Genomic DNA, 59947 nt, shown 5'->3' on the forward strand with positions numbered 1-59947 from the left:
AAAAAAAGACATCATCGGTATAGATAAAATTTATATAAGTTAGAATATTTTAAAAAATAAATATCTGGGTCGGACGGAGCTTAGAAACCCGACCTGGGCCAGGCCAAGCTCAACTTTAGAAAAAACTCAAATAATATTAATAATCTGCTGGAAAATATTAGAAAATACATATAATGGAACATTTAATGTTCATTTCCCGTTAATATTTTCGATCGCTTGTTAAGTTAATCAATTTGTAAAAAATAATTCAGTTAAAATCATTCAAAATAATATCAGAAGAATTTGACTTCCGAGCAAAAAACTGGGCCGATGGGAAAAAAATTTCAAATAAAATCTAAGTCCTGTTACTTCTCTGATTTAATTAAAGGGATCATTAAATTTATAATTTGATAAAATATTGAAACCACGCAGAATGTGATAATGTTTGTTCAACGTTGTCGTGCCTTTAATAATTTTAATCTTTGAAACTTACGGGCTCATTTATTAATTAAATAAATCCTAATTTTTTGAAAAAAATAATTTAAGAAATTAATAATTTTATATTGATATATAACACTATAAGAAGTATATTTTTTTTAAAAAAAAATTCTACTTTAAGAACATATAAAAATCAAACATTATAATAATAATATAAAATCTTATAAACGGTTAAAATATCATGGCCAACTATTTTTAGTTGGGTTTCCAAAAAGGAGCCATAGTTATAACATAATACTTTGGATTTTTGCCGTAAAAAGAGATTCTCTTGGTTCATTAGTAAACGTCTTGATTTTTGTAAAAAATCTGTAAAACTTTGTATGTTTAAGGTAGAACTAAAACGATTGGAGTGATGATGTAGTTTAATAATTTAGAATATTTTTATTCTGCTTGTTTCGGCTATTAATAAAGGATTCAAATTTTTATCTGATGAGAAAGAGGAAACACAACTGACTTATTATTAGAATAATTGAGGTATAACGTTGGTGTTGACCTTGACTATATAACCATGCCTTCCCTTAGAGTTGACCATATAGTTGCAATCACTACAAATGCCAGTAAGAAACTTACACGTAAAACGATGGCTAAGGGATTTGATAGTATGCGGGCAAGAAAATTATCTATAAGGGATTAGAAAATTTTATTATGGTTAATAACTAATGAATAAGGAGTGTTTACCGGAATACACTTCCTTGCCATGAATTAATTTATTGGTTAATCTAACTAATTTATACCGTTTTGTAAAAAAATTTTAATATTGCATATATTATAAATAAATTTTTTGATAAATATTTAAAATATTATTATATAAATTTTAATTATTTCATCTAAAAGAGAAAATAATGCTTTCAAACAATATATAATCTAATGTTTAGAACATATAATCATACTTCGCAAGAGGGCGTTATGGAACTTTTAAATATTTTTTATTTAAATTGTCAAGTAATTTTATAGATTTTTTAAAAATAAATTGGCTTTCCCTTTTTTCAGACTTAAAAAAAGAAATTTTGAGAAAACTCTAATTTTTTATAAAATGATATTGATTTTTAATAAGTTTCTAATGTCATTAATATTATAGGTTTTTTTAAAGTATGTATTATATTTAATATAATAAATTTTAAAGATTAAATAAGCTAAGATCTAGTTTTTAAAAAGTGACTTTAATTGTTGTATTCATGAGTTAGATCATTTTATAATATAGGGATGTATAATTAAAGTTTTGTTTGTTATATTATTAAAATAAGTTGTCAAAATTAATTTGATTCGGAGTAATGAAGTTGTAAATATTAATTCTCTTGTTTACCAATTTCTGTAATTTGAATAAGATGGATAATAAATATTTTATATAGAATAGTTTCTCTTTCGACTCCGATTATAACAAGGCATGCAACAGTCAAAAAGAATTATAGGTAGACTTTAGTACTGGGGCAACTTTTCTGTTAATATTCTTAATGAATCTTTTACGGTAGTTTATTTATCCGAGTAAAGTCTAAACTAGTACACTTATGTCGGTATGCATCTTCAGAGTTTTTGACTTTTTCCTATGTATATTTAGGCTGATTTTTACTTTGTAAATGTTTACCCTTAAAAATGAATATTATAGTGTACAAATTAAATTTTTGTTTTAGCCAATTTCATTTGAGACTGTCCTCATGTCATTCGAGAGTCACTGAGTAGGTTATTAATAAACCCCTAAAAATATTAGCGCACAAAATATCCTAAATAATCACTACTTTCGTTAACGTATCCAATGTGTGCTCCAATGTTTAAATAGGTGTTTTTTTTATCTTCTTTTCTTCTCCATTTACATTTTTAATGCATCCTTTGGAACTACTAGATTATAATTATATAACCCCCCTCCCTCCACATATATTATTTAGAGGGGGTCCATCAAGGCTTGAAAAATATGATAATCATATAATATAAATCAACCAAAACTTAGCCTAAAATCCGTTCATACTATTATTACATTAACGACCGCAGATTGAAGAGTTTTTCATTGAACTCTGAGTGATTCATCTATCTAGACGGAATTAAATTAGTTAACTCAGAGTACAAGAAATTCTACGGCGGAATTTATAGATTCTTATAGCAAAATCTGGGATGGGTCTTGGTTTATTATCTAATATTGCCTTATATTTGCTAGATAATTTTATTCGCACATTTTGATCCCAATATTTTGACCATGATGGCTCAATTCACTATTTTAATCAAGACATGGCGCGGCATCCATCACCATTTCGAAAGTTAGGATCTAAAGTATTCCGAAAAACGAAGTTTAATTCTTATTAGTTATTATCACTGTTAATGGTCTTACCCTTAATATCCAGTGGATAATTTATAACGAGGTAGTTGGGCCCATCAGTTTAATATTTCGTCTAATGTCTTCTTAAAGGTCAATTTTTACTAAATCTGGCACACCGGTCTTGCTTGTTTCGATTATGACAGATCTCATTAAACGTGAAACGTTTCAAGGTGCCTCGTTAATTAGCCAAATTTATACCCTTCTTATCCCGTTTTTTATCTCATTTTGTCTTTTTTAATCTCAAAACTAAAAAGGTCCTATAATTTTTAAAATTGTCTCCTTTATTATATTTCTTGCTGAAATAATTATGACCAAAATAAAATTGGCATTATATCTTGTAGTTTTGCATTTTGATCAGATTAATGAAGGTCACGATTCGGTTCTGGCTTCGATTTTCAAAGAAATTACACCTATTAAAAATTGTATCATTATTATAATGATAATATAGAAATAGTAAAATATGATATGATATGAACACAGCAGTAACAATAAAAATAAATTATATCATAGAAGAATTAGATTCTTCATTAGGTTCAGATTGATAATTGTGTTCATTTGATGATCTATTTTTATGTCATGGGCATATATTATAACATCATAGATTGTGTCATATTGCTCGATAATCCATCTCCTCTTCATTATTACTAAATCACCTTATTTTAAAATTAATGTTAACAAGGGATGAAAGTTCTTCAAATGGTCAAATAATCACTAGCTAATAGAAATAGACAAGAGAATCTAATATTAATATGCATAAACAAATATAGAGTTAAATAGAACCAAGCCGCTTACCTATAGAGTATACAATAAAAATATGGGATTGCAAATTCTAATTAAAATTAATTAAATATGTATTTGAATACAACTTGGATAAAAATTATTAATAAATATAAAATGATAATATATAAAATTTTTCTATCAGTCCGATCTAATGTAACAATTTCAAAGATCAACCTTAATTCCGGAACCTATTTAAACAAAGCTGAAAAACTTTAGGAATTAAACTATAAATAGTTTATAAGTCTTCAATCAAGCAAAGTTTTATTTTAAATATAATATTAAATCCAGCCATCTTATATTTAAACCAACTAGCAAATTAGGTCCATATCAGGCTATCGCTAACATAATAATGCGACCAAGTTAAATTACATCATTTAAGATATAAACGGTAAATCTCAGAGATCTGTAAAGCCCAGGAACTGAAAACCTGCCTGGGCCGGGCCGAGTCGGGAAAATTAAAAAATTATCAGGCCAGACCGACCATGCAAAAATTTAACGAGATGAACATTCTTACATGAAAATGTTCAGGCAGGGCTAGACAATTTAAACATAAAAATCAAGCAGGCCTTAGCAAATCTTTGATTTTTGGTTAAATTTTGATCACCTAGCATGGGCATTTAAATTTTGAAATTTTGAAATTTTTATTTTGAATTTATAGATAATATTTTGATCTTGATTAATACAATTTGAAAATAAATCTGTTTAAAACCGCTTATTTGCATATCGCTTAAGTACAAATATTTTTAAATGTGAAAAAATCCACCATTTTATTAAAATCTACAATGGCCTAATGGTAAAATATATTTTTAAATGCAATCGGTTAATTGCAAAATATCGGTTATGTGCGAAGAATTTAAAGTCCATTTATTAACACTGCTATTTTTATCGGATAATTGCGAAGCGATGATTTTTGAATTGAAAATCAATACTAAATAATTAAAAAATTATTTTTGAATTTACATCAATTCCTTAAATTTTGATATATAATCTAATGTTTTATGCATTTTAGTTGAGGCTAGGCACCTAATTATCACTCAATTATTATTTTATATTTGAATTGTTATTAGAAAAATTAATTTTTATAATCGATATGATCACAATGCCTCAATATTAAAACACCAGCAGCTAAGAAAATTATCTTTCCGAAAACAGAAGCAGCATTATTAATTTGGCTTGCACAGATACGGAGCTCAAATTGCAACGGCCTTGTCATGTTATAAAAAGATAGATTTTACAGCAAAACATTTGATGAGGTGGTTTTAAAATTAAAAATATCAACAATTTTTATAATTCTATGTGGCTGCTCAGCGTCTACATGAGCGGGAGGGGTAGGAACAGTTTGCATCCTATCTTTTTTGAGGGCGTAGGCTGCTTTAATCGGGGTAGGATAAATTTTTGGAGGGGTTATCTATTAGGACAAAATTTATTGCTGTAAAAATTAATACTATTATTATAGAATTATTATAATATAATTCATCGACCATTTCTATATATTGCAAACAATCATACACATTGTATTCCAAATAAAACTTTCTTTATCCTTTAATGTAATTTAAAAGGTTTAGATATTTCAGCAAGCTCATAATGCCATAATAATTAATTCATTGTAAATAATGGAGGTTTTAATTGAATTATTATCTAAAAAATAAATTCTTTATATTCACAAAATATCGATAGTTGGTATTGGTAGTAGAGATAGATTAATTTAAGTTATCCTTTATAAATTCTCTGAAAAGAGTATCAATATAAAAAGGTGAAAATAATAATAGAGTCACCGCCGCCGAAGATGGTGAATTTTTTAGGGGGGTAGGCAAAGGTTTTTGAAGGGGGTTTGCATCCAGCAAAAATCCTGTCATGTAGAAGCTGTGGCTGCTGCAGAGATTTTGGAAAAGAAAATTTTATTTCACACAATCTGCAAAGAGGGAGCTCAGATCTTGGAATGTTTATTTATTTTCTTATAAATAATAAGATTTTGTTAATTGTCTGAATGGTATAATAACTCAGAAAGTGATTACTAGTTGATGTTATAAAAGATATACCCGAACACTATTTACCTAATAAAAGCAAAGTTATGAATGGATATGACATCTATATCCAGTATATATATGTTAACCTAAAATACCAAGAATATTAAGAAGGCTAGAAGTCATTGTAAAAGGTATACTTAAACATTCATTACAAATTAATTTTATAAAAATTATTCCTCATTTGATTTATTCATTATTGATTGATTATAATTTATTTAGCAGGGCCTACTTATATAAATTAAGGTATTATCTTAGTTAGTATATCTTAAAGTAAGGTGTAAATATTATATTTCTGTTACAACTTTTAAGTTGCTTAGTTTTTTCTATTAAATTTTGTTTTAATTATTCATAAGAATGAATTTAAGAATTTTATTAAGTGCTGTAAAGATAAAAATATACACAACATTGTAAAGATGTAATGCAAACAATATTTTTATTTCTTATCAATTTATTAAATGTTTCTCTAAAATTATTGATTATGTAAAGAAAGAAATCTTCATATGAATTGATTTATGTATTTTGGATTATAATTTATATAAAAATATTTAAAAAAAAATATGGTAATAACGAAATTAGACACAAATTGTAAAAAATATTTGTAATCATTTGAATTTATTTTAATAAACGTAATATGTGTACATCAAAGATCTCAAATTTGATAGCTCTAAGTAAAATATATTTAAAAAATATATTCTTAATAATAACACTAAATTGGCTTAAGCAAAATATATTTTAATCTTTTAATTGCGAAAAATCATAATTTTTCAGTTTTTGACTATATTAAAAATGATGGCCAGATTCCGAATTAAAAATTTAATGATTCGGGGTAAAAATTTTTAAAAATTTAAGGGGCCCGGCTATGCATATCTCTATATTAGCCTCTATTTTTTTCTCAGGCAAACATGTCCAAGAAATTGGTTTGAAAGTTTACATGTATGTGATACTACAATAATTAAAAATGAATGATTAAAAAAATAAAAAATATTTACCCCATTCCTTTCATGAATATCAATTTTTTTGGCTATATATATATATATAATTCACAAAATATTATTCCTTTTTCCAAATTATTTTTAAACCTAGCATATTATTAGCCCTAAAATATAATATTGTCTCAAACGTTAAATATCTTCACCCTTAAAACGGGTATGAGTTCTTTTTATGTTTTCATAAATATTTGATATCGTCGTAAACAGAGTTGGGCAGGTCCTCCAGAAAAAGAATCTAGATACAGATACAGATTCTTAATAAACAAATGAATCTTAGATACAGATACTAGTATCTTTTCAAAATATCAAAAAGATACAAGATATAAGATACTTGTATCTTTTACTAAATTAGAGTATTTTAAATACAAGATACTTTTAAATTATCATTACCAATTAAATTAGAGTATTTTAAATACATACTTTTAAATTATCATTACCAATTAAATTAGAATAGTTTATAAAATACAGTTTTTATTATCTATTTGTGAAGAACATAGCATACACATATATGAATGAATATTTGCAATAATTAATAAAATATTTATTAATGAATTAATTTTAATAAACAGGGATTTTAATATTAGTTTTTGCCCATTAATAGCTTAAACAGGGAAGGGAGAGTAATATATTTAATGGGAGTTAAAAATTTGCAAATAAGAAAAAAAAATTAAATCAAATGTTTTATTAGAATTTGCAGGTTATTTTCTGTGTTGTTTTAAATATAGCTTATATTCGGAGTATATGGCTAAATGGCGTCTCTAAAAAAATTATACTAGTTTTATTTTATTCATTATCTTTAATAAGTATTAATCATTACTTGTTTGTGATATTTATGTATTTTTTAAATTAGTTTATTTTCTAATATGACTTATTAATTCTTGCGTTTGTAATATCATATATATAAATATCATTTAAATCTCTTTTCAAATTTTTTTTATATATTTCTTGCAAAATTATTAATTATATATAAAAAATATGAAAATAATGTATAACATTATATTATAATTATTAAATACATAACAATTTTCTTTAATGCATTTTAAATTGATTAAATTTTGTAAATAAATGCTGTAATGTAATTTTACTTATATCATTAAATAAAAGTAACTAATAAAGTTAAATTCTACTTTATTATAATTATTTTATTAAGAGCCTTTTAAAATTATCTAATGTTATACATCAAGTTTAGCTTAAATATTTCCTCTAATAAGAACTTGCTAAAATAATTATATATAAAATATATTAGGGATGTGCCGATATTTTTTATCGGATCGGGCCGACTTCACCCTTTAAAATATCTATATCGGCCAATATTATAAAATTTGATCCGATATAAAATGGCTTCTTTAACAAAAATAAAATGTTATAAAATTTTTAAAAAAAGTTATATCTAACACCATTTATTTTTATAAATAAAATCGAAATCCATTTTTATGTATATTTTTTTAATAATAATAAATAATTAATAAACATTCTGCCATATTGTTATTTTTTTCGCATTCTGTTTATTATAGTGTGCGAAATTTTCTTCAAAATCTGTTTTTAGTGAAGTTGGTGATATTGACAGTTACTATCGCCGCAAGCTGATCTCTGATAAATTGGAAATATTGGTATTTCTAAAAAGAAATCTTCGTTATATTAATGTTAAATATTATTTTAAATATTTATTTCAAATTTCATAATATAATTGTTTATTACTTATTATATATATAGATTAATGTTATTACTTATTACATAAAAGTGAAATGTTATTACTTACTTATTATATAAAAGTAATTTAACAATAAAAATATTTTATATTTTTATAGAATTGCAATTGAATTGAATATAAACTATAACTGATCATTATAATATATTTAAATGACCTAAGTTATGGTATAGTTAAATTATAGACGTTATACTAATAAAAAGTATATTATAAATGAAAACCATTGGTATCTTTACAGAATACAAAATTAGATATGATATCAGATCGGTAATCGACCAATATCAATTTAATATCGGGAATATCGGATCGGCCTCCAAAAAAGTGGTATCGATATATCCCTAAAAAATATATATCCAAAATGATTTTAATTTGATATTCAACCATCTTTTATAAAAAATTTTAATAACAATTATCTAAGAGCGACTTAGTATAGATATTATTATGTTAATAATTATAAAATAAAATGTATAATATACTTTAATATGTTTAATTAACAAAGTTTGTAGAGGAGTTTGTTGAACCTGTAATAACATTTTTACTTGTGCAATTTTGACATTCAGCGTGTACCTTGTTCTTTTTTATATGAATTACTTTATAAAATTTTCCATCTAGAATTTTAAGATTCGGATTTGATTCAGGAGAACCTATCTCCATAATTTCATCTTCACTACTATGATTGTTAAACATTCTACAAATTAAAAAATATTACATACAAAATATATCCTTATCTTATTTAGTTTTGGTGTTGTTATTTTTAATCTATCAATCTGTGTGACCTGTAAAACTTCCAACTAATTTTGTTTATTAATATATTTAAAATATAGCGGGAAAAAATAAAGAAAATAATACAAGATTTCACGAAGAAAATAAAGTTACATTGTGTGATATGTAAATGTTTTAAACATGAATATTAAAAAGAATCTGTATCTGTATCTTTTTAAAGAAAATGAAAAAGATTCAAGATTCTTTTCAAAATAAAGGATCTTAGATACAGATACTAGTATCTTCTTAAAAATGTCAATAAGATACTGAGTACAAGATACAAAAGGATCTTGTATCTTAGATACAAGTATTCGCGGTACTGCCCAACTCTGGTCGTAAATTATTCGCTATGCAAATTTTTTTTGAAATTAGCTTCGCTGTTTAAAAGGATCATCAGATGGTATAATTAATATTAATATATTAATAAAATTCTTTAGTAAATTTTGGTCATTGTTTAATATATTTATGCTGTCCGACGGCGTGCATTATAATTATCTTAAATTTTAATTACAGTTATAACTCAAATGCTACCTGATGATTTGATATGACATGTCTGCACTATCTGACGGATCCAGTACTATATGGTATGTGATACTTGCGAATTGGTATATTTTATTAATATCTTCCTATAATTGAATAAAAACATTTTCATATTATATACATCTCATAAATATATATTTACCGATTATTACTTTATTTATCATAACATATGGCTCCTTATTTAAATTCCACTTAATTGGATAAAACTTTTGAAAATACACTATTATTATATTTTTTTAAAGTTACAGGAAATAAGGTTTTTAAAAATTGATTTTTGTTGTTGTTTAGTAAATTCATGTATGTAGACCGACGTTCTGTATCATTCTCTTAAAGATAGAATTATAACACCACTAGAAAATTTTCTGAATATAAATCAATATAAAAAATGCTAAAATGTAAAATCCCATAAAAATATTCCTTAATTATGGAAGCTCATAATTTTTATAATTATACCTTTAATAAAACTCAAAATGATAAAATTAATATAACTTCGAAAGATACAATTTTTTTACAATCACCTTTTACTCAAACCATAACAGGTTTTTTTGCATGGATTGCAATACTAATCACTTGTCATCAAGTAAATTTTTTTATATAATTCAATCTAATATTATATTTAGATATATAAACATTTAAGATATTATTCTGTACCAAATGAACAAAGGTGGATAGTAAGAATCTTATTCATCGTTCCAATATATGCATTTGATTCATGGCTGAGCCTTGTGTTCTTTAATAATGATAATTACTATATCTATTTTAACACTATTCGTGATTGCTATGAAGGTAATTTATTAATTCTAGATAAAATTTATTGCATAATATTATTAAGATTATTACATATTTTTTCTGGAAAGCTCTTTTGTGTGATTGCATATTTATTTTTTAATTTAAAAAAACATTAAAAATAAATAATATTAAAAATTTCCCCAAGTTTCAGTGCATTACCTAATTTTAATACCTTTATCTATTTTATAATATTCAGCATTCAATCTATGCTATTTTAGTGTTGTTAAATGGCTCAATTTGGGCTGATTTAAAAAAAGATAAACTCAATATTGTAGACAGGTAAATATTGCCTCTGCCTTAAGATCTCACTAATAGATGCCCTAACCTTTCTGTCATCTATGAATAAAATCTTCATTTTATTACAAAATATTTGAAAATTGAATGTAACTGATCTGATTTAAACTAATTTTCAATTACGATATAAAAATAATAGAGAATCTAATATATCATTAGATGTGTTCTTTTTTAATAATTTGGCTGGCAGAATATTTACTTCTTACTGAAGAAGCTGAAATAGCAATAAACCATTTGTTTATAATTCTTGCCATTAAGTTCAACCTCCCTATTTAAAGAAAATTATTTATTGATTTTTTTAATTGAATATTGAAAGTAAGAATGGGAAATACAAATTAATTATATTTCAGGCTAAGCAGAGCTAATATATTATCTATGATGTTCTGACCTTCAGGCTGGCCTTGTAAGACTTTTGTATCAGGTCCTCCTTGCAAATTTATTATCAGATTATGGACTTATACTCGATAATTTGAAATAATGGTTTATGGGCAAATTCTTTTGAGACATGTTTCTTATTTTTTTTAAACATAATCTACTTGATATTGTTAAGACAAATATAATTGTTGCCCAAAATAAGAATTTTTAAATTGTGTCCTTTTCTCCTTCCTTTGACTATATAAAGTGCATCACTAGGGTTTAAAAATATATAGGTGATAAAGTAAGATCTAGAGATCTGCAAAGTTAGGCCCAGCCCATACCCATCCCGAGTCCGGCCCAACTATTTGGGCTTGGGCCTAATTCTATGTATAATAATCTAGTCGGGCCGGGCCTAATATTTTTAAAAAAATTTGGGATGGGTCAGGTTGGACCTTGGGAATTTTTTTAAATATATCTAAATTTATAAATTTTATATTGAATTTTTTATGTAAAATAAAAATATTTGATTTTATTTATTGAAACTAAACGACATATAACATATGTCTTTTATTTTGAGTAATTATAAAAATTAATTTCTATATTTAAATAAATTCGAGCCTGGTCGGGTCGGTAAATTTTTTTAAAAAAAATTTGGGTTTGGGCCAGGCTGGCAGAACTTTTTTAAAAAAAATTCAGGTTCAGGCCGGGCCGACAGAACTTTTTTTAAAAAAATTCGAGTTTAGGCCAGGCCGGCAAAACTTTTTTTAAAAAAATTTCTGGCCAGGCGGCCTGATGCAGATCACTAGTAAGAGCAGTGGGGAAGCGAGAATTTGCCCGACCTTTGGTCGGGTCCCTATTATAAAATATTCTTATATATTATTGATTTTTTGGTGGTCTTTATAAGATCTCCATGAAAGTTGGCTGAACAAGCCATAATTCTAAAATATGGCAATGTTTTTTTCTTAATTAATGTCACTATAATTAGTATAGTAACCAGTTTAAAGAATAAATTTTAGTATCAAGATTTTGGCTAACCTTAAGATTAAAAACTAACTGAGCATTTATTCAGTAAATTTTATCAATGTTTAGATCATATTTGGATGTTAATTTTAATCCGTTTGGCGAGCAGTTTAAAAAAAAGGAAAATTGCCAAAATAGATATCGTGCTAAAATAGAAAATATAAAAAACTATATATCTAGCGTGCGCCAATATTTAATGCCTGATTAAATTCCTAACTCAAATTTAAGAACCACGAAAAGAAAAGGTTCAAAATAAAAACTATGACGTCAGGCTCTAAGCGTGAAATGAGCCAAACTTTTGGAAATGCTATTTATGAAAAGGTTAGGCTTTATTAGTATATTTTATCGCTTTATCCTCTTTGGTAGTTGGCTAAAATAGCAAAATAATTGCAGGTAGAAAAATAAAAAAATTTCAAAATTAGCATCACGCCAAAATGGAGAATATAGAAGTTCTAGCTAATGTTAATATTTAAGGCCTTATTAATTCTTTAATCAATTTCGTCAGCCATTAAAAAGAAACCGAATTATGAACCAAAAACTAACTCTGATATTATCTTAAGCGTAAAGTTAACTAATCATCTGGAAGCATTATCTGAAATTTATATCAATAATTAGGGCCTATTTCTTCTTTGCTGCTTCAACCCGTTTGGTAGATAGTTAGAAAAACATTGCAAAATAAAATAAATCGCTAAAATTGGCATCATGCTAGAAGGAAAATATAGAAGTGATAAACAATAGCATGATTAATACTTACTAGTTCATCGAACAGTTTTTTCCAGCCAGTAGATAAAAATCAGTTATAAAAATTACGGCAAGTCAGCTAAATCTTAAATATCGAATTTAATTATCAAAAATTAATTTTCTCTAAATATATTAAGGTTTCTCTTTCCCCGATTCTATCTTGTAATTTTATGATTTTCATAGATGTTATTTTAAATATAGTAGTAATATAAATCTTATTAAACATGATAGAATGAAAATTCTAGAAGCACAAAAGCAATTTTAAAAAATTATATACTCTAAATATCAACAAGTTTTACTATTATTATCATAAAAAATCCTATCATATTTTTAAAATATATAGACTTAATGTGGTTGTAACTTTGGTACTTTTATATTTAATAGCCGTAAAGGTAGTCATATAGTGCTTAACGTCTGTTGAAATTTGAATAAATTAATGATTGTTTCTTGGTAATGAAATCGACAAAGTAGATTTTTTTAAAACAGGAATATGACAAACTAGAGGTTGTTTTTTAAATTTTAGCCTTCTATTTAGTAAATTTTAAAAAATTTGCGGGTGGTGGGGGGGGGGGGGGGTTTAAAAGAAATTGCATTAGGACCTTAGGAATTTTATTTATTTAAAATTGCAAAAAATAAAGATTACCTACTATTAGCTTAATTGTTCCTGCCTCAATAGAATTTATTTTTTCTCTTCAAAAACGTTAAAATTTATGGAAAAGTAGCGCTTAATATCATGCCTTTTCCTTTTTTTTAGCAGGCGCTTGGCTATTTTTTAGAAAATTTATATTAAGCTGAGATGAGCCTCTGGCTTCTTAAATCGGTAGCTTATTAAATTTTTTATACAAACTTTAAAGGGGGTAGCCCAGATAATAAGATACTCTTATAGATTCATTATTCAATTTTGATACGATTTTTTTGAAAAAAATGGTGTCTAAAATGCACATTTAAATTGCGGGGTTTTTTTAAAAATATTATTGATAAGATAAAATATGATATCTTAATCTACAAAAAAATATATTATCCATTTATCCCCCCGGATATTTTTCCTAATTAAATATCGATTTTTAAAAAAAAAATTAAATTTTTTTTATTATTTTAGTTAATATATTGTTTAAAATTCTTTAAAAAATATTATAACAAATTGTCCTTCATTTTTCTAGACCATGTCATTGTGAATTAAAAACACTATATGGTAACTACACTTGATATAAAAAAATCAATAATCTAATCAAAATGTGACTTTTTAACCCCCTTGCCCTGAGGAATTTATATTTTCAACTGATTTATAAATTAAATATATAATAATATATTCTTTGTAGCGTTTGTTATATACAACTTTCTGAGTTTGTGCTATGAATACCTGAACGGTGAAGGTGCCATAATGTCTGAACTCCGAGGAAAACCCATTCCGTAATTTATTATTTTATATAGAAATTAGTTTATTTTTTTTTAGCCAAAATTTATGTTTCAGCACTTGTTGTTTTTCTTCTAAAGCCTACACCATCGAATTTTTGCGTTTTGTCAAACAGGTAAAATATAACGCCACAAAAAAAGCTTAATTATTTTTTATGTTAGGCCACTCTTCAATTCTGTTTCGTTAAACCTGTTGTGGCAATAATTACATTAATCCTGCAATTTTATGGCCTCTACAAAGATGGAAATTTTAGGTATGATTTAATGTCACACTTACATACTATTTGTATTTGTGGAAATGAAATGACTACTTATAAGAATTTTTCTTTGCTATTATGGCTTTTATTTTAATATTCTTTTTTCTAAAATTTAATCAGGATTAATTCAGGATATCTTTACGTGACAATGATCTACAACGTTTCAGTGACGTTGTCCCTAACAGCTCTTTACCTGTTTTATGTAGCGACTAAAAATATGCTCCGTCCATTTGACCCCATACTCAAATTCTTATCGGTCAAATCCATCATTTTTCTTTCCTTTTGGCAAGGTTGCGAAATATATATGTTTACCATTCACCCTGACGAGTTCATGTTTTTTTAATTTAAATGATACTAATGAAATCTTAGAATTTAGTCTTACTTAAAAATAAGTAATTTTTTTTAATTTAAAAATTTTTTTTATACAGGTTAAGACATTTATTAGACTAAATATATTTTAGATGGAAGTGGTGTTAATAGCTATTCCACACAATGCTTTTCTGATTGGTCCAAATTTTGTTACCAAATTAAAAAAAAATGTATACCATTTTTATTAATTGACATTAATTATTTTAGCCAACTTGATTACAAAATTAGGTTTTATTCGTTAACGGAGTTGAGAAATGTATTGATGATTTCAAAAATAATTTTATCGATCAATATAAGGCTAATACTCTACTACTAAAGCCAGAATAAATTTCTTCTGAACTTTGTATGAAATTCAAATATAAGCATACATTGAATAGGTGCAAGTTTAACGGGGTAAAGGAGAAGCGATCGAAAGGGCTTAGAAAAGCTACAAATTTTAAAAATAGACTACCCCTTTAGTGTTTATTAGCTTGCAGTTATATAAAGATAATGAATATACATTTGAAGTAAATTTCATTTAATTAGCATAACAACTATGTTTTAGATAAATTTTATAATAAATATTCAAGTTAACAAATTTAATTATCATAGATTACGAGTAGCACGAGCGACCATGATCCAACTGTATTTCTATTGGATCTTTAAGTCATACTGACTCAATTTAAATAAATATTTTTTAAATGTATTTTATAGAGATAAATATTTAGATATTTTTTTTATAATTGATATTACTAAAAAAAAAGATAAAATGGTTTACAATCATCTGCCTAATTTAAGATATTTAGATGAAGATGTCAAAGTAAGAGTAACTTGAAGCTCTAAAATTTAATGGGAATAAAAAAAATATATCAATCTATAATTAAAACAATAATAATTTTATATTAAAAGACTTTCATAATTTAAATCCAGCTGAAAGTAGGTATGATTTGATAAAATTTAATTTAAAGAAATGAAGAATATTCTGATGCTATTATTGAAATAGTTGAAAGAAACAAGATTCTTCCCGCTAATAGAATATGATAAACAGTCTAAAATTATATCTTAAAATTTTATTTATAGATCCAACTTATATCCTAAATAAAAATCTGATGCCTGTGTTTATGGGACTTTGTAATTGATAATAACAATGAAAGCTAACTGGTATTTATATGGATCCCCAAAGTCGAAGCATATGGACCAGTATTAATTTGAAATATCATAATATGATCAATATTAGAAAAGCTTAAATAGTTAATAACATTAAGAATTCAGGATATGATATAATTTTTTATGATTTAAATACTAAATACAATAATATCCCGGGATAAATTAAATTGTTCAAAAACTTTAGAGAATGCATAGTTGGTGAAGCAGCATTTGATATTCATAAAGTAGAAGATGTACCATACATTGGTTTATTATCTATTATACTTCTAAGCAGCCTTTCATCAGGGTGAATATAACCCAATCTTGAATGCTTTATAACTATTTTTGATTTAATGATTCCACACAATTTTTGCATTCGCCAGATTTATTATTCTAGCACAGGGAAGGTTAAGATAATTTGTCTTATATAAATACTCATAGCTTGCTTCAGATTTGATCTGTCATCATATTTAGAATAAATAGAAGCCTGATATAATTTAGATTTTGTTAAAGGACTGCTTAACATGAAATAAACAAATTTCAATTTTGCTTTAATAAATGCTTAGCGGTTCATAAAATCTTTAATTAGACATTATTACTTGGATTGAATCTGTAATGTTTTTTAAAATATATTACATATCTTTAACAGTAATACATATGTCTCAACTATGAGGATCCATATGAATAATATTTGACTTTCATTTTTGTTATTAGTTATATATCTTAAAAACATTGAGATACGATTTTTATTTGAGCTATAAGTTGCATCTATAAACAAAATTTTTGAATATAACTTAAGATTGTTTACCATTTCTGATTTTGATAATAAATAGGTTGGATAAATAGTCATGTTTTCTTTAACTATTCAATAATAGCACCAGGATATTTCTCTAATTAAATTCTTACTTTCCGTTGGATTTATGGCAGAGTTTCAAATTATGAAGGTGATTTAATATAAAATTATTATTGTTAATTATATTGATTTTTATTTATTCCTGTTAAATTTTAAAACTTCAAGTTATCTTTCTTTGACAACATCATCCAAATGTCTTTGATTAGGTAGATGATTGTAAACCACTTTATGATATTGTTAACCTGAATATTTATTATAAAATTATTTGAAACTTGAAATTTACTTTAAATTTATATTCATTATCTTTTTATAACCGCTAGCTGGTATATACACTAAAAGGACACTTTTTTAAAACTTGTAATTTATACAATAGATGCCTATATTTGAATTTCAAACAAAGTTCCAAAGAAATTTGTCCTTCCTTAATAGAGCTTTATGGCCTTGTATAGATTGATGAAATTATTTTTTCGAAATTATCAATACATTTCTCTAACACCTTTATTGAATAAAGTTAACTTTAGTAATTGAGTTAGACATTTTTAAAGATCTTTAATAAATATGGTATAAATTTTTAAATTTGGTGGCAATAATTGGATCGATCAAAAGGGGGATCTAGGCACTTCCTTGTTTTGTTAGTTAAATAATTTATTACTTAAATATTTATTTAGAAAACATATTCTAATGATTATTTACACAATTTTGTTATATCTATGCTATGATTATATTATAACTTATAAAATAATTCAATAATTTATTCTCTGATTAGGTGTAAGCTTAGCCATTTTAGAAAAAATGAACGTTATAAATCCGCTTAAAACTGAAGATGCAATTACTACCAGTTCAGGAACTGTCGCTGCTGGATACCAAAATTTTTTGGTTTGTATAGAAATGTTTTTGGCTGCAATTGCGATGAGATACGCATTTCCATACGACATATACTCTCAAGTTTTACAAATACCTGTTTTTAAATAAATTATTGAAGATTTATTTATTAATGCCTCCTTTACTAAAGTCTCAGATAGAATTTTTTTAATAGGAAGGTGATTTATTGAGGATTTCATTTTTATATTAATTTTAAAAATTATAATGTTAAGGGTTAGGGCTAATGCTTTAGTTAATTTTAGATATATCATGAGTTAATCAAGTTTTTGTATTTTTTGGAATATGTAATAAGTTGCTTTTATTATGTTACTTCTAACTATGTCTGTGCCGATCCGCCAATTTTTTTCTTATCTGATATTAATATAAAAACGATCTGTGAATGTGATTCGTTAAATACTTTTCTTGTTGCAAATAAAATAACAAAGTTTTTTTTCAAACGGTCCCAATTTGTAATATTGGCATAGTTCTATTTTAAGCTAATTTTAACAATACTACCCCCTCCCCATTTTTTTCGTGCAGAATCATATAGGAGGTAAGGGTCATCGAGTTACCATGCAAAGCATATCCAATAGCTTAAAAGATACCATGAACCCAAAGGATATGATGACAGACGCTATACACAACTTCCATCCACACTATTCACATTACACCCAATATCTCTCTAACAGTGCAAACAACGCTAATTCCAGTAACGCATCAACGAATGTTAACTCTGGGTTCTCAGCCAAGAACAAAACCAGCGACCAGGGAAGCAACAAAAATAAAGGTTATGGATCCGCTTCTAAATACTTGGGCAGTTCTAAGTCGAAAAAGCATGTTAAGCAAGCCTCCACCACGTCTTCCATCGATTTAGATCTAGGAATAGGTTCTATTAGATAACATTTTTATGATTAACGATATAAATTAAGCGATTCTTTGCTATACTACATTGAAACATTTTATTTATAAGGATTTGTAGGTCGTGATGAAGAAGATACTGTCAAAATTATTCCAGAAATACTTAAAGAAAAGGAAGATAATTTAGAACAAACACCCAGAACAAACGTCAATAATAATGTCACTAATACTTCATCCAACTTACTTATTTTAGATTGAAGTCTACAATTATTTTTATTGCCACATAACTCGTTTAAATTATTTATTTTTCTTAAATTAAAAATTATCGCATAAAATAAATAAATATTTAGTCTGAATTCATACTTTATAAAAAAAATGACAAAATGAACGATCTCATTAAAAAAAAGATCATGCACATTTATTTATAAATCAAAAAAGTGTTCTATAACAATATTTGAAATTCGATTTTTAATCCAGCATTGATATCAATGCGTCGAAAAACTTGCTTTTATCCTTACTCTTAATCATTATGATTGTCGGGTCGAAATTCGTGAGATTGAAAGTTGAGTTAGTATTACCAGCTGCTTGTTCGAATGCTTTGCCTAAAAAACTTATTAATAAAGTTTTAAAATATATTTATAAGGCTAATGAGTTAGACTTATTTGTTCTTTAATCCTAGTGGAATCAGTTAATTTAAATCATGCCATTAAGAAAAGAAGAAAAATTATCTTGCAAATATTTTATATTTATTATTTCGGCTTTATTTGTTTTTTTTTAAATATTTATTTGTAAACAATTTTTTTATGATATGATGATTAATATTTTTTTTAAAAAAAAATTATATTTAATGTTAAATCTTATTTATTTATATTTATCACGTATATTTTTTTACTGTATTTTGAGTATTAACAAATTAATTATTTTTAATCATAATCAGAAATAATATATTGATTTTATAATGACAATTTAATTCATTTTTTTTATACAATATAATTTAACCCAAATAAAATGAAGTTTAATAATTATTTTAATTATTAAGTTCTGAAAAATAAGTATCAAAAATTAGTAAAATATTTATAATGAATGGCATATATGTATTTGTTAACACTATAAATTTTTTTAAATAAAATTGCTGCATCTTAGCTCGTCTTATTTTGAAAATTTAAGTAACAATGTGATTTTTAGAATAGAAAAAAATAAGAATAAATCAAAAGAGGATGGTGTTCATCATATTTTTATTTTAAGAGAGCATTCTAAACTGCTAATAAATTTAAACAATGGATTCATTAAAATAAAAATTAGGATCAAGTACGAGTGAAAAAAAATTGGATCTGGTAACAATTATCTTCCATTTTCCGATTGGCCAATGACCGATACTTTAAAAAAAATAAGAATGATCAGGCTCAAAACTGATATTAAAAAATATGAATTAAAAATTAAGCATTTATTTTTTCTGGAAATATATAATCATAAATAAATCACGTTATAGATTCTTTGAATTAAAACAGGAATTTACTTTTTAGAAGAAGTTTCAATTATAGAAATAGGGGGTAATCCTATGATAGTACACGATTCCGGAAAATTTTCGTGAGCTTTATGGGGAACGCAAATAGCTAAAGGCAAATTTTTCGTCTTCTTTTTGCTATTATTCTAAGTTTAAATGTAAAAAAAATGCCACATTTTTTTTTATATAAATGGGAAAAATGAATACTTTGGCATGGTATGCATATAATAAAAAATTTGCTAATCGCCTGAGTATGTTGGGATTCATGAATCTGGCTGTTTTTGAGGAGTGCTAAATATATATTAATATATAAATTAACAGTAATATAAACTTAAATTTTTTTAAAATTTATGAAGGTTTAAATTATCATTTTTGAGGATAGATCAAATGGTCCAGCCCTATCAGATTTGACAAATTATTAATAAAAATGATTAAATTTTATCTTAACACTAGCTCATATCTCTCAAACCTAACCTTTAATCCTACCTACTCTAAATATATTTCATCCAATTAAAAAATTTCACTGAGTTATGGATTCCTTGAATTAGTTATTATCAGGCCAATGGCATCAGCTAAATTGAAACTATTGGTACATATCTCTGAAACATAGATTAAAAATGTTTTTTAACCTTATTTAATAAATTTAACTTAACTTACAAATAATTATTTTGGATGTAAAAATCCGAATTAATATCTTCTGCTTAAAAAATTCACACCTCTGGCAATGAGGCATATAAAAATGGTCCTACGGTTAACATCTGATGGGTGTCTAATACTGAGAGCGCTTCGTCGAATATGAGTTTAGCTTGCGATTTGGCTAATTCTATGCCCTTACATAGGAGAGAAAAATTATCTTTGTTAATAGAGAGGCAATCGAGAGTGCTAAAAAAGTCTAGGTTTTCTTCCGAATAACTGAGATTATTTTCTTCATTAGTAATTGCAAGAGCATCGGTATTGTTAGCTTGGGTTTGCATGCTGTCACATGTGTGTTGGAAAGGTAAGTGAGGTCTATTAGAATTTACAGGATTCTGAATTTGCAAATTAATTTTTTTTTAGATATAAGATAATATATGAAATTCTTTTAAATTTATAGCCACCTGAACTTTTAAAAGTAATCAGAATTATATTATTTATTAAATTGAATCTTTTTAATTCTTAAATAATCTTTATTTGATTAGATCTCTTGATATCAAAATAAAAATTTAAGATGAACAGGAAAACTGTACTACAAGCCATGAAAAAAAAAATAATAAAGTTAGATTCATTAGAACTAGATGACGATTTTTTTAAACTCTTCTATTTATAGTAGATATTATCACTCAAGATTTTATAATTTTAATATGTGCATTGTATAACAATGCGTGGAAAAAAATGGTAAATGAAAATTATTGATGTTATTTTTAAAATAGACCTTTTTTTTATGTCGCCACTAATATCTCGCCCTCATTTGACCTAATTAGTTATGAATTGTTCGTTTTATCTCCCTATTGTATAACATGTGATTCCGAAAGTTGGTTAACCAAAATTGGTTACTAATTTATATTTTAATAAGGCATCTCGAGCAAATACATTTGATAAAATTAATTAACATATTAGCTAATTTAGTCGAGGTATAATGAAATAGGCAAAATCCAAAAAGCGGTACTCAAATAGGAATAAACCTATAAATGGAGAATTTAATGAGGAAAAATAAATTGACTAGCCCAGTCAAGCCCCCCCCCCTTCCCATAAAGAAAACGATAATTTTTTAAAAAAACCTTTCCCACATAAAAAAATGAAAGTTTTTTAAAAATGGCGAAAATATAATGTACAAAAAAGAGAAAGAAATATAAAAAAAAACAAAAAATAGATATTATTTTTTATTTCATAATTATTTTAAAATTTAACCCCCCCCCCCCCTCCCAAATGGAACTAAATATTAGACATGTTAATTTGTTTGAAATGAATTACACAAGAATATATATACCAAATTAGAGTTCTTTTTTTTAGCAATTTACCGAATTTTCTAAGATTGAATTTAGTGCCAACGTGTAGTCTGTAGCGCCGAAACTTTTGTTATAACCAAATGAAATAGAAAAAGATGGAAAGTTTATGTCTTCGATTCTGTGTCAAATAAATTTTTTTGCAAAAAAAAATTAATAACTTCCATTCCAAGCGTATTATCTAAAAATAAAGATTTCAGTATTTCAAAAATTCCTTCTAGCCCTAAAATAAATCACGAATCTTTAATATAAAATGTATAGATCAGACAGTAGTTAATAAATACACCATATAAATGTAAAAAAAAGGACAGAAGGTGTTTTCAAAAAAAAACCAAAAAGTGCAAAATACAAAAAATAAAGAAATCAATATTAAATCAAAAACTTAGTTTTCTTATCAATTATTACTAATATTAGAATTTATTTTAATTTTTATTACATAAAGTTAAATTTTAAAACTAGTTTTAAAAAAAAACCAAAAGAAAACAAAGTTTATTAAAAATCAATATTTTCTTTATCAAAGAGAGAAAGTTGTTCAAAATGCCAATTATGAACAGGGCTATGTTGATCTGCAAATTATTCACATATATGACCTAATATTACCACAAACCCGATCCGATATATTTATCGATTCTTATTTACAATCTATCCTTGAACCAATGTCATAGAAAAAAATTAATTTTTTATTCAAAAAACTAAATAACTAACTACGAATGAGTAAGTGCAATTTGTTTTTTTTATTCTCAAAAAGTTAATAACCTCATTTAAAATATGGGCAATATTTATCGTTAAAATGTTTTGTTGTTAAACACCTTAATTTAAGCGATTTTTAAAAATAGCAAAATCAAATTCTAGAAAATTTGTTATTACCTATGTATCGAAATTTCCCTCATAGATGTATAAACCTTTCTACCATCTATGGGAAAAATCTTCAAGCTTAGATAATTCTTTTGGCTAATATCTTAATTTAGCCTTTTTTAAAAAAATAATCGGCTAAACAAGGAGTTTAACAACACTAGCCGAATAAGACTTGTTAGATATTTTAAAAATTCTTTCTTTGCAGCAATATAATTATTCAATTTTTTATAAATAATTATGAATAAATTAAATTTGATTTCCTATTATTAATTTATTATTACACACAATCATAAAAAACCAAAATATGTATCAGTTTTTTAAATATCTGTTCGATCCTATATTTTTTTAAAAAACGCTAATTATCTGGATATTTAATATCGACACAGCCCTAATTATAAAATGGTACTATAATACAACCCACCACTTCGTTCGAGATAATTATAAATTTCTTGTTATAGAAGGTTTATCATCAGAAAAATAACAATAAGGAAATAATATTCTTAGTTTTTTACATTTTATCGTCACTAAGAAACGAAATTAACTACAAATACTTTATAAATGATATTGTTGGTTTGATATAAATGCTACTTTTATTATTTCATTCAAAAAATAATTAAATGATGAATTATCACAAATATCTAAAACTTTTTTAAAAACAAGAACTTTAAGAATCACAAAAGTTCTTAAAACATTCTAATTATATTAAAAAGTTAACTTAATCAAATTTTATTTTTACAAAGGTCAATGTAATGAAATAAATACCTATATTTTTCTGCGAATTCTTCAATCCACATTTTGGCGTTCTTCCTATATTGAAAATCCATGCACATAAACTTTTGCTTGCTTTGACTCAGAGGTATGCTAATTCAATTTTTTTTGATTAAGATACACACAAAAAACAATATATAAATATTTATATGCCTATCTCATCCTCATAGATTACAAGCATTTAGATTGATAGAATTATGATATTATACAATGATAAGACAAAATTTTGTGCTAAGGTAATCTTTAAAATATAGGTAATTAAATTCAAACAGCCTTCGTGAACGATTCAATCAGTTTTTTTAATGAAAATAAATCACAACATACTGTACCAATAAAGTTTATAATTATTAACCCCATATCAGCGAGAAATTCATTCAAGCGTTTCCGGCCAGCAGTGGTCCAAACTTTAAAATGGCAGGCTATATTTTTAGAATAGAATAGGCTGTCAAAAAGTGTCCAATGCCTATACATGTACAAATTCAACTCCGATATCACTTTGATAAACACTTTTTCGTTGTTTTGTGGGTCTGTCCTTAAAATTAATATTTTTAATAAACAAAAAATTAAGATTAATTTAGTAGGTTTTTTTATAAAAAAATTATCGTTCGCTTTTTGGGTCAATCATAAACTTAATTATCCATAAAATTTACATGGTGCCTTCATAAGTTGACCATTGATATAAACTTTTTTTGTCAGTTTATATTATTTGTCAAGGAGGTATAAATCCAATCCATATGGTCAAAGTAAGGAGGTGATCACCTTGAAAATTTTCTAGAACATAGACTAGACAATATATAAGATTACGAAATGACATCACAGTACTATATATTATATGGATCATTAATACAAAAATAAAGATAAACTTATGATTTAAGCGGTGAACATGATTTTTCAATTTGGAAAGTTCCAAAATGTATTTTTCAAGTTGAATGTTATTGTTTAAATAATGATTGGTAAGGGCAAGTATAGCACACCACAAAAGTGAGTTAGTTTCCTTGGAAAGCATCCACGATATGTTATACATGATCAACGATGTCTAGGAAAATATGGGTAATTTTTTAAAAAAAAATTGTTTAGTCAAATAGAAAGAAAAATAAATATAATTCCTCCAATTAAGATATCAACGGTTCTAATCTGATTCTTAGTTAAGAATTCTAATAGTTTATTTATAATGGTTTGTTCCAGTTTAGATATTAATATTGATTCTTTTGGGTTAGTATGGCTTTTATCAGAGTTGTGCAGACCATGAATACTGTATCTTGTACACAGTATCTTTTTGACATTTTTATAAGATAATATCAAAGTATATATCTTATTTTCTTCGGCAATCTTGAATTAATTTTCTTATTTTTTGGCCAAATTTTATGGAAAATTCAAAATTCATATTAAGATAAATAGATATAAAATAACAACATCAAAATGAAATATGTAAAGATTATATTTTATATATAAATGTAACTTGATAAAATATCATTACCAATTTTATGTAATATTTTATAATTTGTTTGTAGTATGATTAAAACTCATGGTAGTGAAGAAAAAAGTAGTGAAATTTAAATCATGGAAATAAGTTGCTCTGAATCTAATCCCTATTTTAATATTTTATATGGAAATATTTTAAAATAAAAGTTAAAAAAGACAATACACAGGCTCTGTATAAACAAAAAAAATGAAAAAGGGTTCAGTACAAATTTTTTTAAACATATTAAAGTAAATTATTTATATGTGGTTAAATGGGATATAGATCATCTTAAAAATTCAAGTTTACAATATTGTCTACCATTATTAAAAGCTACCCAAGATGGTATGGGCAAACGATTTTAAGAAAATATATTTCTACATATAATGAGACTTTTTTGGCATCAATTTCACATCTATATTTTAAGAACTAATGGATTGAGCTGGATGATAAAAAAAATACTTTCAAAATATATTATTAAAAGAAGCCTTCAATAGAATACCAGAGTATATAATCAAGCTCAAACTATAACACCAATAGATTTAACATCTAGTAAAGAAATGTAGGATTATTTTTCTTTTAATGAAACAAATGTTGCCAAGTTTGAACTGGAGACTTTAAATTATATTAAGAAAGTTGAGATACATCATAAATGCTTAATTATTATCCTTCTATTAGAAAAATATTTTTAAAATATATTACTGCAATACCTATATCAGATTCAATTGAAGTGTTATTTCGTTTTGGCACATTGTTAAGTATGCTGAAATGACAAAGGTTTAATGATAAATTATTTGAAAAATTTGATTATCTCATAAAATAATGAATCTATTTTAAATACTCTTTTGTAAATTAATATTTCAACTCCTATTAAAAAAAATACTATCTCTTCCCTATCTGTGCTAAGAATGGGATATCTTTCTTAAAATATTTGTATGTTATGTTCTTAATAAATAATAAAACTGTATTTTATAAATTCTTATTTAATTTGATAATTTTAAAGTATCTTGTTTTTAAGATACTTTAATTTAACAAAAGATATAAGTATCATTATATTTTCTGACTAGAATCTGTATCTAAGATTCATTTTTTTTATAAAGAATCTGCATCTAGATTTTTTTTTCCAAAGGACCTGCCCAATTGGCTTTTATAAATTTTAATTTTTTTAAAATTAATCATATTTTATTTTAATGAACCATCTAATAAAAATATTTTATAATAAACACCCTTCAAAGAAATGTTTAATAATTAAGTGCCATAACCTTAAACTATATATAAATCTGTATTATTAATTTTGTAAATATATTAAATTATAAATATAATTTTAAAAATCATTATGAACCAGTGCATAAGCATTTATAACACTTTTTTTTCTCCTCCTGAGATTTTATTATAATGCTTTCCTGGTTCAGAAATTCATTATAATCAATGATATCTTCAATAATAATATTATTTAATCCATTACTAACAGGATTGGCCCAGTATGAGTATTGAGTATATTCCGACAAAACCTTTTGGCGAATTTCCTCAATTCTTATCTTTTTCTTTTGTCGTTTAAGAGTTTTTACTAATTTATTAATATTTTCATGTTTTCTCTCATCATCAGAACTATTACTAACATCAGATTCATTCTAATTGAAAATAAAATGTTAAAAATCTATAAAATGTTAACTCTACTCACCTCATTAGAAGGAAAAATATCAGCATAATCAGGAAATGATTGTTCTTCTTCTTCATCAACAACAACTATCACTTGTTCTACATTATATATATTATATACATCGATTGGACGATGACTAAAATACTTATAATATGTTATATATACAAAAAATGTACTGATCAATTATATAAAAACGAGTTTCAGGAGGGGGGTTTAAATATTCAATAATATCAAAATTAGCCCCACAGTTTATTAAAATAATATTTTGAAAATGTGTATAATCTTGGTATACTGTCAGTAATGCATATTTATCCCGAATAGGTATTACAGAATAAGATAAATTATCAGATTGCAGCAACTCCTACATTCAAAACACTAGAATTTATATTTTATAAATAGCTTACTATTAAAATTTTGGATGAACAAATTGAATCAACATCAAATGATACAAGAATTAGAACTTTCTAAAAATAAAAAATAAACATGGTATTTTAAATAAGAATAACTTGATTACAGAGCTTTCTATAAAACTCCTCTATTATTTGATTCGTTATCATCCAAATACATTTATTTGAATATTGCGGGATAATCACATAAAAGATTTGCTAAAATAAAATTGACAACCTGCCTGTTTAAAAGATATATGAAATAATATTTATAAACATATGTTTATCTAATAAAATATGATCAAGTAGTCGTAATCCATTAATTAGGCATTTAAACTTATGATACTTCACATATACATAATCTAGTCATTTTTTCATAATTATTTATCTCGTAGTCATTTAATCTAAGCAAACCTATATTTTACCATAAAGCTGAGTAGATTATTATTTGACAAATATTCTGCTGTTTTATAAGTACATTATCACATGTTGTTTGCTAGGAAAGTTATTTTATCCAAGATAATTTTTATTATTACAAATGAATACATATCTAATAAATTTATTACTAATTGGATACTAAAACCATTAGTTGAACTTTATTTTTATGAATTCGATATTAAATCTCAACATCTACATATATTTGTCAAAACTATTTATAGTTTATTTTATAAAATAAGTAGTGGATCAATCTTATCCAAAATGATAATATTTGGAATAATCAAATCTTGAATAAGAAAATATCAATTTAGTAAGCACAATCTAAGTGACCCATTTCCCCATTAAAATAAATAAATTTTTATTATAATAATTTCGTTTAATAGCACTTTATTTGTATAGTGGATTTTCAGGTGAATTTCCTTTTTCTATTATTCCCATATGACGAGATATAGCTTTGAACCAGAGACTGCCTCTAAATGTTTGATATTATAATTTAAATTTAGATATACATATAATTTTAAAATATAGGCGTTAAAGCAAGGGGAAGTAATTTAAGAGTACATTTTAAGGTAAAAATAAATTGAATATATAGATAATAATTTTATTAAGAATACTCGCGAAACAGCTCATGCCATACGACATATGCACTTAAGAAGGGCTATAAGATATTTAAAAAACGTTATTGTTAAAAAAGAAATAGTGCCTTTCAAACGTTATAACGGTGGAGTTGGAAGAAAAGCTCAAGTAATTTTGCATGAAAGAAAATATATCATATATAATAAAGGCCAAAGTTTGGAAATGGACACAAGGAAGATGGCCTAAAAAGTCAGCTGAATTCTTATTACAGTTATTAAAAAATGCTGAAAGCAATGCTGAATATAAAGGTCTTGATACAGATCATTTAGTTATTGAACATATTCAAGTTAATCGAGCCCAAAAAATGAGAAGAAGAACATATAGAGCACATGGACGTGTAAATCGTAATAATTTTATAACTTATTTTTCATTTATTTAATAAATTTTTAAGCTTACCTTTCAAGTCCTTGTCATATTGAATTGATTTTAATTGAAAAAGAGCAAGCAGTTTTAAAATCAGGAGTTGAAGAAATTGAATCAGGGAAAAAGAAATTGTCTCAGAAAAAATTAAAGAAAGCTAAAATGATGCAAAGAGGATAATAAATTTTATGATTATATTTAATTGTTATATAATAATATAATAAAATTTGTATGCCTGTGTTTGGTAATTGTTTTTTTAGACAGTTTAAATATATCAACAAATATTAAATTAATATTTATAGGTTATCTTGAAATTTATAATATTCCATATTTAAAATAAACACCTTGATAATTAATCTTATAGGAATACACATTGTTGCTAGTGTCACTAGTATTGGTGGTTCACAAATATTTTTTTAGAATAAGATAATCACAATTTTTTGCATATCCATCTTGTAAAATTCTAATTGGGTTTGACTTTTCCTAAAAATAGTAAAATTTTAATAGATTGGGCAACTTGTGGCAAAATTCTTAATAAGCTGGGCTTTGCACATCTTTATTTTGTATACTAAATCAGAGGTCTTCATGGACCTTAATTTTTTGACCAAGCCTGGCCCATTCCTGCAGTAAAAAAATCTTAAGGCCCAGGCCTGGCCTATTCCCATAGTAAGTCAAAAAAAATTCCAAACCCATATCTGAAAATTTAATTTATTGTTCTTTAATAAAAATAAACAATATTTTTTGTTTATAATTCTAAAATTTATTATTAGAAGAAAAAAGGTGGCAATATTTCTTTTTGTTACCAACTCTTTTAAATAAGCTAAATTTAAATTTATGCCCAAGCCCATTTTAAAAATTCAAAAATCCTGGCCTATGTCCATTGGAAAATATGATATTGGACTGGCCCATGGTACTCAATTTAGTAATAATTGAAGCGGGGCATCCAAAAATCATGCTTTGAATATTTATGAAATGAACTAAAATAAAAAATTGTATTTTAAACTTCTTTAAAGATGATTATATGTTGATATCACCTTAACTATGGGCCAAAAAAATTTTTTGGGTTGAACAAGTGCTGAATTTCACTCATTTTTGATCAAGTTTGGGCAAATTTTAAGTAATAATTAAAGAATTATTTTTCATTGAAACAAAGTAATTATTGATTTACAGCTTTTAATTTTTAAATTAAAAATTCAGGTTTCTGCTGGTAAAAAAAATTGAGCCAAATGCATTATTTTGTGCTTTCCTGTTTATTTCAAATTCATTGCCATGCCATGTGAAATGGCATTTCAATACTCAATAAGGAGTTGAAATGTGAATCATGTATTTTAACGAATATAGATACCATACACGATGTTCACTTATTTTATTAGAGTTTACCTCTTTGTAGTTTAATAGCTAAGGAAGAAGTAGATATAGTGAAGATTATTAGTTCCATTCCTGGCAGAATAGTAAGAAGTTGTATTTATAATTTTAAGTATACAATGTATCTGGTAAGCCTTTATGATTACCTAACATTCTTAGTTTAGGGATTGTTGATTGATAGACATCATAATTTTATGTTATGTTAAACATGTAATATAAATATTTCCATAGCTTTACGTTTTGACCCATTTACTTATTGGAATTATTCAAGTCTTATATTAAAATAAATTTATTTCCTATGAGTATGAACTGTGAAATGATTGTTATATTCATATTTTTAGCCTATTCATATATAGCTAACATCAATCAAAAAAGAAAAATTAATCACAGTCCATGGAAAAAATTTAATTGATGGCACACCGTGTTAGTCCTAGGTATTGTGGCAGGAGCATTGCAATTATAAAAAATAGAAAGCCCTTTAAAATAGTTGCAATTTTAGTTTTTCCAAGAATTTGGGGCAAATTTTTATTTATTTTTTTGAGTTTATATTGAAGCATTTCTATAATAAGATTTCTTACCAGTCATGATACGCCGTCGTTAACAGAAATCTAATTTTTGCAAAATATTTTCAGAAAATGGAACCGATAAGAAAATCCAATAAGGTATGAACTATCCCCTTTGCATCCTATCCACAATTACATTAATACTACAATTTTGTTTAAAAAATATTATTTCATGATGAATTTTTTTTTAATAATAAGCTAAAATAACATTATTCAATTTTAAGGGGCACTCTAAAAAATTTGTGCCTGCATATCTGAAAAGTATTGCGCGAGACTGACAACATTGATAATTCAAGAGTTTAAAAACCTTAGAGATAATTTTAAATTGTGGTATCATCCTATAATTTCCTATTTTAGAATTAACATTTTTATTAAAAAATAACCTGTTGGAACAGAATTTGTACATTAAAAAAAAGCCAGACAATTCATTCATTAAGAATCGGGGCGTTGCAATGCAAATCTCTTATTTTGAAATTGACTAACTAATATTCATTAATATAACAATGTGTTTTTCATATCTTAAGAGTTTCTAAATTAAATCTATAAATATGGTAAATTAATAAAAGAAATAATAATTTATTATATGATCCAATTACGATTAGACGATGTATATTATATCATAACACCATTGATTTATAAAACGGTTATTATAGAAATAGCCATAGAGTAGAGATATAAGAGCCTTCATTGGCATTGAAGATAAAAAGATATAGATATATAGACATTAAGAATATGATGGCTGGAAAAACGTACAAAAGTATTTAATGGGGCGAACTTCTTGTAAAATCTTAACAGGCCACGTTTAATTTTTCATCAAGTTTTAACAGCCCTAATTTTTCATCCGGTTTTGACAGACTGGGCCGTATTTCAAAAGAAAATATAGGCCCAAAACACCCAGGCTTTGCAGACCACTAATTTTAATTCAAATCACATGCTTCTTTTATCCAATTATTTATACCTCTATTGCTGATATGTTTCGATATTCTTAATAATTATGTTAGAATAGCTTTAATAATAATATATTTCTATTTTTTACACCCAATGATTCCAAGTGTTGTCATCATTTTACCACCTTACATACATTGTATTAAAAATTGAAATACTTTTGCATCTACGAAGCAGTTTTGTTATAAATTAGTGCGCTACTTTTTTCAGTAGCGGTAGTTTTAGCTGGCTACCTTTTTTAGAAAATAACGATAGCGGTAGCTCGCTATTAATTTAGAAAATAGCCAAGTAGCGCTTCAATTTTACATAATAAATACATCTAAAAATTATTAAAATATATTTTTTTGATTAAATCTAAAATTATAATCCTTTAATTTAATTTTGAAATTTATATTTAAAAATATACATTATAAAACTAGTTATCATTATAAATCTAGTTATTAAAAATGTGTGAGATTAGTGAAGATAGTGAAATTTCTTTGGAAAATGAGAAAAATATAGATTATCCTTTCCCAAAATTCAAAAAATACTTTAATCTTGAAGAAAAAATTACTAGTGGATATCGGTTTCAATGCAAGAAAATTTTGCCAAACACTGGTTAAAAGGCATTGAGAAAAGGTCAAAACTTTATTTTTATTTTCTATTATACAAATATAAAATGGAATATAGGAAAATAATTCCCCGGAAAAAAAATCCCGGAAATAAATACCCGGAAAAAAATTCCCATAGAAAATAATTCCCCGGAAAAAATTCCCTCTGAAAAAAATTCCCCATTTTTTAAATCCTATAAAATATTAAATTATTTTTATAAAATTAACAATATAGGAAAAAATATCCCCGGAAAAAAAATTTGAAGGAAAGTTTTAATAGAGTGGATAAAATTTATTATTTTCTGATAGAGCAGTAACCAATATAAAAATAAAAGATTTCATTAATCTCTACAATCATGAAAATGATTTTGGGATAAAGGCTGAGTGACATTTTTTGAAACCGCACAAGGTAAAGGTCCATGTGACATTTTTTGAAACCGCACAAGGTAAAGGTCCATGCGACATTTTGAGGGCCGTTACTAAACGGTTAGCAGCTCGAGCAAGTTTGCAACGTCCATATGAACATCACATATTGACAATAATAGATTTATTTAACTATGCAAGAAATAATTTCTATGCGGTAAATTATATATTTGTGAGCACTAATGAATATATGAACATAGAAAGTCATCTTGAAAGCAGATTTTTGAAAGCAAAGAGAACTTCTGGAACACAAAGTTCCAAGCTTTTATTCCTCTAACGAAAACAAAAGTCATAATTTATTAAAATTCCTTGGATGATTATAATATATGATATATTTAATTATAAAATTTTGATTGTATTATATGTAATGCAATTTGAGGCAAATAAAGTTATAAATATATTTAGAATTATTTTGTCAAGTAACTTCAAGACAGAATTTAACTAAAGTCTTAAACAAAGCTCATTATTCCAGCCACTTCTCAAAAATTTTGATAAAGATTAAAAAAAAGTAAGGGCCTGTCATTTAGACATAATTTTTAAATTAACATTATTTCATAACTATTCATTAAATTAAAATATGATGATATTAATGTTAAATTTGTTCAATTTTAGCCATGTAAAGAGTGATACTCTTAACCCCATGTTTATCCCTGTCTAGGATTTTGTACAAATATAAAGCAGTGTGATATCTATCTACAGAAAAGAAATTTTGAAAAAAAATACCTTTTTTTTCTATGGCCATTTTCGGTTTTACACATCCGGTTTTCGATATTAATATAATGTCCATCATATTTATTTTCATGTCATTTTAAAGAACTTTTATTAATCTACAAAATAAAATTTAAATTATTTTTCTAACATAATTATTTCTCGAGATTGAAAATGAGGTGCATTTTGTCAAAAATGTACCATTTTTCCGCGCTTTAAACGGCCATATCTTAGCGGGTAAACAGTGTTGGAAGATAAAATTTCATTTTTTTCTTAGTTATAGTATATACTACCAGTATATAAAATTTAAGAAAAATGAAGGGGGTGGGGTTGAAACCTTGGTTGATTTGATATGGAATTTACCATATTTTTTGGTAGCGTTCAATTACTTGAGAGAGTCTTTGAATTAAATAAGCTTTGGTAATCAGTGATTAGGATCAATACTTTTTTTGAAAATTTATAATCAGATACAATTTTTAAAATCAATAGTATTAAACATAAAAAATTTTCATATGTTATTTTTGTCCGGGATTCAAACTGATATAAACGAACGGAACAGAATAGTGTCATAATATTCATTTTAATGTTATATATATTTTAACCCTAGTGGCTAGTTAGAAATTACCCCCCCCCCCTTCATGGTATTCAAGTCTAGATGAAAAGTGGATTACGGAAATAACCTTTCTCTTTCTAGGGAAAAATTTGTTTTCACATTTTTCTTTTCAATTTTAAATTGTAAAACCTCTTTCATAATTTTTATATATTTCTATAAAAATCTATATCGTCACAAATACAGTGACCCCTACACTTTTTGAGGGATAGAAGCAGAATACCCCCCTAAAGTACCCCCCCCCCCCCATTGTAAATTATTTTTTGACACCAATAAATTTTAAAAATAATTTTTATTGCATCAATATTTATTATAATATAAATATAATGTAAAAAATATATGCTTTAAAAATATTATTTTTAAATTAATAATTTAGATAAATTAGGGGAAGAGAAAGCAAAAGAATTTATAATTTTATCAATATTTAATTGTTTAAATAAATTATTTTCCATTGATAAAATGGTTAAATTATTAAGAAATGGATCTTTCATGACACTACGAAGTCTTGTTTTAATTAGTTTAATTTTACTCATGACCCTTTCGGCAGTACATGATGTAGTAGGAATAGTTAATAAATATTTATATAATATTGTTAAATTTGGGAAAGCAGAAAAATTTATAAGCAGATGATAAGGTAAAATAAATGAATAGTTTCTCCAGTCTGAATCATTCATCTCAGAATTATTATCATCATCAGAAGAAGCTAAATAATGTATTAGTAAAAATATTTTAATTAAATAAATTTACAATTCTCAGAATCTGACAAATCTTCTTTAACCTCTAGGTCACGAGTAATAATTACGTCCCCCGTTTTAGCCATTTTATAAATATTTCTAGACATCAACATTTCCTCAAAAACTTGATTTGTATTTAATTGATAAAATTCACAGATATCCTTGATATCATCTTTAACAATTGCCTTTTCCGCCATTCCCTTTGGGGTAAAAAATGATGTTTGACTCAAAAATTTTATCGATTCATCGTTAAATCTTTCACTAAACTGCATAATAATTAAAACAAGTGCAGCATAAAACACACTGATTTTAAAGCTAAAATAAAATATTATATTTAATGATGAAAGTATATATATATCTCTCCTTTTGGATTGTAATGTTTGAAGTCTTGAACTTTCAAAATCAAAAGGTAAATTTCTCTTCTTCATAAAATCTTGGGCCTTTGAAAAGACATCCAAAAATTCAGTGTTATTATCTATTTTAGGATTATAAAATAATAAAAGATAATAATTTAAATTATACTTCTCATATTAATCAGGCAATCTTTTACCATTTGAATTTGATTTATTGCAAACCCTATATCCTTCGAAATGGTTTGCAATTTTGTACAAGACAAGCTTGTTATCAACAATATTTTATCCAAAACACATAGTGATAAAATAAAATAAAATTTTTCTATTCTATAGACTATAGCACTAGCCATAGTGGAAGTGGCAGGATCTTCAGAATCCTTTAAATTTCCCAAAGCTGCCCTCAAAGCATCATAAAGTAGGAAAAAAATTACAATCGCCTTATATGATGTTAGCCAGCTTCTATAAATATAAAATAAACATTATATATCGAAACAATTAAGATAATATTACCGAGTGGTGATGCGTAAAAATCTATGTGATTTTGTCAGTAAATCACTCTGACATGTTTTGAGTACTTCATATCTTTTAACACCATTAAAATATACGTAAATTTCGTCTAATATTCCCAAGACATTTCGCAGCTCTTTTACTGATTGGCATAATTGAACAACTATTAAATTTAATCGATGACAATAGCACCAAATAAAAGCTGCCTTTGGCGCCTCCGCTCTAATCAAAGCCTGCACTCCATTAATTCTTCCACTCATGTTTGAGGCGCCATCATAGCTTTGCCCCACTAGGAATTCGAGGGGTAGATTCATGGAGCCAAGCTTGGATATTATATTCTTTTTAATATCGAGGCCCGTTGTATTTCCCGTACAATAAATGTCTATCAGCCTTTCAACGGGCTTAGGTATCTCGCTATTTTCAACATATCTCACTATCAAAGCTATTGCTTCTGATTTCGATACATCATATGTGCCATCAACTATAATTGAATAGCACCTGTTGAATTCAATCTCCTTTTGAATTTTTTTTATAACCATATTTTTCATGGTTTCAATAAGAATATTTATGTTATTATATGATAACAGATTTGAATATAATTTAGATTTTAATCCCTTAATTTTTTTCTCACTTCTTCTTTCTTCATTATCTTGTATATACATTTTAAGAACAGGCTCAGAATCTGCAATAAGTTTAATAAGGCTCATCATATTGCCATCTTGTTGCTTGTTCCCCCAGAAGGCTTGATTGCGGGATAATCATTTATATTTTTTTTGGTTAATATTTTTGGGCATATTTTGACAATGATCTAAAAATTATAAATGATTATATATAAGATTTAATATTTAAATTTTTACTATTCCCTTTGATAAAATTTTAATTTTGCGCCAAATCTTGAAAGTGGAAAAATAATTTTATGATAAGAAATATCGGATAACAAACTAATTTGCTAAACATCGACCATAAAAATTTTTAAAATAATAAAATAAAAAAATTTTTTTAAAAAAATTTTAAAATAAAAAATTAAAAAAATTAAAAAAAAAAAAGTACCCCCATAGAAATTTATAGAAGCAGTTGCTTCGGACCCCTCCCCCCCGTTGTAGGGGTCACTGCACAAATATATTCTTTTTATGCTATCTACTAAATTATAAAATAAAAAGCTATCAACCGAGTTATCAATTCTTATTTAAAGATTGCCCTTTTGGAATTAAAAAAGAATTACTCTCAACGAAAATACTAAAATAATTTTTTAGAAATATTTACGTTATTTTAGCGGCAGGATTATTTTTTGATAATTTTAAAAAAATTATTCGGGAAATTTTTTCCGGTTTTTTTATCCGGGGATTAATTTTCCCCCATATTTAATTTAAAATCTAAAAAATGGCGAATTTATTTCCGGGGAATTATTTTCTATGGGAATTTTTTTCCTTGGAATTTTTTTCTTTGGAATTTTTTTCCAGGGGAATATTTTTCCGGGTAATTATTTTCCAAGGATTTTTTTTTCCTGGGAATTATTTTCCGGGGAATTATCTTCCAGGGGATATTTTTTCCTGGGATTTTTTTTCTGGGGAATTATTTTCCAGGGGATTTTATCCGGGGAATTATTTTCCTGGGGAATTTTTTTCCGGGGAATTATTTTCGGGGATTTTTTTCCGGTTTTTTTTCCGGGGAATTATTTTCCGCTTACCAAAATTAATGATTTATTGCTTGATTAGCCATAATTTAAATTGGCTTAATTTACAACACAATCTATAATTTAATAAATATATTATTAATTACCTTGTGTATAATAATTATATTTTTAAAATCTTTATTTACCATAATTTAATGCTATTTTAATTTTTTTTTATAAATGAATCTAAATCTTAAATAAATTTAAATTTTGAAAATTAAAAAGGTATTCTTCTTATTTTATAATTAATACAATTTTATATAAATTAGATTTCCAGATCTGTACAAAGATGATAATGTAATAGCTGCTATCGTTCATCCTAGTTTCAAGTTAAATTGGCCATACATTAATTTGACTGAATCTAAAGGGCAACTTGATAGGCTGATGGTAACGTTAAAAAATGACATGCTTAACCATGATACTAATACTATTATAGCAAGATCGAAACCGCGGCCTTCCATAGACGATTTTTTGGGAAAAAATAATAATAATAATATTATTGAACCTCTTGATGCTTTTTTTAAATCTAAAAATACTCATTTAAATATCATTGATGATTTTTTTCATATAAAAAGTGTGTTTATTAAATTTAATACTGCGTTGCCCTCAAGTGCTAGTGCTGAACGATTATTTAGTATGGCAAAGCTTATACTTTCTGATCGTCGAGTACAAAATGTTATTATATATATATATATGTAACAAATTATAGTCATGTTTTATACCAATATTTTATTTGTGGAAATAAAGTTATGTAAAAAATATTTAAAAAAAAATTAAAATAGCTAATAGCGCGCTATTTGAGAATGATAGCAGTAGCGAGAGCGCTATTTTTTTTATAAAATAGCGGTAGCGATAGCGCGCTACTTTTAAAAGTAGCGTTTAACAACACTGCTACGAAGTATATAGATGGAGAATTCGCTCAAAAAAATAATTCGTTTTTTATTCATTCAAAATAAAAAGTTAGGCGAAAACCAAAACCTTCAAAAATGTTTATTTGCTAACGGGTTCATAGCCAGGGGAGGGGGGAGGTAGGAATTTTTTTTGAAAGTATATAAAAGCAGGCGCGTTGCCAGGAGAGAGAGGAGGGGGATCACCCAGAAATAAATTGCAAATTATAAATTAATTTTGAAAAAATATATAAGGCTTTCATGAATTGTGTTTAGATTTTTATATTAAAAATTAATATTTTCCCTTGTGTATTAATATTTTATCCCGCGAAAATTTAAGGTATATTTTCCTCAGATCCAAAATGAGATACTTGAGTGCCCTTAGATAAATATCGGAATGGTTTGAAATATTTCATCTGAGACAAATACTTTATTGGGTTCAATAAGACAACAGATTTCTTTGCATTGGAATGTATAAATAAATTATTTAATCCCATAAATTTTATGAAATATTTTTCAAATGAATAAAATGAATTTGGCGGAAACTATGAGAATCGTTGATATTATTATATTGCAACTCAAAAACTAAGAAATTGACCATGAATTTCATGTAGTTTTTATGATAGTTGGGGAAAACACCAAGTTAGATATTGAGATTCGCAAACCTCGACTTGCACAAAGACAAGATGTTTCAATATAAATGAGGAATCAATTGGGAATTATTATAAAATAACATTTTTATTCCATTTTTGGACATATTCTTTACTCAAATTCATAAAAGATTTGTGGTTCACCAAATGGCGCTATCTAATTTACAAATTTTATTGTCTATAAATCTTCCAGAGGAAATATTAAATCTTGGTCTAAAAAAATTATAATTGGCTGAATTTTATTCAGGGGATATTTATGTGTCTGAAGTAGAGGTTTGCATTGGGCGGATTTTTAGTCCACCCGGTCTCGCCCGCTCATATTTCTGGCGGGCGTGGTCGGATTTTCTAAAATATTTTTAACATTTGGCGGGTGGCGGGCGGGTTAAATTAAATTGTAAAGTAATGAGCCGGCATGGGCGGGTAAATTTTTAATATTTTTCAGGCGAAATGAGCAGAACAGACTTCAATTTATTAAAAATAATAGTTTTATTTCTAATATTGTATGTTTAATTAAAAATATATTAAAATATACAAATAAAGAGTCAAACCAGTCATTAAAATAATTTTTAAGCATTAGGCGGGCGGGTTAAATAAAATTTATAGATAAATGAACAGTAGGGGGGGGGGGGGGGTAATATTTAAAAAAATATATATAAATGGGCGAGCGGACGGATTTAAAAGGTTTAAAACAACGAGTGAGAGGGCGACCTCTAATCTGAAGGGATTTCAGAATTTAAATCTTGGTTCAGAAGATTAATTACACTAGATAATTAGTTTTAAAATATAATTTGTAGTTTTTTTCCATATACATTAAAACTACTATATATTTTGAAGCAAAAATGAAAGAACTTTTTCGTTATTATAAAAAATAAAAATTTAGCTTAAAGTACCACATCAGAAATTAGGTTAATTAGCCTTAAATATTTATTGAAATTTAATCCCAAGTGCAAAATAAATTATTCAAAAATTGACGCAATCACATAGACGGTTAAATTTTCACTTATGAACCATATTCAACATTTTAAATAATGATATTTTAATCTAATATTTATTGTTATTTACTTATCTTTTTTTAAATTTAGCTATAAATATTTTTAAACAATATTATATTTTTTCTTAAATATTTTTTTTCAAATATTTATTTATGTGTCCTTAATTGTTATTATTTCACTATATATTACCCCCCCCCCCATACAGAATTTTTACCTACGCGCTTTGCTGAGTAATGGCAAAAACGACTTGTGGTTCAATTTCATCTGAATGCGGAGCCCCCAGTTTCTAATTAAACATATGAAAATTTTTGAATCTGAATAAATTTTAGATATATATCAGTGTTGTTAGAGTGGCGCGCTACTTTTTCAGTGGCGGTAGCTTTAGAGCGCTACTTTTTAAAAAAAATAGCGATATCGGTAAGTCTCTATTAATTTAGAAGGTAGAGATAGCGCGCTGCCTTCTCTGTAAGACGGTAGAGATATCGCTATTTAAAAGTGGCGTTTAACAATGTATATATTTAAGGAATGGGAAACAATGTTTTTACAACCGTTCCAGAATATTTCGAAAGGAAATATAATTAATTTAAATCTATTATATAAATAAATATAATATTTATGATAGCTCGTCACGGTTCACTTTTGCAATTGCATCGCATATCAATTTTTATTTTTAAAACATTTGACTAAGAATTGTAAATATAAATATTGTTTTTTTTTGGTTTCATCAAATTTAAAATAATTTTAACTATTCTTGCTATAAAATTAATGTTTATGAAATAAATGTCCTAAATTTCAAGGACAATATTCTGTTACCAGGTGAGTGTTGAAAGGTATTTTTCAATATTAATTTATAATTAACAACTGTTGAAATCAGAGTTTGAATTCTGGATAAATCTAGTAATCAGAACCGAAACCCCTCTTTAAAAAATTTATAGGAACCAGAATATAAAAAAATATTAAATTGTTTATTATACTATAAGTTGCAGTTATACAACATATTGGGATCCGATCCGTTGATTTTTTCCCAAATAAAAGTTCCTATTTTCCATATTTTTTACTATTAATGAAGCATGGCATCATTAATCTATTCACTCGAATTTTATCATACATTTTTATTTATTAACTTATAAAATATAAAATAATAAATTATTGTCTTTCTAAACTCATATTTTTTAGCGTGGTAAATTGTATTATAAATATAATTAGACGTGATTACATGTTTCAAGGATTCGATTTTAACCCAAAACTATATAAAATTGATGATTTAGGTTTGGTCTGATTAGAAGGTTAAAATATTAGTAGCTAAGAGTACCTTCCTTAAAGCATTTAAATCATTTATAGCGTGGTCAATTTTGCTTAATTCGTAGTTTGCGGGCTTCCCAAAGGTATCATCAACATTTATCGAATTAGATGACCGAAGAGTTGGGGAATGATTTGTGGATACTTCGTTGAATTTAGAAATATATTGATAAGCGTTTTTATAAGGCGAAGATAACATGGCGCTCCATTTTTTGGTAATATTTTTGGCCCCTAAATTCGGTAAATAATTTTTTAATGTTGAAAAAATGTTCATGGTTACGGGGATTGACGGGTTTGAAATATGTGTAGTATAAGCTACATATTTGTAAGGTACGATAAAGGGGGTCACGGAAGAATATGAAAAAATAGTAGCAATCGGCTTTGGAATTTTTGCCAAATTACTTTCATTAAATTGATTGCCATATTCATCTTTTTCCACTACCTTGGTCTTCAACTCATCATCATTTTCCTGGCAATCCAAGGGATCTATAAGAAAAAGAATCCCAGGAAATTTTTTTAACGAATTGAGATGACTAAAAGTAGTTACTTCTGTATCAATTATAGGTTCGTCTAATATTTTCCATATGCTACTATCCTTAGGCGATGTTTTCGTATCATTAAAATTCAAAACCAGCCGTTGAGCTATTGGTACCATCCTGAATAGATCCTTATTCAATTTTGAAAATACATCGTTATTTTTTATTGGTATCAACTCATCCTGTAATATTGTATCGGATTTTAGAATGATTTTTTTCTTACAACGCCGCCTTCTGATAACAATAGTGTGGTTTCCCAAATTTAATGGTTTTGACTGTTTATCTTCCATGTCCATATTTTGAAATGTGTCTCGATTAGTCTGTTGTACCTGTTCAAATTGTTTCCAGGATATTGAAATCGGGTTATCTGTAAAAATTAGATTTTTATTAGGTATTAAAACAATTATATACTTTCACCTAATGAGGGTGTCGAACCTTTGAATGGCTTTTAATAAAAAAAATATAATTTCTGTATATTTATATCGATTACCTTTACTGAAGAATTTGAATTATTTGAACCTGCGTCAAACCATAATGGAAAATGTGTTGTTCTATCTATCATTAATTCGGCCATATATAACAAAAATATATTAAGATAAAACATAATATGGATGCGCCCTCATATATCGCATTTGAACCATATTTATTCTAACATTGAACTATGCTATATTTCCCGATAATAAAATAAATAATCATTTTCAAATTTCAATGTTATATTTAAAAATAAGATGTTCTAAAAATCAGAGATATTTATTTTTATCATTTAACTTTCACATAATTTTTTTTTTATTTTTCAAATATTTTAATGAAGCATAAACTCATGATACTTGGGAAATTTAATTATTTTAAAAATCATCAGTGATCTGATAAAGGCATTAAGCTTAGTTATTATAAAAATTTATGCGATAAAATCTTTTGTTTTGACCAGATTAATAATCGATGGTATTTAATTCAAAATTGTGTCTAGAATATGGAATAATAATGGCCATTTATCTATTGCTTTCGCTCATATCTCGTAACTACCTCGTAGTAGGCTATCATACACTTTTTGATGAGTGGCTTTTTAGAGAAGTGACAGTTAGCTATTTAATTTACAATTACGGCTCATATTAAAAAAACTATTTTAAATGGTACCTAGTTTCTGAAATATTTAATAAGAATATGGCGCGAGTTTTTTTTCAAATGAATATGGTTTCATTTGTAGTAAATACATTATGTTTAAGCGGTGGGTTATTTGATGCAGTTATTTACAAAATAAGGTAATAAATATGTATAATTTATAAATATGGAATGAATAACGCTATGATAAAATATAAAAAACATAGTGCGACGTATATTTTAAAAATTAACTCCATGAAAAATCAACTATGATTACGATAGCGTTAAATAAATCAGGGTTTGAACATAAATACAATATAAATGAGGTAGGTCTAAGGCTATAAAACATTATTTTATATCCGGCAGATAATTTTTATTTTAATTTCGGACAGGCTTCTCGGGATATATGTTCAAAAAATTTGTTTGGGGTTTGGGCCTGACAATTTTTAAAAAAATAATTTCGGACCGTACTGGAGTTTAAAAATTAGTTCCAATGGAGATGACTAATTTGGGATGCTCAACCTAAAGTATTAAAAACTTAGTAGGAAAATTAAATGTATTTTTATATTCTAATAAATTAAGATATATAATACATTTTCTTTATTTTTTAAATTAATAAAAGTAAATTCATAAAAATTTAATTAGGGTAGGGCTCGCGAATATTTGTATTTAAAATATTTAATATAATGAATAGTTTGTAAAAATAACATTTAAATTGAATCATTATTTTTATTGAACATTAAACACGATATAAATTTAAAATTAATATTTGTTAATGACACATATAAAAATTAAATTAAAAACCTTAAAGTTAAAAATTATAATTAAATATGGATTTAGCAATTATGTTTCCGAAAATGAACTATAAATATATGTAAAAATTTCGATTTGTATTTTTTGTCTAAAATATAAAAATATCTTCGTTTCTTTGGTGAAATATCTAATTTTACCAGCCAACACTTTTAAAAATTAAATTTTATAGGCGAAAAAGTGCCATTAGTGGATGTAATTATTGGAATGAAAATTAAATTTTTGAGATCCTTACTTTTTAAGCCTGGGCAAGCGAATTGATGTTAGTATTACTTTAATATAACAGAAATTAACGCGATTATTTATTCGAAGATTTAATTATTCTTAGATCCGCCTATACCCATAGCATACAAATCTTTAATTATGTAATCCAGCTAAGGTTTCTTCGCTCTTTTAAAAATTAATCTTTAAATTTTACCTACTTTTAAGATTATTAAGTTTTTTTTATATTTTTTAAAAATATCTCATAGTTATATTTGGAATTAATAGTGAGGTCATTCATGTAATTTATTAAAATTGTCTTTTTACACCATCTTTATTAAGGTCAATAATATCATCATTCCATTATTAGTAGAATTGTTACGAATTCGATATTTATAATTCTTTTATTTCTCCTAAATGTCTTCTATTATTCAAATTTTTCATTCTTCTCTTATCGGTTGGATTTCCTTACTGAGCAATTTGTTAATTACATCCTCTTTTATGTCACTTGTGGCAACTAAATAATTTATTAATGCATTCCAATGTAAAAAACGTCGTATCGGATCATAATGTATTTTCTTCATATAAAATATATGATTCAGGCCATTCTATTAATTCTTTAAGGGGCATTCTAAATAATCTTTTCTAGTTCCAAAAATGCAGTAACCGCTTGATGTCGAACTCCATCTCATTGTGCATAAGTTTTAAATATTCTTTCTACCTATATCACAGGAAGGTTCAGAAATCTAAATATTTTATATACTCTGGAAAGGTTACTTAATCGTCAATGGTTTATTTCTTAAAGATTTGGCGATGGGGAGGGGTGCTACATTTTTTAAGTATATTATATCAAAAAAATATTTTTTTATATTACGTATATGAATAAATTCTTTATTTATATTTTAAAACAGTATCACATTTAATACCACCAATATCCTTACAAATTTCAAAAAATAATATCTAAATATGAATTTAAAATATTCATCTTTCATTTCTTCTTTCTTTGGGCTATGTTTTGTTTTGAAAAAATTTCTTTAGCCTCGCGTTAATCCATTTTTCATATTTTGATATATGGATCTGGAATCCAATCCCATATCGAAGGTACATTGATACTATGGAAGATTAAATTTCAAATTATTTACACTATAATTTGCTTTATTTTCTACAGATCAAATTCATAAGGTAAAAGCCATACTCAAACTATGCAATATTTCTTCGAAGTAAATTTGAATCTTTGGCAGATTATTTTTATTTGCATCGACGAATCGTGAATATAGTTCTTTGACCAATTTTTTGTTTGAATAAAGTATGTAATAGAAAGAATTCCAGAAATAAAAAAAGTATCATAATTTATTTAAGATATTTTACGCTTCCATTAAACGGGACTGTATACTGATTTTTAAAGTAATTATATATTGGTCTAATCTTGTTTTAATGGTGGTATATATTTTTTTAAGGTTAAAATTTTATTTAATTGTGTAGACCAATATATAAAAATTATTTACAAAAATGTATCAAAAAGTATAGGAGAATATTTAAAAAAAGAAGAATTAACTGTAATATAAAAAGGGTGGGGGTGGGGGGATTAAAAATATATATCTCAAATAATGTCTGGCATGAACAGAGAATGGAAATACACTGGCATATTATTGCAGATTTGGATTTATATTAAATAAATAAATGTTTATTATAAAGAGAGGTTAATCAATTGCATTATTATTTGTATGCAATATATAGATTTGGTCAATGCTTAGAAGTCTATTATAAAAGTATTAAATAATTCACAAAACTATATTTTGCCTTATTTCATCAAAAAAATTAATTGATAGCCTCCTCACCCAATAAAACCGCACGCCTCTAACTTACACCTCTTAAATGCCTATTTACTGTTACTACCCCCATTAACAATGTTAGAAAACTGTTCCCCTCCCACACACGTAGACGCTGCACTCTGCTATTTGGAAGCCGGTTGATGTCACTTTTTTTTCTATTATTCTTGAATGGGTTTATCCGTCAGATATGTTTTCTTGGTATTCTATATCAAAAGCTTTCTCTCATAGGCGTAGCCAGGATTTTCCTTAGGGGGGGGGGAATTAGAAATTATTGTGGGCTTCACCCCCAGACCCCCTTTGGCTGGCCTCCGGCCGGGTTACCTTAGTCTATATATAGTCATAAAATATTTTTACAAGTTTTAATAAAAAAAAATAAGCCTGGAACAAATATCAAATATATTTGATTTCCGTGCCTATGATCGTATGGACACTTCATCGTAAAGTTTCGTCCAATTCTGTGATTGGTTCATTAAAGTGCGGGAAAAGTAATAGTTTAAAAATATTTTTATATATAATCAAAATTCTTCTTGAGAAAAGAATTAATCCCAATATAATTCAATGTTAACAATCTAGATATAATCAATTTGGTAATGTAATTTTAGAAAACAAAATTACTAATAAAAAATCCAAAAGAGGACATGATATTCTATGTTTTAATGATTTGGAATATACATTGCATAGAGTAATTAATTCCAAATCATATTACCGATGTAGAAGAAGAAGTTGTTCTGGACGGGGTATTTTTCAATCAGTAAGTTCACAGAAACTCAGGATCATACCTTAGAACAATGTAAATCCCCTATTGGTAAGTTTTTTTATAGATAATTCACTATAACACCTATTATTTAGTCAATAACCTTCTACTTATGTCTGATAGTCAACCAATAACTCAATTCCAATTATCTCAACAAATTATACAACCTTCATTATCAAGTTTCATAAAATATTAGATTTTTAAAATCAATATAGTTTTAGACTATCAGCTTACTCAATCTCAAATTCTAGCAATGCCCAACATGCAGTCTGCTAATACCATATCAAGTTTCACAAAATAAAATTTTTATAATCAATTTTTTTTAGCCAATATGTTTACTCAGTCTCAGTTCTTTGTTACAAACTCTCAACCAGTATCATCAATTATTATCTTTTTATTTTCATTACTTTTAGTTAATATATTTGCTCAATCTCAACCCCTAGTAACACCTAACATGCAACCTCTTAATGCCATATCAAGTTTAACAAGTTATCAAATTTTATAATCATTTAATTATTAGGCATTATATTACCTCATAGGAATGACTCTAAAAAAAACAAATTCCAAATATATCCTAAAAGAAAAAAATTTGGAAAAGCTGACTACACAATATAATAATCATATTATTAATAAATTGGAGTTTGCTGATAAATCATCAGCTTATATTAAATTAGTATACAATTCAAATGTATTTGATAATATTTAATTTATATTTGTTTTATACATGTTGAATTATTTATATTTATTTTAATCATGTTTCTTTGTTTTATACATTTTAAATAATAAATATTTGTCTTATACATTATAAATAATAAATATTTGTCTTATACATTATAAATAATAAATATTTGTCTTATACATGCTAAATAAATATTAGTTGTTTATATTTTTGTATTCGATTTATACATTTGAAATAATTAACATATGTCATATACATTATAAATTTGAATAATAAAATAAGCTTCTTAATTTGCTGTAAAAATTGTATCCTAGGTTGTTCTTTTGATATTGTGTAAGAGCTAAGATAAATTTTTACCATTTGAAACCTGCTAAATATTCTATATTTGAATAATAATATATATTAAATTTTACCATTTTAAACCTATTAATCTTCTTAATTTGCTGTAGAAATTATATCCTAGGTTTTTCTTTTGATATTGTGTAAGAGCTAAGATAAAAAGATAAATTTTTGCCATTTGAAACCTGCTAAATATTCTATATTTGAATAATAATATATATTAAATTTTACCATTTTAAACCTATTAATCTTCTTAATTTGCTGTAGAAATTATATCCTAGGTTGTTCTTTTGATATTGTGTAAGAGCTAAGATAAAAAGATAAATTTTTGCCATTTGAAACCTGCTAAATATTCTATATTTGAATAATAATATATATTAAATTTTACCATTTTAAACCTATTAATCTTCTTAATTTGCTGTAGAAATTATATCCTAGGTTTTTCTTTTGATATTGTGTAAGAGCTAAGATAAATTTTTACCATTTGAAACCTGCTAAATATTCTATATTTGAATAATAATATATATTAAATTTTATTATTTTAAACCTATTAATCTTCTTAATTTGCTGTAAAAATTATATCCTAGGTTTTTCTTTTGATATTGTGTAAGAGCTAAGATAAATTTTTACCATTTGAAACCTGCTAAATATTCTATATTTGAATAATATATATTAAATTTTACCATTCCAAAAGAATTATTAACATTTAACGTAAGATTATGGTAAAAATTTAATTTTTACCATTTCAAACCTATTAATCTCCATTTTGAACGAATTGGACGAGTTGGACGAAAAATACGATGAAATGTCTTAAGATCAAAGGCACCCCTACCATGCTTACTACCAAGTGAATGTATGGAAATATTTTAAATACCAATCTAATTTGCTAAATGCCGACCAAAATTTATTAAAATGTAATAAGACCCTTATTATTTAATATATTAATACGGAATCACGTGGTCGAGTCCGGCCTTTTATATATCATCCCCCCAAGGATGGAACCACTAGAATAAGAAAAAAAACATGATCATTCCTGAGATTCGAACCATGGAGCATAGGATAAGTAAGCCAAGCTCTTGCCTACTAGGCCATAAAGGCTTTCCAAAAATCACGATTTTTCAAATATATATTATAAATATATTTGGTAATTATAAATATATTTGGTAGTGCCTATCTAAAAATGTAAAAAATTTTAATTTGATAGATGGTACCTTAAGGTACCAAGCATCATTAACCTAATTAATTCGAAACAATTATAAGAAATTTATTTATAAAAAGTAAGTATACATATAGTTGATATTCCTCTATTATATAGAATTAGTTACAAAATACTAGGTAAAATTGCACTTTTACAGACATATTTGACAGTTAGAGAATATATTACATTACAGTTAATAATTTAACAAATTTTACTAATCAATGTTCTTGATAATAAATATAGCAAATTTGCATTCAATTATTTAACGCCATCTATTTATTTTAAGTAAATTTAATAATAAAATTAAATCTTCATATTATTTATCCCACAATGTCTTTAAAAGATATTTTCTGATGTCCTTATCAATATTTTATTGTTTTCTGTAAAATATATAATTCGCTATATTGGTAAAAATTACTTGATTGCCATATGATAATTTTAGTAATTTTATGAATCTATTATTAATAATTATAATACATTTCACTTTTGTCTTAAGACTTATCTTTGGCTTATATTCCATTTATTAAAAAACATTTTTGGTTCATTTTATATATTTATATACTTTTCCAAAAATGTATAAATTATGATGAATGGTTTTATAAAAAAATATCAACTTTTACATTCTTTCTTTTAAATTATTGTTTAAGATATATGCATATATTTTTAAGCGTCAGGAGTGGGGGGGGGGGAGGGGGACTAATTTTTTATTAGCTAAAAATGATATTCACAGTGATAAAAATCTGAAAGGGGGGGTTTCCTTGACCCCCCCTCCCCCCGGCTACGCCTATGCTTTCTCTAGATCGAGAAGGACAATTTGGAGCTTTTTCTTTTTCTTCTGTATTTTTAACTTATTTCTCTAATTGCTTGGATTACCTCAATTTTGATCTTGCAGGCATGTGGTCAAACTGAGGCTGCCTTATTTCGGCTATGTCTCTGAATATTCTTCCTATTATTTTTTTGTAGAGTTTTAGACAGTATGCCATTAGTTTTATGCCCTAGTTAATTTGAAAATTATATGGGTCTTAACTCTTAACTCAGATTATAAAATAAATATTTAAATAAATAAATTGTATTTTTGGAAAAAATATAGCAAAGCCAAAAGCCTACAGCGGACCTATATATCTCCAATTAAGTTTATGAGAGAAAACTCATCCTAATATAGCCCCTAGTAACTGGATATTACAATGGGTAAGAAATTTTTAACTTCAGATAGAGATAGAGGTCTGGGAATCAAACAAAAGTAAACATTGTTTTATAGTATATCTAAGTATATCTTATGATCTAATCTAAAGTGATATAGTAACTATATCATTAAATTTAGGTTATCAATATTGATACAACGATGAGTTTTGTTGATTAGTCTTAATTGAATATTATTTATTTTTAAAATATATTAACGTTATATCATTTGAATATCTTATATTATTTAAGTTGATTGTTTAATATTTTTCAATTAACTTTTATATATATATACTGATATTTTTTTAGTTCTTTTAGCCATAGAATAATAATAAAATATTTTAAAAAATAATTAATTTGAATAGCTTTTTTCATGGTGCCCCGGTTACGGTGGTACGTTTTTTCGTTTTTCTTTTTTTACAAAAAAAAAAAGTATATAATAAAAGTATAAAAAATTAAAATATATCCTTATTTATCCGTCTTTTTTTTCGATTTCTTTTGTAAAAATAAAAAGTAAAGGAATTACTTATCAAATTCGTCGTTCGATATTGGAGATGATAAAAGGACAAGTAAAATTTTTTGACTTTTCTTTTCGATAGTCAAAATTTTATCCAAATTTACAAATTTATAAAAGGTAAAAAAAAAAAAATAATAAAATAAAATATATATATATATATATAAAAACAAGAGTAATATGATAAAAAAAATAGTTTTTCATCAAAATCTTTCAATTTTTACGTTAGGATGTTTTGTTTCAAAGCTTTTAACATACCGCACTGCATAATTATTGATAAGATGTTGAGGGAAATGGGAGGATGCAGTAGATTCTCTTATGTCCGAAATAACAGGACGAATGAAATTCACTTTTACTTTAAAACCCTCCTAGAGATGATTAATACTTATATGTCTCTTAATGGAAAGCCTTACGTTTTTGATGAAAATAAATTCATTTTTATATTTTGTGCAATTACGGAATATTAGAAATTAAATGTTAAATCTTAAATATCTTTGCAAACATTATACGCTTTATATATTTGATATACTACATTTATAGGGTATAGAAAATTTTCCCTATGTTACGTTATTAAATAAAAATTTACGCGATGCTTAACAGACAGTCTATAGAATATTAATAAAAATTTTTTAATTTTCTTTCATAACTTAAAGTAGTATGAAATTCTTTGTGACGAGTCAAGTCTAGATATTTATAGATAATTCAAATTAAAACTTAGTGGACTAAATCCTCTTTATAAATTAGAATTAAATTTTTCACAGACAAATTATATTGAAACTTAGTGGACTAAATCCTCTTTACGAATTTGAATTAAAATTTTTATAGACAAACTATATTGAAACTTAATGGACCACATTCTCTTGATTAAAATTAAAATTTTGTATACAACTCAAATTTGAATTTAATGGACTACATGCATATTTTGCTTTTACGATTTTAAATATTGAAAGTTTACCTTATTTAAATAAAATTTTATCATGGACGAAAAATTAACTCTTACGCAGACTCAATATGTTCCTAAATTTTCCGTGTTATCAGGGAAATTGTCGGAAACTTACATTAACTTAATTGAAACTTATTTTGAAGGACATATTGGGTCAGACTCATCTAAAGTTAGGACACTACTATGTAGCTTACCAATTGAGATTGTAGACCAAGTTACGTCGATATGTTCTAAAGCACAGTTAAAAGGCTTTAATATTGTTTTTGGTAAATTGAAACTAATAATTCCAAGTGAGGACATGAATGTAAATATAAAGAACTTTAACTTAGCGGTACAAGGTGCCGAGGAGTCCTTCCATACTTTTTATTTTAGGATTTCTAGACTTCACAAAAAATGCGATTTTGATAATGATACGAGAATGATTGAGAAATTAATAACTTGTTCTTTAAATGATAATTTCAGAAGGAAGTTAAATAAACATAAGCACGAAGGCTTAGATAAGATGATGAAATTAGGAGTTGAGTTAGATGGCAGTAATATCAAGCCGGAGATTAGCGATACAAATTATATAGATAAAAACGAAAATTTTATAGATTTAAAAAATGATTCTAAAACTTTTAATAGTAAGGGAAATCATAATTATTTTAAGCCAAGTGATATAAATAACAGAAACTATCAGAACAGTAATTTCCGAAACAACGAGGGTCACTCTAGAAATTTTAGTAATAATCAATCTTCAAACAACGCCAATTCAAACAATTTTGGTAGAAACAACGCTCGGCAAGATTATAACTACAATTCAAACAATTTTGGTAGAAACAACGCTCGGCAAGATCATAACTACAATTCAAACAATTTTGGTAGGAACAATACTCGGCAAGATTATAATAACAATTCAAACAATTATGGTAGAGGTATTTGGCAAAACAATAATTATAATGGGAGAAACAATTCCTGGTCTTACAACAATCAAAGAAATCAGAGTCAATATAATAATCGATATGGGTATCAATATCAATCATACGATGACAACAATAATGGAGAAAATAATACGTGGAAAAACTATAATCAAAACATTAATCAAAGAAAACAATTACAATATAATGACAAGAATCAGAGTAAGGTAAATTGTAACATGAATATTGGAGATTGTGGAAAATAAAAATGATGTTACACAAAATAATAATGATAGTGATTTTAATATCAACAATTTAACAGAGCTGCATTCATGGCTTCCTTAAAAATAAACGATGTTACCGTTACAATGCAAGTCGATACTGGATCTAAATTCACAATTATACCTCATGATATGGCTAAACAAATAGGTATTAAAGATCTTAAAAAGTTCATTCTACAACTCACAGCTTATGATGGAAACTTAATCAAAATTATTGGCGTCACTCAAGTTAAAGTAACCTACGAAGGTATCACCAAACACTTGCAAGCCGTGGTCGTTAAATCTAATAAATGCGTTATTGGGACGTATGTGGATTAATGCCTTTAGTAATATTTTTAACAAATTTATAGCAAACATTGATACCAACTATGAAGATAAAATAAAGAAATTAATAAAAGATTGCGAATCTAAACTGACTAAAAAACCGATCAACAAAGGTAATGTCAAGATATATCTACGTAATGACGCCAAACCGAAAATCATACCACCTAGACGGTTACCTTATTCAAAAATAGACGCTGTTACTAGAGAACTTACGAGATGGATAGGTGATGGAGTCATTGAGCCGGTAACAGATGTCCGATGGGCAAGTCCGATAACCGCTGTCTACAAGGATAATGGGAGCGTTAGGGTTTGGGCCGACTTCAAAGACACTGTCAACCCAGCCCATGAGTCCTTCAGATACCCACTTCCATGAATAAATGATCTTATCGCTAAGCTCAAGGAAGGGAAGAAGTTCACCAAGATAGATTTCAAGGATGCGTTCCTACAAATTCCCATCGACGAAACCTGCAGAGACATATTAACTATATCTACACACAGGGGGTACTACCGGTTTACCAGACTTCCTTTTGGGTTAAAGACTTCATCTGCGATTTTTCAACAAATTATGGATCAAATTTTCGGTGACATGAAAGATGTCGTATTTTATATTGATGATCTACTAATAACGGGAAGTAGTGACGAAGTTCATTTCAACAACATAAAGAAGGTTTTTGAAAGAATACTATCTCATGGCTTAGTGCCTAATTTTGCAAAAAGCTTATTTTTCAAAAAAAGTATAAGGTTCTTAGGACACGACATCGACGCCAATGGGATCCACGCCAACCATGACAAGATCGAGGCGATCGTTAAAATGCCGGAACCAAAATCAGCCGCGGAATTGTCAACGTTTCTAGGTATGGACGGTTACTATAGAAAATTTTTGAACAACTTCGCTGAAATAGCTGATCCTTTATACAAGATTGTTAACAAAGAAAAATAGGAGTGGAATTTAGAACACTCCAAAAGTTTTGATGATCTAAAGACATTGATTAGTCTTCCTCCAGCTTTGACGTACTTTAATCCTGATTTACCTATTGGAATTGCAACGGATGCATCTAAAAGTGGTTTGGGAGCTGTTTTGTTTCACACTGAAAAAGATGGCAAAGAAAAACCGATAGCTTTTGCATCAAGAACTTTAGCAAAATCTGAAATAAACTATACCAATATTGAGCGTGAAGCTCTGGCCATTATGTTTGCAATCAAGAGATTCCAAGAATACTTGATAGGGACCAAGTTTACTATTATAACCGACCACAAGCCAGTAATCTATATTTTTACCAAAGGACTGAAAGATAATAGTACCATGTCATTAAGATTACAAAAGTGGAATATAATTTTGGGGGGTTACGACTTTAACATCAAGTTTAAAGCTGGCAAATATAATGTTGTTCCTGATTGCCTCTCGAGATTACCACAAGTAGGTGTGAATGACGTTATTGATGATATCGCAATTATAAATGACTTTGGCGATATACCTCTGAGTTTTGACCAAAAAGCGATCAAACTTCTAAAGATTCTGAACTATCTCAAGTTATGAATGACATAAGAAATAATGTGCCTATCTGTAATATAAATTGAATTTAAATTGAATATAATATTAAATTTTTGTTTGTAAATTATATAACCTGAAGGATTGAATTCATGATATATATATATATACGTGATATTTTGTATCAAATTTACTTTTACTTACTTTTTATTTAATAAAACACTTCATTGGCGACGATATTTTTAGAGAAGATTTATTTGATTTATTAAATTTAAAGTAAAAGACTCAATGGAAGTAGCTCCTATTAAAGTTGAAGATTCAATGGAAGTAGTCCCTATTAAAGTTAAAGACTCAATGGAAGTAGTTCCTATTAAATTCCATATTCCAGAATTCGTCAAAGAAAAAGTAAATATTCAGGACTACTTATTTAACTTGGAGTTAATTTATAAAGTAAGAAATATTATAGATTTAAATACAAAAAAAGACCTGCTTTTAGCCTATATCGGAACAGACAATCTTATCAAAATTAAGAACTTTCACTTTCCAATAAATTTAGAGATGATAAATTATGATACTTTAATAAAAAGCTTAAATTTGGTGTTCAAGGATAGTTCGAGCATTTTCGTAAATAGGAAAATTTTTTTTACGCTAAAAAGATGTAATGAGACGATTATTGACTTTTCAATTAGGGTTAAAACTGTCTGTTCTCTTTGTAATTTTAAACCGCCTTTTGATGAACTTTTAAGAGATATATTTATCCTAGGAGTAGGCTTACCTGAGTTGGACAAAGAACTTCGGTCAAAGTATATCGAAGGCAATATTACTTTTGAAGAGATCGTGCGTTTAGCGATCGAGCTGTCTTCGTTGGAAAATGAGACCCAGACTGAAGTTAATAAAATAATTAAAAATAAGCCAACACAGGGTTCGAAAAATAATTATTTTAGAAATAATAATTATACAAACGTCAATAGATTCAATAATAATAAACACTTTAGTAACAATTATATTCCTAATAATAATTATAGACCTAGTATCAAACCTAACTCTATTCAAAAGAAAGTGATATGCTTTCGTTGCGGTAAGGCAAACCACATAGCGAAAGATTGTAGAACCCATGCCATACAAATGATTCTGCCACGGACACCTCGCCTGTCATTTTCAAATAAAGATACCATCGATGCGAAGATAAATGGGTTGCAGCTAGCTATGGAGTTTGATACCGGCGCCGCGTGTAGTGTGATTGATGAGATCACCTGGAATCGTATTGTCAGACCACAACTATCACCGGCTTATAAATTAGTGGGATATAATCATATCCAAATCGAAGTACTAGGTAAATAAATGTACCGTAGAAGTCAAAGTAAAAAATATTTCGAAATTTTTACTTATTTGGGTAGTTAAAGGGGAGAATTCCCTTATTTTTGGGATGCCTTTCATTAGAGAATTTGATATAAAACTACCGGAAGAAGTTCGTATTAATAAAATATGAATATGAATATTCCCTCTTTAAATACGATTGTTTCAAAATTCCCTCAAGTTTTAAAAAAAAAATTAGGTGAAATCAAACTGCAAAAGGCAGTCATCCGAATAGAACCGAACACGTTACCGATTGCATTACCAGCAAGAAGAGTTCCTTTTCCGTTGCGTCGAAACATTGAAGCTGAGTTGGACAGACTTTTAGACGAAGGCGTTATCGAGAAGGTGGATCCAACAATAACTCCAATCACTTGGACTACGCCAACGGTTAATATCTTAAAGAAATCCGGTGCCGTACGGATATGCGGAGATTTTCGTTTAACAATCAACAAATATCTAGCGATCTATAACGATTTACTACCAACTTTCGTCGACCTAACAAATAAAATCGCGGGTGGTAAAATATTTTCAACAATAGATTTAAGAGATGCATTTTTACAATTCGGAGTTAGTCCAGAATGTAGGGACCTTTTAGTAATTTCGACACATGTCGGTTATTACCGATACCAAAGAATTCCATTTGGTTTGACTAGCGCTCCGATAATATTCCAACGCTTTATGAAAAACTTATTAAAGGGAATTCCTATAGTTAGTGTATTTTTAGACGACATAATTATTGCATGTGAGAATAATTCCGATCATATAGTTAATTTGGAAGAAGTATTAAGAAGATTTGAGAAGGTTGGACTGACCACGACGACCGATAAAATTAAAATCGGAGAAAAGTCAGTCACTTATTTAGGTCATGTTATTGACAGTTTCGGAATTCACCCTACAGAAGATAAGATTAGCCCTATAAAAAATTTTAAAACACCTTCCAATGTTAAAGAACTACATTCATTTCTTGGAATAGTGAATTATCATGAGGCATTTATTAAAAATTTGCATTCTATTTGTGCGCCTTTACACCGACTAACGAGTAAAAATGTTGGTTAGTTATGGTCAGCTAAAGAAAATGAAATATTTACTAAAGTTAAAAATATATTGTCAAAAGAAGATACAATAATTCCTTATTCAGCCGATATCCCTGTCGTGATTTCTTGTGACGCTTCCGAAGATGGTCTAGGAGCTGTTATTGCACACCGATTTCTTACTGACTAGGAGAAACCGATTGCTTACGCATCGAGGACACTTTCGGCGGCTGAAAAGAATTATGCCACAATTGATCGGGAGGCTTCGGCGATCATGTTCGCTATTGAGAAGTTTCATCAATATATTTTTGGAAGACATTTTATCTTGGTTACTGATCATAAACCATTACAATATATTTTAGGTGATAAAAGAGATCTTAACAAAATAACAAATAACCGTTTAATACGGTGGGCGACGAAACTATTAAATTATGATTATGAGATAATATATAGACCAGGTAATCAAAATAAATGTGCCGATGCTCTGTCTCGTTTGGGGGTAGAGAAAGCAAAAACCAATGAAGTTACAAAAAAATTCGAAGAAGAAATCAGAGGATTAAAAATTAATTTAATAGAGGATTTATCTTTCACACGCAGTAAAGTCGTAAGTGAAACGAGCAATGATATAAACCTAAAAGAGATTATTAAATTAATAAAAAATCATCGGTATATTGATAATATAAATAATTATTCGGAGATTGTAAAAAAATATATTTCGATTAAAGATAATATTTCGTTCGAAGAAGGATTATTATTTTATAATGATAGAATAATTATTCCAGATATTTTAAAAAAGGAGGTTTTATATGTGATTCATCGAGGACATCCTGGGATAGTGGGGATAAAATCATTGTGTAGATATTACGTGTTTTGGACAAATCTCGATACGGATGTTGAAGACTTTGTTAAATGTTGTAAGAGTTGTCAAGAAGGAAGGCCGGGAGCTAAAGAAGTGCCATTATACAATTGGAACATTCCTACCCGACCTTGGGAACGATTACACATTGATTTGACAGGCCCCGTATCTGGAAAATATTGGTTAATTTGCGTAGACGCTTTTACCAAATGGGTTGAAGCTGCAATTTTAACACATATTAATTCGGCGAGTGTAATAAATAATCTGCTTAATTATTTCGCTAGATTTGGGTTACCTCGCTACATTGTCTCAGATAACGGTACTCAGTTTACTGGATCTGAATTCAAAACGTTTCTTTTTAAAAACAATATAAAACATTTTAGATCGGCCCCTTATAGCCCCAAATCGAATGGTTTGGCTGAACGATATATACGGACGATAAAGACGCGTTTCTATGCTGGAAGGAGATAAAGGACTCCGGACCAGTTAAATTTAGCAAATGTTTTAATTACTCACCGTAATACTCCCAATGCAACTACTGGTAAATCTCCTGCCGAGATGATGTTTGGAAGGTCGCTTAGGACGACATTGGATCAGTGGAAATTATCAACGAGAGAAAGGACGGAAAACGCTCTATGGAAACAAAAGTACTACAAAGATAGAAGTGTTGAACCTCGGGAGTTTGTAGAGCAGCAAAAAGTTTGGATAGCAAACGAAAGGACAGCAGGATGGCATGAAGGAAAAGTGTTACAACGAAAAAGCGCAATATTGTACGATGTGGAATCAGAGGGGATCGTTAAAAACAAGCATGCAGATCAATTGAGGGATGCACATACACAAGAGAAGGAAATACCCGTTACGCTGACCGAAGAAGTGGAAAAGGCAGAACATGAGAATACAACTCTTGAAAAAAGAGTTTCGAAACCCCCATTACGTTATCACGATGAATTCAATTTATAGTGGGGAGAACTGTAATATAAATTGAATTTAAATTGAATATAATATTAACTTTTCGTTTGTAAATTATATAACCTGAAGGATTGAATTCATGATATATATATACGTGATATTTTGTATTAAATTTACTTTTACTTACTTTTTATTTAATAAAACACTTCACTATCCAAAATAAAATTTATGAAAATGTTGAATACGGTTGTCTGTACAAAAGCGACAAAATAATAATTCCATCAAGTCTGAGAAAGAACATACTGAAGGCGTTACACGAAGGTCATTTGGGAGCAGGTAAAATTAAATCCTTAGCCAAAGATCGTATGTGGTGGTCTGGTATGGTCAACGACATTGATTTGGAAGTCAAAAGTTGCGATGATTGTAATATTTATCATGACAATCCAAAGAAAATACAAAATCCATGGGTAGCAGCAACTAAACCATTTGAAAGGATACACATAAATTATGCGGGTCCATTTTTTACAAAAAATTGGTTGATAATCGTTGATGCTTACAGTAAATTTCCGGTTATAGTTCCGGTAAAGAATATTACGACTGAATTCACGTTAAAAGAAATTTATAAAATTATTTCACTATTTGGTATACCTGAAACCATTGTTACAGATAATGGTACCAATTTCACGAGCAAAGATTTTGAAAAATTTTGCAGCAATTATGGTATAAAACATGTGCTAACGTCGGCCTACCATCAGCAATCTAATGGACAAGCCGAACGCATGGTGAGAACATTTAAAGCTCACATGAAAAGAAATATAAAGATTGACTTAGAAACTGCACTGGACAGATTTTTGTTCAACTATAGAAACACGCCGAATGACACTACGGGAATTACACCGTCCAAGAGAATGTTTAACCGCGACATTAGAATAAAGTGGGATTTATTAAAACCTTTGGAGGATAAAGTTGATGAAGTCAACAAATCGTTACCACGAAATCGAACTTTTAATAGAGGAGACTATGTTTGGTATAAGAAACAGGGTGATGATACGTGGTGCAAAGGCAGCATCAAGCTTAAAGAGAGTAACACCATGTTCCAAGTTTATACTGATAAAGGGATAGTAAGAAGGCATCTTGATCAGTTAAGGAAAAGAGAATGTTACAACAGTTTAAAATATTATGAAATTGACCCTAAGAATTCCTCTAAGGGGGGAAGTGTGGACACGAAGAATGAGATTAAGATACCAATTACTAGACCAATAAGAATTAAAAATAAACCTGATTACTTAAAAGATTACGTGCTTAAAATTTAAAAATTAAACGCTTATAAAATATGAAACGCTAAAAAATGTAAAACGCAAAAAATGTAAAACGCAAAAAAATATAAAACGCTAAAAATATAAAACGCATAAAACGCTAAAAGTATAAAACGCTATGATTAACTTAACACCTAAAAAATAATATAATAATCATTATGATTTATCATTCCTTATTCTGGATTAAAATTTTATTCCTTATACCATAAATTATCATTCCTTATTACATATTTTATTGTTCCGAAATTCAAAATTTTATTCGTGCATATTATTGATATATTTGATCAACTATTCCAAATTACATATTCCGATTTATTCCAAATTCCAATATTCGACAGGATTAATTATGAAACATGATAATAACAATTTTGAGAAATGTGAACAACATACGATAAGGATATCAAGCCAACGATAACGTTCAACGATTTTATCAGACCTACGCGATTGATTCAAGCCTACAAAAAACGTACAAACTCACGCAACTCTAATAAACAATTTTATCAAACCTACGTGATAGAATCAAGCCTACGAGAAC

General features: G+C 26.9%; 3 protein-coding genes and 1 long non-coding RNA gene across 5 annotated transcripts; 3 read left to right on the plus strand and 1 right to left on the minus strand.

Moving 5' to 3' along the window:
• Nucleotides 1-9937: 9937 nt before the first annotated feature.
• LOC135923012 (transmembrane protein 184B-like) lies at nt 9938-19471 on the plus strand. Of its 2 annotated transcripts, none has more exons than XM_065457599.1 (9): nt 9938-10168; nt 10209-10374; nt 14109-14199; nt 14243-14318; nt 14365-14456; nt 14580-14749; nt 17573-17751; nt 18208-18553; nt 18647-19471. In XM_065457599.1, exons 1-9 carry the CDS (start codon nt 10013-10015, stop codon nt 18781-18783), a joined length of 1413 nt encoding a protein of 470 aa, XP_065313671.1. In that variant the 5' UTR covers nt 9938-10012; the 3' UTR covers nt 18784-19471. The 2 variants fall into 2 exon arrangements, with proteins under 2 accessions (XP_065313671.1, XP_065313670.1); XM_065457598.1 differs by having other exon boundaries at nt 9943-10168; nt 18638-19459.
• Nucleotides 18883-27320, minus strand: LOC135931649 (cell division control protein 45 homolog). Its single transcript, XM_065468894.1, has 11 exons — nt 27285-27320; nt 26775-26897; nt 26563-26724; nt 24498-24670; nt 23987-24166; nt 23629-23727; nt 22027-22132; nt 20746-21057; nt 20237-20320; nt 20042-20175; nt 18883-19135 (listed from the first exon to the last, which is right to left on the minus strand). Exons 1-11 carry the CDS (start codon nt 27318-27320, stop codon nt 18994-18996), a joined length of 1551 nt encoding a protein of 516 aa, XP_065324966.1. The 3' UTR covers nt 18883-18993.
• A 620-nt stretch (nt 27321-27940) lies between these two features.
• LOC135931558 (large ribosomal subunit protein uL22-like) lies at nt 27941-28781 on the plus strand. The gene is made up of 5 exons (XM_065468771.1): nt 27941-28055; nt 28106-28146; nt 28187-28321; nt 28362-28557; nt 28605-28781. Exons 1-5 carry the CDS (start codon nt 28016-28018, stop codon nt 28751-28753), a joined length of 561 nt encoding a protein of 186 aa, XP_065324843.1. The 5' UTR covers nt 27941-28015; the 3' UTR covers nt 28754-28781.
• Nucleotides 28782-45932: 17151 nt separating this feature from the next.
• On the plus strand, nt 45933-46425 carry LOC135922416 (uncharacterized). Its single transcript, XR_010570884.1, has 3 exons — nt 45933-46153; nt 46198-46281; nt 46324-46425. It is a non-coding gene; the product is annotated as an uncharacterized LOC135922416 (long non-coding RNA).
• The last annotated feature ends 13522 nt before the right edge of the window (nt 46426-59947 follow it).

The sequence above is a fragment of the Gordionus sp. m RMFG-2023 genome, chromosome 1 (assembly GCF_954871325.1).
Source record: "Gordionus sp. m RMFG-2023 chromosome 1, tfGorSpeb1-WG-v2, whole genome shotgun sequence".
In the NCBI taxonomy this organism is placed as follows: Eukaryota; Metazoa; Nematomorpha; class Gordioida; order Chordodea; family Parachordodidae; genus Gordionus; species Gordionus sp. m RMFG-2023.

Bases quoted from the DNA above. Each gene is read 5' to 3' on its own strand.
- LOC135923012 (XM_065457598.1), top strand. From the start codon at position 10,013: ATGGAAGCTCATAATTTTTATAATTATACCTTTAATAAAACTCAAAAT. The intron at 17,752-18,207 runs GTTTTACAAATA...TTTTTCGTGCAG, and splicing joins CATACGACATATACTCTCAA to AATCATATAGGAGGTAAGGG. The intron at 18,554-18,637 runs GTTCTATTAGAT...TTTATTTATAAG, and splicing joins CGATTTAGATCTAGGAATAG to GATTTGTAGGTCGTGATGAA.
- LOC135931649 (XM_065468894.1), bottom strand. From the start codon at position 27,320: ATGTATTTGGATGATAACGAATCAAATAATAGAGGA. The intron at 24,167-24,497 runs GTTTATCTTTAT...ATTAATTTTAAG, and splicing joins GTTCACCGCTTAAATCATAA to GACAGACCCACAAAACAACG. The intron at 19,136-20,041 runs GTAAATTCCTGT...TTTATTAATAAG, and splicing joins ATTGAAACTTCTTCTAAAAA to TTTTTTAGGCAAAGCATTCG.
- LOC135931558 (XM_065468771.1), top strand. From the start codon at position 28,016: ATGACGAGATATAGCTTTGAACCAGAGACTGCCTCTAAAT. The intron at 28,322-28,361 runs GTAATTTTGCAT...TATATAATAAAG, and splicing joins GAGTTGGAAGAAAAGCTCAA to GCCAAAGTTTGGAAATGGAC. The intron at 28,558-28,604 runs GTAATAATTTTA...TAAATTTTTAAG, and splicing joins AGCACATGGACGTGTAAATC to CTTACCTTTCAAGTCCTTGT.